Raw genomic sequence first — 68,977 nt, 5'->3', positions numbered from 1 at the left:
TATTGAACTGGGGAGATCGCCTTGAGTTGCTGAACAAATATCCAGAAGGGATCAAAGCGAGTAGTGGAAGTTTTTACGTCGAACTCAAGCTCGTCGGATTCTGGGAATTTTCCGGCCACCGTGACTATTCTGGTAATTTTTCGACCTCTTCCCGTTATTTTCTGATCTTGAGCTAGTTATGAGAATCGATCAGCATGTTAAGATAAAGAAGTGCAGCCCGGCCCCGACACCATTGGCGGTGGTCGGCTGCGGCTCTGCCACTAACTCCGGCGGCACTTTCCGGCCACCTCCGGGGGCCAAAAATATGGTTTCTGTACATTTTTAGATTCTACATTTCAATAAGATCTTGTCAATATATTATACGCAATTTTTGGATATCGTATGATTAAGTTATGAATTTTTACGTTTCAATCGATTTTGATTGTTCGATTCATGATCTGTGAAGATTGGACCGTCCGACGGACTCGTAGTTTTGATATGATGATAGTATGACTGTCCCGATGACTTTGTGTGGTCACGGGCGAAGATCCGACCGTTGGATTTTCATATAATTGTAAAACAGTGATTCGGGAGGCGATTCGTGAGAATCCGTCCGTCGGATTTTCATATAATTTTGTTAGGATGTTTCCAAGGGAGATCCGTGAGGATCTGACCATTGGATCATCGTTTAAATTCGATCCAACAGTTGGATCGTCTTTATTTTAGAATCCGACCGTTGGATCGTCATTTGAGGTTATTTCGTGTTTAGTTTGCTAAATAAAGACGGTACTTGATTAGGTACTTAACGGTTGGATTTGAAGAGCGATTGGATTATTGTGATTTTGCCTTTTTAGGAGACGCAGCTGGATAAGAGGTGAGTAAATCTCACATGGTTCATGTTACGAACCAAATGTTGTCAATACTTGTGACGGAGATATTTGAGCGGTGGGGGTTGTCGGATTTAGGTATTGTGGGGGGAGTGATTCCTTTGGGGCTCAGGGGTTTTGATTTAGGTTTTGCAAAACTGATTTTGGTATTACGGTGTCATTTATTACAACACGATTGAAGGTCTGGCCCGGAAGCCCAAGAGCTCTATCCAATTGCTTTCGGATAAGTGGAATGGCATTTTCGAAAGTTGAGACAGAAAGATATACGATCAATTGAGATCGTAGCTAGCTACAAAAGACAAGAACTCATTTAGCCGATTATTGGGGACACTAATCGGGTAATGGACTGGCTAAAAAATAACTCCAATAATTCATGTTTTCTAGGATATCTCATCAGCCAGAAATCATAGCTAGCTACGAAAGACAAGAACTCATTTAGCTGGTCCATTGCCGATTAGCGCCCCCAATAATCGGCTAAATGAGTTCTTGTCTTTCTTAGCTAGCTACAATCTCTAACTGATGAGATATTTTGGAAAATGTGAATTATTGGAGTTGTTTGTGCTTTCTCATCCAATTTTCTAAAACGAGGACGCGGAGCTTACCTTCTTCAACAACCTAAGCCGCTTAAGAGTAGAAGACAAAAATTCCCCACAGTGTTTGGGTACAAACAAAGCTTGTCCACAAACAAGCTATCAGAATTTGTGCAATGTTTCTCAAACTCTTGATATTTCCATCAAAAAAATTTCTTCCACCTTAAAAACAAAAAAGATTGTAAATATAGGAAAATTGAATACTTTAAAAACGCAAATTCATGCTCACTCACCTGGGAAAGGGACGTCCACAATAACCGCCTGATTATCGTTGGTGATACAGATCGCGTTCTCAAGGTGAGAGAAGCACAGCTGCTGGTTTAAATAGAGTGCACAACTAGCTATGAAAGATAGAACTAATTTAGCCAATTATTGGGGGCGCTAATCGGGTAATGGACCGATTATTTGTAGCCAAGCCCAAGTCAGTTCTCATTCTCAATCTACCAGCCCAGAAGCCCAAACTACATGGTTTTGGAAACACATATCCACTTGTCCGAACATCTTTCTCAATTGATCGAATATCTTTCTGTCTCAACTTTCAAAAATGCTGTTCCACTTATCCGAAAGTGATTGGATAGAGCTCTTGGGCTTCCGGGCCAGACCTTCAATCGTGTTGTAATAAACGACACCGTAATACCAAAACCAGTTTTGCAAAACCTAAATCAAAACCCCTGAGCCCCAAAGGAATCACTCCCCCCGCAAGACCTAATTCCGACAACCCCCGCCGCTCAAATATCTCCGTCACAAGTATTGAATCAGTATTAGATAATTCGTTCTTTTAGAGCTCAGCCTGAGTTACGCGAACAGACGGAAGATTTCCGATATAAAGTCATTCAAAGTTAATAGTGGCAGTTGAGATATCTCATCTATAAAGCCACTGAGGGGTTTCAAATTATAGGGACACTGAGTCAGTTTCAAAACATGGACCAAGAAAGTGAAGATTTCCTATATAGAGTGTGTGAAAATCAACAATGGACGCTGAAATATGTCATCTCTGATGCCGCTGTGGGGTTTCCAGTTATGGGGACACTCAGAGAGTTCCAGAACAGGAACCTAGCTCGCTTGGCGATGGAGGCGTTGTACAAATCAGAGCTTGCTCTGCGACCCATCAAGTGTCTTAGCCGCGAGATTAGAGGGCAGCTTGTATTTCCGAGGGTATACGTTTGGTTGAACGACTGGTGCGATGCATTCGAGACCAAGCCACCCACCAATGGTGCTGGGGTGCTCACTGTCTTCTGTCAAATTGGAAATGCGGTGAACGAGCACGCGACGCTTACCTTCTTCAACAACCTAAGCCGCTTAACAGCAGAAGACAAAAATTCCCTACAGTGTTTGGGTACAAACAAAGCTTGTCCACAAACAAGCTATCAGAATTTGTGCAATATTTCTCAAACTCTTGATATTTCCGTCACAAACATTTACTTGACCTAAAAAAAAAAAACAGATTGTAAATATAGGAAAATTGAAAACTTTTTAAAACACATATTCATTTTTATTCTAAAAAGCTCACCTGAGAATGGGATGTCGACAACAACCACTTGATTATCCTTGGTAATACCGATCGCGTTCTTTAAGTAAGGGAAGCATGACTGCTGGTTTAGGTATTGAGTTTTCATAGCCTTGCCAACTTGACAGAAAAGAGTGAACGCTGCCTCTCCAGCACCATTGGTTGAATGAGTTTTAAATTTATTGTACCACTCGTCAAACTCAACGTATACTCTTGGAAAAACAAGTTGCACACCAGGCTCGTACCTAAGACACTTCACAAGTCGCAAAACAAACTCTGATCTGTAAAAGGCCTCCATAGCCAATCGAACTTGGTCCATGTTCTGAAATTGTCTCAATGTCCCCATAATTTGAAACCCCTCAGCGACTTCAAAGATAAGATATCTCAACCGCCACTATTAAATTTGAACAACTTTATATTGGAAATCTTCCATTTGTTCGCATAACTCAGGTTGAGCTCTAAAAGAACGAATTATCTAATAGTGATTCTGTGAGATCCCGAATTTTAAAGTTGGTCGAATTTTATTTTTGAGCTTGGAAATGGAAAGTAGAGGTCACTTTGAGTTGCAGTATTTTTCGGAGGATTTTTCGGACAATCAAGCTATTTTTAATGATTTTTGGAAGTTAGTATTATCCAAAAATTATCTAAAAATATAATTTGAGGCGGCTTGATCTGGACCATTGATTTCAAAGACCACCTGATCTGGACCGTTTGGACTTGAGTATATATAGGTCGGATCAGCTTGAGATGCAGAAGATCACAGCCCAGACCGACCTTGGTCTAGACCCATTTTGTAGCAACGGAGACTCAACCCCCTTCTCCCTCGTCCGGCTGTCTCCCGACGTCGCACCGGCAGCGCTGGCTGCGTCTTGACGTCGTCGTCCTCCATGTGGTCTCGGTTTCTTCATACAAGCTCCGGTGAGAGAGAATCGAAGCCCAAAAGATTCTAGGGTTCGACGGAGGATTTTCATATTCCGGCAACGGCACGGTGTCGGACCTATATCAGAAGCTTCCTCTCGACCTCGCCGACCTATCCATGGTATTTGTTCATCCAGACGATGAACCAAGAGAAAGAACCGAGGAGAAGAAGTTTCTGACGTTTCCGGCCATTTACTGTGTTTTCCGGCAACCTTCAATTGCAACTCAGGTATAAAAGTTTGTTGACTTTGCAGAATCGGAGTTTGGGATGTTGAAGAACTGCAATTTTGGGGGTTTTGAGGTTCTGTGGGTTTGCAGTCAACAGTGGTAGTTTTGGTCTTCTCTGATCAATTTCCGATCAAGTAATAATCCCAAAATAGAGATATGAGTGTGTGTTATAAAACTATGTTCTTCGTATATTTGCTGCTGATTTGTGTTTGATTGGACATATGGAGGTTGAAGTGAAAACTCAGAATTGGACGGAATTGGACAGTCTTGATGATAATTTGTTTGTAGCTGTGAATTGGTTAATGGAAATCCTTGAAATACATGAATCGGAGAAGTTGGGTGATGGAGGGGTTTGAACTGTGTGTTCTGTTAATATGAGCAGTAGCTCTTTCATTTTGCTCTGAGATTAGTGTAGTTGTTTGGAGTAGGTGAGTTTAGATCAAATGAATTCCTAAAGCATGGCTTATCGGACTTGAACTTAATTGTGTGGAAATGGGTTGAGGATTTGGTAAATGTAGAGATTGATTTTGATTTCCATTTGGGAAGGCATGGAAGATGCAAAGTACTTTGGGTGTCCATCGCAATTATGAGGATTTGGGTGTTCAGAGTAATTCCGGAGATTTGAATTGAATTCCATTTTGGAGTTTGGGTTGGTGTTTGAAGCACAATTGGGATACGATGATAGAATCGAACTAATTTGGGAAATGATGGAAGAATGGGTAATAAGGATCTGGGTGTGCTTAGTAATTTGAGAACTTGATCATTTTATATATATTGGATTAATTGATCGAGCTGATTTGAAGTATTTCGGTGACGGTCATAGGATTCAATTCGAGGATTGAATGCTTATCAACAATCTTAGAAGCAGAAGGATACGGATTTCAGAATGTGAGTCACTGTGTTACTAACTTTGAGTAGCTATGCAGCTAAAGCTTGGATTTCCAGGTAGGGTCTCTCGGGGAACCTTCTATGTTAAATTGATAAATAGAATTATTATTGAAATCGGTGTTTTGTTTGTCATTGTTTGACATTGCTTGATTTAAATCTCGAATGATATCGCTTTCGATAAAAGCATGTGTAGTCGATGTGTTATTGGTTGAAATGTTATTGCTTTCTTTAACAGCATGTGCTGGTTATCATATTACGAGCATTAATATTCAAATTGGCATACATGATGCATAGAGAGGCATTGAGAGTATGCTTTTGAAAATGGTGTATGTGGAATGATGTGAGAGTTCGATGTTGAGATCGAAATGAGATTGAGAGAAATGAATCATTTTGTGTAGTTGAGTCTAATACTCGAAAGGGACCAGCAATGTCAGCCTATTGTGTATACACTTGGGGAGAGAAGCCCCTTCAATTATTATTGATAAAATGATCTTTTGTTTGGCAAGATGACACTGGTGACCGAGATTAGTACAAGATGACTAACAAAAAGGGATGTGTGGATTGAGTTCTCATGTGTTGTGATGGGTTGTCAGATCATATATTCGAAACAACTAAGGCCACCTCCGGTTGGTAAAATACACGGTATGGGACGTGTAGGCTTTGTTGTTTTTGATATATGGCCTAACGGGTACTTAAGTGAAGTTCATTTGACATACATGCATCATTTATTATCATTTATAAAGTATTGGATGATAACTTGTTTGTGTAACATAGTTAAGATTAATCTAAAGAGGTTTGGCCCTACTGAGCGTAAGCTCACCCCTATAGACTTTTGTTCAGGTTTGTTACGCAGTACTGTTTACGAGACTCAGAAAGGATTTCAGAAGATGAGAGCGAGTTAGATTCGAGAGCGAGGTGTAATTTCTCTTTATTTGAGTTTCGTTATTTCAATTGTTTGTTTTTCGATGATTTCAGAAAATGTATTTGGTGTTTTTTTTTTGTTTTACTTTTCTATCGTTGACACCTCGAATTGGGTGTTGGGTATCAAATCTCACCTTCACCTGGTTCGGGGTGTCACAGATTCAATACTTGTGACTGAGATATTTGAGCGGCGGGGGTTGTTGGATTTAGGTTTTGCGGGGGGAGAGATTCCTTTGGGGCTCAGGGTTTTGATTTAGGTTTCACAAAACTGGTTTTGGTATTACGTTGTTGTTTATTACAACACAATTAAAGGTTTGGCCCGGAAGCCCAAGAGCTCTATCTAATCGCTTTCAGATAAGTGGATCAGCATTTTCGAAAGTTGAGACACAAAGATATTCAGTCAATTGAGAAAGATGTTCGGACAAGTGGATATGCGTTTCCAAAACCATGTAGTTTGGGCTACTGGGCTGGTAGATTGAGAATGAGAACTCACTGGGGCTTGGGCTACAAATAAAAGAGTTCAAAGATGATTTACGAACTTATTTTTAGATGGGGCAAGAAAAGCCTGCATGTATTTCCAGAGTAAACGATTTATAAGATTTGAATCCTTGATCTCCACATTATTGTTATAGCTAGCCAACAAATAGCTTGTCGCCTATGAATTGCACTCGTGACCTCTGTTTTGCTAAAAAATGGGGTCAAAAACTTACCTAACACCTAATTTTGTTGAAATTTTTTCAACATCAATATTCTCACAACTGATATAACATGATTTTTACGACAAGTTCCAAGTGACGATTCGCAAAAATGTCAAATGTTATATTTTTTCAGAACGACTTTGAGTCCCATACCCAACCGTAAACATTCATGTTTCCGAGCATTGAATGTGGAAAGTTGCTTCGCCGACACCGACACTTCCCATTAGTTGACGTCTACTCAGTCATGACTCTTTAAGGGGGGTGTATTGTTGCTTCGCCGACACCGACACTTCCCATTAGTTGACGTCTACTCAGTCATGACTCTTTAAGGGGGGTGTATTGTATATGGAATTAGTGGAACTTTAAAAGAAATCTATGGAATTTAAAAGTCTGGGTGTATTCAATATAGACTTTTAACAGTCCATGAAAGTTTTGGGGTATTCAATTAGGATTTTTAAAGACTTCATGAATTCCTCCAAAATCTAGGGGTATTCAATTAGGACTTTTAAAAATGAATAAAAGTACAGAGGTATTCAAAATATCATTCATACTTATGGAATTAGAAAATCATGGATAATCATGGACTTTGTAGTGTTAATTATACATACCAAACTCCAATAATTTTCCAGCCTCCAGACCAAAGATTTGAAAAAGTCTATCAAAGTTTCCTCTTAAAAAAAAAAAAAAAAGTCTATCAAAGTTCTTCTCTCTACGCACGAAGAAGTTGGTCCTTCATCGTCTCTCTTTCTTAATTTTTTGTTTTTTCTCTAATCTTTTATGATATCAACGTTTTTTGATACCCAACATGTTTGTTTGGCTCCAATTTTGCTGCAGCTGGTCAACAGTCTCTTTTCTGCGCGGGCGTGCCAGCACCGTTCGGGTGCGGTCATCGGGGATGTCCCTTGACCTGACTTCTTTTCAAGCGATTGTAGACGAGGAGAGCACCAACCTCGTCATGGGGATTCTTTCTGCCTCGTGGTGAGGACTTTGCTGAAGTTTCTTCTTGTTAACACAATCGATACTCAATATTGTAGATCGAGCAGAGCGACATCACCGGGAAATGTTGAGATCTTGCTAAAGCGTGACTTTAGCTTGGCTGGGTTGCTAGGGCGTTACCCTTGCTTGGCTGGTTTTGTAACCATTGTGGTCGTGGCACTACCGTCGGCTCCCGAGGAGACTAGGACCGAAGCACGTTGACAGAGGGTTTGGTGGCACTGAAAGTCGGCTTCTGAGAAGATTAGGACTAGGAGTGTGATCACCGGTAAGAGAAAGAAAAGGAGAGGAGTTGCTCTTAGAGAGGTTTGCTCTAGAGAGAACTTAGATCATCATAGAGATGTTGTTGTTGAATGTGAATGTGTTTGGGTTTTGTCTTTTAGAATGAGAAGAGAAGGTGTTTATATAGGGAAGAAAAAGAAGAGTGAAATGATGAGTGGAAGAAAAATAATGAAAGTAGATCTAAGTTCACTTGTAAAATATGGAAAAGATAGAGAAAAGATGAAATGAAAGCAAAGCATGAAGGTGCAGCAACATGGAAGTGGTGATGATCTATTAACACTACTACAAAAACCACATATAAGGACACTCAATAAGGACACGTTTTTGTCAACGTGTCCTAATAAGTTTATGAGGACGACCAGAAAAAAAACAGGAGCAAAACTTCTCCAAACTTTCGCTGCCGCGCCAAAATTTTTTTGCCAAAAGTTAAATCTCCCACTTTTTTTTCCCACACCAATTCGCACTTTAGGTTGGCCGATAAAATTGGCCTCTATGATTTTAGTTGACCCCTCCCTCTCTCTCTCTCTCTCTCTCTCTCTCTCTCCATCTTTTCCTCGTCGAACAAATTGCAGATCTGATTCTTTAGCTCACCGGATGGGTAATTCTCTCTCCTTATCGATCTGTCTATAGCTTTTTCTTCTTGTCAGATCTGTATGCTCTATCCAGATCGGAATAAGATTCATAATCCTTAATTATCTGGATGAGATCATATATGTTTAATTTTTGTTTTCGTCTACTCTTCCGCAGATGCCAAGCCCAAACCCTCTCATCCTTTCTCAATGCCGTCCCCGCCGCCCCTAGATACCTCCGCGATTGAGTAGCTCTATCGCCGCCAGTCTTGCAATCACGCGTGCCTCGCAGCACCACCCGCCCAGCGACCACGCGAACGACCAGTTGTGCGTCGCGCACATGATTGGGAACCTCTGCCGCGCCACAGCTTTCCATTAAGCCCTTCATCAATAGCAGAGCCTCCGGTATGCTCGCTACTTGTGTCACCCAACCCATCGATATGATCAAGGTGAGTGTTGAAATTCATCAAGATTGTACTTTTTGTGAGATTTGGATTGGACCCATGATTACAACTCGGGTCTTTGAGCTTAAAGTTGGTTTCTTTTGATGGGTTTCAGATCTATGATTTATGGGTCTATTTCGGATTTTGATTGGTTTAGTGGTGTAATGGGATTGATAGTTTAATGGGTTTTTGACTTTTTGTTGTGTTGGTTTTGGCGTAGGTGAGAATTCAATTGGGTCAAGGATCAGCTGGACAAGTTACCAGGACCATGATCAAGGAGGAGGGTTTCGGTTCATTGTATAAGGTATGCTTATTTGAGTTTTTGATTCATGATTTAGTTGATTTAGTGCTGGATGTGTTTGATGAGGAATTTTTATCTGTTTGAGGTCTCGCATCAAGGAGTGCTTAAAGTAACGATCTTAATTTAGCTTTGAATTTGTAGCAGTGAAGTTACTTGTAGGAATTGGGAATGATTTAGATTCTTCATGCCAAATCAGAAATGTATTCCTTTCCAATAAAATGGGGACTTTTAGATTGGTAAAGGTTACTGTGGGTACGTATCTATTTTCTTGGGTCTTATGCTTTCTAAATGCTTTACTGTTGATTGTGTCTGAAAGATTCAATTTGGCTTGTTTGAGCTTAAGATTCAATTAGCCTTGGGCATGTGGTGTTGTTTGTTGGGCAAAATGTCAGCATAAAGTTTACTGAAATTTCAAATTAATTGGACTTGATTAGACACTAGGTGAAAATTATGTTTAGCTTTATGAACATTATTTGGTCCATTAGCTTAATAAGGCCATTCTCTCAGGTTGGTTTTTGTCCATTTTTTCCCCATTATGTTCAGTTTTGCTGGTCATATTGTTCTTGATGCATGTACAGAATCATTGTATATGAAAACTGAGTCTGTTTGATCTCTGTCTTATTTCTTGTGTGTTGAGTTGTATCTTTATTTGCAATCATGGTGTTTCTGATGAATTGTTAAGTCCTTCAAATACAGGTTCTTTTGTAGAGCATCGTCCCAGACTTATACTCAGGTTAATAATCCAAGGTATGCTTTTGCCTTCTGCAGCTGCATTTTTCAATTCTATTCTTATGTATAATCATATGATATATTCTCAAAAAAATTAAATAAAAAAGTGATAATATATATATATATATATATATATATATATATATATATATGTGTGTGTGTGTGTGTGTGTGTGAATGCTAGTAGGTCAGATTATTCTATGCATCATATGTCAGATTTAACTTTTTTCTTCTTTATTAATCTTAATTCCTTCTATGGAGAATGTGAACTTAACATAAAAGTTGATTATCTACGAGTGATTATTTAGCTTATTTGTCTTGCATTAAATTAAAGTTTCCATCTTTCACGGCTAGTACCCTTTCATTGATTTAAAGTTCTCATCTTTCAGAATTGTTCGTATAAAATAGAGTAGTAGTGCTTGCCATGAGCTTTATAGTGGAGCTCCCAAGCTAGATGTCACTCCGAAGTTTTTAATGATGGATTCCTCTTCTGGTAACCACAAAACTGAAAAGGGAGGAACCTCGACTTCAAGTGTTCCTGCTAATGGGGATATGTTTGGACGAGTTGTAAGTGGTACTGGTGAGACTGAAGGTAAGGAATACATATCATGCCAATCAGATATGTGTTCCTTTCCAGTAATCCAATTGATTGTTTGGAGTGGGTAGGTTGTCTCTAACTTGTTTGATTTGATTGTTTTCTCAAAACCAAAAACCCTAAAATTGTTTTCTTGCTTATTTCTTTTGTTTCTGTTTTCGCAAGTTTCAAGGAACACTTCAGTAGAATCTCTTAATAATTTCTTGTTGTCTTCGGGTGTAAATCATATTCAAAGAACATAACCCTGCATCAGTTGTGTCGTAAGTTCATATTATTTCTAAGCATGTATTATTGATGCTTGTAATAAATGTGGATACGAGTCCAGAATGAGGAATGCCTTAACTATTTAGTTTTAACCTCAGAATTATAACAAAGAGAAGAGGCAAGGTCTTGTGGAGTTTCTTACACCTGAAGAGGCTTTGGTTGTCATTTGATGGCAGTTCATTCTTTGGTTCTATGAGTGAGACCCCAAATTTCAGAGTTTTGGGTGAAAAAGAAGGGCCTTGTTACAGTTGGCATTGGTGGTCCAAACGGTTCTGGTAAAACATGGTAGGTGCACAGTTTTCTCCAGACGAAAAGCATTTGCTGCTTCTGTTTGTTCAATTGTTAATCTTATTATAATTTTTGATGTCCTGTTTTTGACTATCAAGAAAAGAAACTCGTTGGTTCAAAATTACACTCTTTGCTGGATATTCGAGTTGCAGTGGTATCTTATTCATTACATGCCACATTTTGTTCCTTTTAATTTCTTAACATTTCACTTTTGAGTTATGGAGGTGAGACACATTCTGCTTATTTTGTTGTGTCTTTCTTCTTTGATATGCAGGTTGGGGCTTCTTTGCTTCGCTTTATCAAAGGTAAAAGGGTACAGAGTTCAGCATGTAAATATTTTTTGATAGTATATTGCACCATTACTTTCTCATATTTTTTGAAACATACCAAATGCTTATACCATGACCTTCTGAACAGTCCTTCCTATTATTTATCAATTAGTGACTTGCAAAGGGAAGGGTTATATCAGTGGTTGCTTCGAATATAGCTATTTGTTCAGATATATATAGCTCATGGTTAGTAGCACTTGTTCTCAATGAGTTTATGTTTTTGGGATTATATAAATGAACTAAGAATCAATGCTGAATGCAATTACATCCTTTGTTTACATATGTGCTTGCAGGAAATGAAAAACCAAGGCTTTTGAATAGAAGATGAGTAGATACTTAAAGCCTTGAAGGTCTGGTTCATTCTCCTTTTTTTTTTTTTTCTTTCTCCCCTTGAATAATTAAGTAGCTACTTCTCCGTAGTGTACCAATGTCTAAGAGGTTAGTTTTCGATGATTCTTGTTTGATGTTTGTGTAGAAGTAAGTGGTTGCCAATATGAAAACCATAATTGCAAGGGAGGCTAAAATTTTTCCTTTTACTGCAAGTTCTATACCTATAGGCTTTGTGTAATATGCTTCCTTGTGCCAGCTCTACGTGTTTCCAAGTTTGCTGTATGTTGCAGCTAGATCTAGTTTCTTAAATTTTTATTTATTTGAACCTTCCATGCTCTCTGAATGATATTGCAGCTGTTTTAGGTAGCATTTACAGGTAATATAAGATGTTCTTACTTTCTCCTTCCTCTTCAGGTTGTGATTGGAGATATTGGGAATCAGATTAAGCAACTATAAACCTACAAGGTGCAGTAGATTGAATTACTTGACTAGAATTGTTGAATTGTAATTTGTTACACTTTAGAAATTTTTTTGTATATGTATGGATATGATATTCTAATTCAGTTAAGATTGCATTTGGTGGTGTATTTTGAGCTATGTATAATTGGAGGAAGATTACTATTATTATTATTATTATTATTTTTTTTTTTTTGGATTCTTTACAAGTTTTTAAGGACACTTTTTTAACGTCCTCTATTACATTCAATGACATTGTGTTTGAGTATACATGACTCTTTTTAAGTGTCTTGTTTTAGTTTTAAGGACACGTATGAGTGTATTTTTTTGTGTCCTCTCATGGATTTAAGGACACCATTTCTAGAGTTTTTAGGACACAGTTTGTGTGTCCTAGTATAGAAAAGAGGACACATATTAGATAATATGAGGATGCAGTTTAGGTGTCCTCTTATGGATTCAAGGACACCATGTCAAGAGCTATTAGGACACACAAACTGTGTCCTCGTACAGATAAGAGGACACATTTTCAGTGTCCTTGTTTCGGACTTACTATGACTCCCGGATAGAGGACTCTTTTTTAAAGAGTCCTTGTATGTCTTTAAGGACTCTGTTTCAATGTCCTTAAATGGTGTTTTTCTAGTAGTGTAAAGAGATTGTAGAAGAAAAATATATCCAAGGAAAAAGAGAAAAGCATCTAGCTTTCTTCATGTGGGTAGGAAACATGAACATGTGAATATTGAGCTGGTTTTAGGTCAGTTTCTGCCCCTTTATTCCTTCAATTATTTCTCCAACAAGACTTCATTATATGTCTTCGACTTCTTCATATGAAATGTTCCACTATGAGTGTAGATCATCCTGACAAATTTTCAGATTTTTATTCCATGTGGTTGGGCCGAAAATGCTGCTGGACCTCTTACAGGTCCAGTTTTCCAGTTTTGCTTCTGTAGAAAATTGGGCTGATTGTTTAAAGGCCTTCCACTCAAAAAAAGCTCTGGCACTCTTCATAAGAAATGATCCTTGGGCTGTCTAGAATGGATCTGCAGAGTTTCAGCTCATTTCAAGTTCATTTGGTCAGTCTGCCGCCCCTCCTTCCTTGTTTAGCTCGGTTTCTCCTAGCCGAAGTAGGATAATGTACTAAAGTTGACTTTTCATGCTTCCATAGTAGGCTTTATTTAGCCTCTAAATATATATTTCGAGCTTGTCGACAATATATAGCTTGAGCCACTGACATTGGCTCAATTTCTCCAACACATGCCTTGTCAGGCCAAAATGTTCATTTTGGGTCCAAACATTGCCCCCCAGACCTCGAAGTCAAAGGTCTTCGTCTTGACTGAAGAGGTCTTGAATCAGCACTGCTCTTATAATGTCAACCTCCAAAGCCACTTGTATTGGCTTGACTAAAATTACTTGAACAGTAGCCTCTCTCCCTCTTAATTATACATAGTGAGCATCCATATATTAATCGCCAGTCTTCCTTCGCGAACCATCCTTTGCGAGGCCATGTAATTAAAACCACTTCGCTGCCAACAATTCGCAACCCAGCTTTCGCCACAATTATTGGCAAAAATATTGATTTGACCTCCTCCACTGCTAATACCATACTAGGCATATTAAATGCCTCTTGTATATGTGCCCAGACCAATACCAATGGCCTCTTAAGTATATTAGCAAGTTCCAGCCACTATTAGGCAAGAACACAATTTTTTGCATCCTCCGCGACGCACAAATTTGAAACTTTTTTTGTATTTTTGTATTTTTTTTTTTTTTTTAATAAGACATTGTGAATCAAGGTTTAGACATGCGGCCCAAGTATAGTCGTCTAGACACAAATTTTCTTTCAAATCCTTTGGGCAACCTTACTGAAATGGCCAGGTGGGGGAGGGCGAACAAGAGAGGCAGAATCCATTTTGGCATGAGCTACTCCCACATAGTGGTTTAGGCCCATTTGCACGCACTTCTGGATTCAAGAACCTGTCATGAACGTTGTCCCCTTTCTAGACACCATTTCACATAGGCTATACTTACTAAGATGAGAAAGGTCATAAGTGTGAAGACAGTTCAACAAGTGTTAATAAAAGCCGCCCTTAACCTTAAAGGACCTGAACTAGGCACCAATAAGGAGTTTAGGCCAATATTAACAAAAGAGACTTCACCTATTCCGTTATGATTCACAAATGACGAAAATAAAAATGAAAACTGAAAATTGACAGGAAATTTAAAAACAAAGAAAGAAGTTAGCAGCACTATATTTGGCTAACCTCCAGAAGGCCACGGGGGAGGCCATCTATGCTTCACTCCAAGCTCCGATGTATCAAAATTTGTAGGGTAAAAATCCCTCCTATGAGAGCTTGTAGAAAAAGAACAAAGATACTTCTCGTTGAAGAATTTGGAGGAATTTGGCTCGTGAGAGGGGTATTCTTGCCCCCCAAGTATCTTTGTTGATTGACGAGACATGATCTCCAATTGTAATTTGGAAGATGACGGTGTCCCAAGATCGGCTTTGTCGCCAACTGTCGCCAACTTCTCTTGATCAAAGGGATGATCATGGGTCATATCTTGCCCCCCATGCATCTGATCAGTAGCCACATATTTGGCTTGATCAGTGGAGACATCAGATTTTTGTTCAGAGACAATTTTCTTGTCTGAAGAACAATCTTGTTGATGACGTTCTCCATAAGTAGCCTCTATGTAAGGCTGTGATTCACCAGTGAGGCCATTAGGTTGATTGCCACCTATAGGCAAATCAACCTCATAAATGACCTCTTCTCGAGCGTTCTGCTCAATTTCTAGGTCCCAATCGCGAAACCTCTGCTTTGTTTTTGCGATCAAAATGGCCATGTCCCTGGCTTGCTTTTCTTTATTCCTCTCGATGTTGGTCATGATGATCGCGAGCTGTTCATCAATGCTTGCCCCCTCTGGGATAGGAATAGGCATAAACTCATCATTAATGGCGGTATCGCCAATGGTGGCAACATTGTCCATCAATTCACTTTAGGAATTTCTTTTGGTAAAGATTTTCCCCTGGCATCTCAATGATGACGAAAAAAGACTCTAGTATAGTCCCACTGGGCGTGCCAAAATGTTTGTTATGAAGGCCGGTGGTTGAATGTCTTCAAGAGAAAAAAGAAATTCTAACCTTGTCCCACTGGGTGTGCCAAAATGTTTGGTTTTGAAGCCCGGTGGTTGAATGTGGTGTGATTTACAGCTCACAGTTTGTCCCACTGGGCGTGCCAAAATGTTTGGCTCCAATTTTGCTGCAGCTGGTCAACAGTCTCTTTTCTGCGCGGGCGTGCCAGCACCGTTCGGGTGCGGTCGTCGGGGATGTCCCTTGACCTGACTTCTTTTCAAGCGATTGTAGACGAGGAGAGCACCAACCTCGTCATGGGGATTCTTTCTGCCTCGTGGTGAGAACTTTGCTGAAGTTTCTTCTTGTTAACACAATCGATACTCAATATTGTAGATCGAGCAGAGCGACATCACTGGGAAATGTTGAGATCTTGCTAAAGCGTGACTTTAGCTTGGCTGGGTTGTTAGGGCGTTACCCTTGCTTGGCTGGTTTTGTAACCGTTGTGGTCGTGGCACTACCGTCGGCTCCCGAGGAGACTAGGACCGAAGCACGTTGACAGAGGGTTTGGTGGCACTGAAAGTCGGCTTCTGAGAAGACTAGGACTAGGAGTGTGATCACCGGTAAGAGAAAGAAAATGAGAGGAGTTGCTCTTAGAGAGGTTTGCTCTAGAGAGAACTTAGATCATCTTAGAGATGTTGTTGTTGAATGTGAATGTGTTTGGGTTTTGTCTTTTAGAATGAGAAGAGAAGGTGTTTATATAGGGAAGAAAAAGAAGAGTGAAATGATGAGTGGAAGAAAAATAATGAAAGCAGATCTAAGTTCACTTGTAAAATATGGAAAAGATAGAGAAAAGATGAAATGAAAGCAAAGCATGAAGGTGCAGCAACATGGAAGTGGTGATGATCTATTAAAGAGATTGTAGAAGAAAAATATATCCAAGGAAAAAGAGAAAAGCATCTAGCTTTCTTCATGTGGGTAGGAAACATGAACATGTGAATATTGAGCTGGTTTTAGGTCAGTTTCTGCCCCTTTATTCCTTCAATTATTTCTCCAACAAGACTTCATTATATGTCTTCGACTTCTTCATATTAAATGTTCCACTATGAGTGTAGATCATCCTGACAAATTTTCAGATTTTTATTCCATGTGGTTGGGCCGAAAATGCTGCTGGACCTCTTACAGGTCCAGTTTTCCAGTTTTGCTTCTGTAGAAAATTGGGCTGATTGTTTGAAGGCCTTCCACTCAAAAAAAGCTCTTGCACTCTTCATAAGAAATGATCCTTGGGCTGTCTAGAATGGATCTGGAAAGTTTCAGCACATTTCGATTTCATTTGGTTAGTCTTCCGCCCCTCCTTCCTTGTTTAGCTCGGTTTCTCCTAGCCGAAGTAGGATAATGTACTAAAGTTGACTTTTCATGCTTCCATAGTAGGCTTTATTTAGCCTCTAAATATATATTTCGAGCTTGTCGACAATATATAGCTTGAGCCACTGACATTGGCTCAATTTCTCCAACACATGTCTTGTCAGGCCAAAATGTTCATTTTGGGTCCAAACAATGTTCATTGTAGTTCTTGAATGTGATTTTTGTTTTGTTTTTGTTTTTTTTTTAATTGTGATACTTCAAACCCTAATAGCAATAAAAATGATTTATGAAATCCTAAAACCCAAATATCGTGGTCTACCCCTAAGACCTTGAATAGTGTTGCTATGACATACTAAACTTTATCTTATTAATTAATTATTCTCATTAATTTGAATTTATACTATGGTTCAAAAAAAGGTTGAACAATTGAATTTCAATTGATTGATTATAGATCAAGACATTGACCAATATTTGCTACAATATATGTTAATCAGCGAAAACAAAATTGATGAGAATAATTAACCATAAACATCAAATGATCTATATTGCATATTTATGTTGTTGGAAGATTAGGAATGAGAACAAACTTGCTAGACAGAGTAACGATCATTCATTTGAGTCAATTTCTATTAGAAGATACTTGAGCATTGAAGAGACAACGAGTTATTATCTTGTTTTGTGTTTGGGCTGCATTTGTTTTGTTTTTTTGTTTTTATATTTTGTACATGCTAGGAAATCTGTAGAAGTCATTCATAATAAAGTATATAGATTTTCATGAATCAATAAAAGTCTGTTGCTAAAATCAATAGTTTTAAGAAATCCATAGCAGTATATATATCAACTTTTTAAAGAGTCTGTGAACTTTTCAAAAAGTCTGTCATTTAAAAAAAATCTGCACAAATCCAAATACAATACACCCCCCTAAATCATTCCGACACTTACCATGACTCAACGACAATTTTTTTTTTTTTTTTTTTACTTGGAACTCAACAAACTTGAAAATTTCCTCCAACGAACAGCCTAAGTGAGAGCGACACTCCTCTCGGTGTCCCGAGAGCGATACCCCCCCCCCCTTGGTGACCCGACATCGGCACCATCCTCTCGATGCAGACTGGTCTTGATACCTCCCTCTTGGTTAGTGACCTCTAGGTCTCGTCAGTCGTCATCACTCTACGAGAACTGCCGACACAATTTTGTCATCTCTCAGTATAGGTTACGCATCTTGGTCTCGGTATCGATATCGATGACTCATCCATCCCGATATTGGTGATATGCAAACACACACTCTCGTCAGAGCTTATGCCGCTCTCGTTGACACATTTTTTGTTGCTCTCGCTAAAGAAGCTTTTATGGCTCACGCTGAGGCTTTTGTCGCTTTCGCTAACTCAACTCCAATCAGATCCATGACAGAGAGTTTCCAAGTATCCTAAAAAAATAAAATAAAAGGGAGAACTTGGAGCCCTGGCTCTTATCTATTGTGGACACCCATGCCCATTTTGGTCCTCCTGATGACTCTCAGCGACAACTCCTTATGTGAGCAAGCTATATGTAACACCAACAACACCAAGCTATATGCCATATTCGAGATGATAAGGTAAGGCGATTCAAATCCACAATCCCTAATTTGTAACCGGCACTCTCTTTTCCTTATTTGGTTAAAATTCTAATAAATAGACAAAATTTAAGTTACTAAAAACAAAATTTAAGTTACCAAAGAAGGAAAGAGGGAGTGTGAATTTCACTCCCCTGAGGTAACTGGGGAAGATGCAATTGTCGCACCCTATTTTTTTCACTTTTACGGACCTAGCCCCCCAACCCTCCATCTGCTTCTTCTTCTTCTTCACAAGTCTCTTCTCGATCACATACCACCGATTATGAACCCCCTCATCCTCATGGATGGCAAACTATAGGTAGATCGGCATATCCATTTTGGACTTTTTTCGATCGCCGTCGGAGCAAAACACACCCTTATACTTACCCAGTAAATTGACTAGAAACCAGAAAATTTAGGTGGATTTGTTGTAGAATAAGAGAATTTGGGAGAATACTAAGATACTTTCATTGATAATAGGAGTCTCTTTATATAGAGGATTGCATGTATAATATCTTAAAGTATAGTACAATGTATCCTAACCAATTACATATTAGGAGATCTATAATATTCTACCATATTACAACTAGAAGAAGTACTCTTGTTTGGGCCAGTCACACACAAATTGAGTTTCCTTCAACATGATTTTGTAATCCACTGCATAGAATATGTGAAACCCAAACTATGTATCAGCAATTCCCACGCGGCCTTATTTTATAGCCCAAATCAGCCTCTTTGAGCACATCCGCGGAATATAATCTTTTGAATAAAATTAAGAGTTTTATCACAAACATATAAAATAAGAGCATTGTAAATTGTTCTAGGTCAAAATGATAAAAATGACAAGAACTATACGTGTGTGTGTGTGTGATCTATTGGCAAGAGTTTGATCTTAATTAGTATTAGGGTAGCTAATTCTTAAGCACTGTGCTTTAGAATAGTCTAATTCATGGTTCATTGGGTTAAACTACAGGGTAATTAACCTCCAGAAGTTGAGTGTCCCTAGCTAGCTAGGCTAGGCTACTTCCCCTCTTGTGATTTTCATGCTTTAAGTTACAAATATAGCTAAACAATTAACTGCACCCTATTTTGGCCATTAAAAATAAACAATTTGAGAAAACTAGGCCACTTTGCTTTCAAAGAATCGATGTATTCCATCTGGTTGACAATGCACTCGAGATAGTTTGAAACTAACCATCCCAATTCCCAAATCCCAACCCTTTTGTTGTTTCAATTCCTAGTGAATCATCTTGGGTGAAATAAAAGGGTTCCTTCACCAAGAGGATGGTTATAAAGAAGCTTTGCGGAAAACAGTAACATGGCTCTATCTTTCTTACTCGTAAAAAGATGAAGTGAGCCACAAGCAACTATTGAATAACAAGCTACGTACTGTAATGAGAAGAGAAATCATTGTGACAATGGAATCCCAATTTTGACTCTGTGTTCAAGTTATTTGTTTATCATCTTAGTCAATTTTTACTTCATTCAAATTCTGATGTCCAGAATTTTTGCAATGACCAAATGGACCAAATGGTCAGCAGTCGTGATCAACATATAAAATATTGGTCATGACAGATTTATATAAGGATATATTGACTATATATACATATATCGATAATAAAGAGCATTTCTTGAGACGGATATCTACCCCAGGAAAAAAGAATGATTGGCCGATGTATCTGAAATTCTGAATATCGGCAAATGTTGAACCTTGGTCAGCACTATCGTCATCCACTATGCTTCTGGAAGCTCTCAGGGTCCAAAATATCATAATGATCCTTCAATCTCCCATTAAGTGCTTGTCGAGAGAGTTGGGGTTTGGTTGGAGTAGGACTTGGGAGCCGACCAAAGTGGGCGAGGAATATTCATATTCAGATATCTAAAGAGAGGGATGGTTTCTTTTCTCTTCTTTTCAGCCTTTGCAAAGCTGCAGCCTGCACAAGGAGCAATCAGTGCCCTATGGTGTACGTTGTGTATTAAATTAAACAAAGGCAATTCTTCTTGGGATTTTGCTTATGTATTTATATTCGACTCCTTTGGAAATGAATAGCCCTCTTTGACATACTATCCATTAAAAACAAAGAGGTGGTCAATCACACCTAAATAAAACAAATGAGTTTTGATTTTCATTTTCTATGTTTGGGTAGTGTCCATACTCCTTTGATTCGATGAACGAGTTTTTTTGACATACTAGAGTCGGAAATGAGATATTACATTAGAATTAATTTCGTGAAAGAGAAAAAATAAAATGCTTTAACTCTCTTATGTATGCTTTTCAATTCTATTTTTTGTCTTCTCTCCTACGCTCCAATCCTGCACATTAAATGAGATTAAAGTGTGTAAAGTAATGAAATATTCTAAGAGGTTTTCTTTAAATTTAGGGCTAAATACAAATTACTACCCTGTGGTTTATGTCCAAAATCAATTCAGTCCATGAACTTCTAATTTCATCAAAAACACCCCTGCACTTTCAATTTTGATCTAATAGGTCCAATTTGTTAGTTTTCCGACATTTGAGTTATTTAACTTGTTAATGTGGCTCATATATAACCTATGTTTGATGATGTGGTGTCGAGGTGGTCTGCATAGTCAATTTAGGAGTGAGTCCTACTAATAAAAATAAATAGTTTTTCAACAAATAATCCAACTATAACTTGAACCCATAACAGAATATTAACGAATTGGACCTATTAGATCAAAATTGAAAGTGCAGGGGTGTTTTTGATGAAATTAGAAGTCCAGGGACTGAATTGATTTTGGACCTAAACCACAGGGTACTAATTAGTATTTAGCCCTTAAATTTATTATTAGGGGAAATGATCATTTACCCAATTTTAGCTTAAAAATTGCCCACTTACCCAAACACTCTAAGAGATTGCCCATTTACCCAAACAAGAGATTATTTCCCTAATACCCAATTAAGTATTTTTTTTTTATTCCTTTTTATTTATTTTGGGGACAATTTTGCCCTCTCCTTCTTTGTCACTTAGTGAGAGAAGTCATCGGAGACATTGCCGGACTCCGGTGACCAGTGGCCGGCCGGGGACTCCGGTGACGGACTCCGGCGACCGATGACCGGAATCCGGCGACCGGTCACCGGAATCCCGAATCCGGCTATTGGACTAGTGATCGGATTTCTGGCGTCTAAATTTATTGCCCCCTAATAATACCTAGTAACCATATTATATATTGCCCCCCAATAATCATATTATTGCCCCTCAATAATCACTGGAATCCCGAATCCGGCTACCGGACTGGTGACCGGATTCCAGGGTATGATTTTATTTCCCCTTAACAATACCCAGTACTCATATTATTGTCTCCCAATAAACATATTATTGCCCCCCAGTAATATGATTATCGCCCCCATTATTGCCCCTCAATAATGTTATTATTGCCAAGTCAATTTTGAAAAAGTTTGCTGGGCAAGTCAAAAAATTACCAAACCAAGCATATAACAAGTATTCATATATTAGAGGAACATAACACTAATGACTCAATGGCCCACTGGGTTTTCTTCTCTGTGAATTTCCAAGAAGCCTTTCTCATGATGATGACTCAATGGCCCACTGTGTTTTCTTCTCAGAAATGGATCCGACAGGCACTCCTTGCCGGACCTGAAGTATCCCGCCGAAACCCGACCCCTACTCTACTGTAGTCGTCCACAGTGATGATGATTCTAACTCTGAGTTCCACCAAGACCAGAAACAGCAGCGACAAGGCAATTTCAAAAGCTCCACGGACCAAGAACCCGACCCGTACTCCACATTCGTCTACGACGACAACTCCTCCCTCCCTCCGCTCCTCAAACGCCTCCCAAGGACTTCGGCGGCGGCGCCTCCCTCAACTACTTCAAAGACGAAGACGACAACGACGGCGATTTCGGGTCCGTGATCATCAAGAGCCACCGCAATCGAACCACGAGGAGATCACGTGACTAGGGAATCCGAGCCGTGGACTGTAGCGGAGGAGGAGAGTCGTCGCTGACTAGGACGGTGAGGAGGACCAGCGCCGGTGGCGAGTTTGCAGGCCTCCGGCGACGGGCTCGGGAAGCAGAGGAGAGAGAGAGAGAGGCCATCGTCAGCGTGAATTCGTGAAAGAGAAGAGAAAGAATGACATGATTTTAATTTTATAATGAAAGTTTGTCTAAAATAGTCTTTTTACTTTTAAATGGAGTAAGTGAGCACAATAATCTCTTAGTGGAGTAAGTGGGCAAGTTTTAGACCAAAATTGTGTAAATGGTCATTATCCCTTTATTATAATTTGGGGTTCAAGCTTTATTTCCCCTACTTAAAAATTATTAATTAAAGTATGAGAATAGCCACACCGGCCCTCATTTAAAAAAATAAAAAATAAAAAATAAATAAAAATAGTAATGAGGTATTCCATTTGGTTGACAATTCACTAGAGATAGTTTGAAACTAACCATCCCAAATCCCAACCTTTTTTTTTTTGAGGGAAATGGAATATATTCCAATGATCAAAAAGATCATAACAACCGTACATGGTCAATCTAGGAGATCAAAAGATCACCCATTACAATCACTGCTCAACTGACTACACAAATAGTCAGACTAATACCCAGAAAGGAATGCGAAAATTAAAATCCAAAAAGGAAAATGCAAAACTACTAACCAAAAGGAAACTACAAAGAAAAAACAACTAACATCTACGTTTATTCCAAAATACAACCCTGATTCTCCGCATCTACCATGAATGGCTTGGGGCCTAAGACCATCGTGGTGTACCCCTCCACCCTTCAAAGCAGTGAATAGCCTTAAATTAGAGTCATATTGAAGTCCAGCTCACAACAAGCCCAACAAGAGCCCCGGCCCAACCTTCGGCCCGATCAAGAGAGAGGAGGGAGAATGGACTGAAGCCAGAAGCCCAGCCCACACCCACTGCCCTCAATCTGCAACCTAGACCATCGATCATCGGAACTCCAGGAAGCTTGCCGGAGACACTGCTACCACAACAAGCAAGCAAGCCGCCACTGCCCTTCCGGCGGACGACCTCGATCTTCAACCATCCCCGCCGCCTCAAAGGACCTAGGTCCGACTTAGAAGATAGCCTCGCAGCCGGAAGAAGCCCGACCTGCTGCGAAAATCAAAACTGTCTTTGAAGAGATGCCGATATGGGTGCACCGCCGACAAACAGAAACCAGATCCGCCGCCGCCTCACACCCACTTCTCTACCAGAGATGTCGTTCGTCCCCGCTCCCAAATCCGAGAATACTCCCCTCTGCTGCACACGCCGGCGTCGCACACCAGATACAGACGGCGCCGGAAGACACCCCCTGCCAGGCAAGGAGCGAACCAGATACCGCCGCCCTACTACCAAGAACCCTAGGATTTTGGTATACTCAGCTCCGAAAAAGTTGGAGCGAATAGTTTAAGTTTTGATCACTCTACTTATCAAATCCCAACCCTTTTTGTTGCTTCAATTCCTAGTGAATCTTGGGTGAAAAAAAAGGATGCCTTCACCAAGAAGATGGCTATAAAGAAGCTTTGTGGAAAACAGTAACATGGCCCTTTCTTTCATACTCGTAAAAAGATGGAGTGAGTAACAAGACACTATTGGATCACAAGCTACTCTAATGAGAAGAGAAATCATTGTGACAATGAAATCCCAATTTTGACCGACTATGATTCATAGCCTCGGATGTGAAGTCCGTGAAGTCACTCAAGTGAAAAGGGAAAAAAAGAAACAAGAAACAAGAAACAAAGAAAAGAAAAGCAGAACGTACGTGTTTGGGGACAACGTGAAGCACTCTAGAGATTTTTGATGGTCCACTGTAATCTATCATGTGGGGTGTGAGTTTTAGTGGCTTGTCAAAATCCCATAATGTTCTATTGTCTGATTAAATTTGATAGCTGCAGTGGCCAAGTTAGTAAAGGAATTGATTCTTCTGGGGAAAGAACAATTACCTAATCTTTGTTTCTTCTCATTGTGCAAACAGCAAATTTAAGTTTTCTAATCCAGTGACTTGCCATTTCTTAAGATAATTAGTCGAATACCTTATCTCACCTCACCTTATCTAAATGTGTTTGTAATAGTATCATTTATAATATTCAAAAACCTAGTCTAAACACGCTTTGTCGGCATTTTCAGTTGCATGTTCTCCAAAAATAGTGCATCATCAACACATTTATCACGAACATGATCAATATCTGTCATCTTCAAATTCGTCATTTTGGCACTACACAACCCCGAACAACCACCACAGTCCACAGAGTCTGATCGGTAGGGAAACCCTTTAGTCGTAATTTGCCCAAATCTGCACAAAACAAGAACAGTGGGCTCCATTATAGCAACCCTTCAAAGCTTTAAGTTTGTGGCTCATCCTCTTCCCTAATTTCATTACAATTTTTCCCTAAATTGATTAGCATTATTCCATATCAAGGTGTTTCTGAATTCTGCTCCACAAGGCAATGAAGGCAGTCTACAAGGGTAGTTTGGAGTCTGGACAGCCTGAAATTAAAGAATATGGACCCCAGAAATTAATACTTACATCAACCCCATTCAAGAAGGAACTCATAGTTCTGGTTTTATGTTCAGACCTCACTGGGGTCAATTCTTTGATTTGTGCCACACATACTATTCAGGTTTATTTGAAATTCAAAAGCTGAAATCTGCAGCTGTCAAAAATTTGTACTGTATTCTGGGTCTAGATAAATCATTGACATATGAGTCTATAATGATATCTTAACTAACAAAAACTGTTTCTGTTGCAAAGCCGCCTTCTTCTTCAATTCACATCTTTGAGTAAGAAAGAAAAACAAGTAATCACATACTTTTTTAGTTTTAAATTTCCCAACCAAAAAGAAAATTACTTTTTATCTGATCAGGATGCTGATTGCTAAACCACATATTTATTTAATAAAGGTTGAGTAATCCAGATCACAGAAGAAAAGGAGGGTGATGTGTCAAACTGGGATTTTGACACTAGCCTAAATCCTCAGTAAAAGTCCACTAGCTCCATGGCCTGGCCAACCAAGTAAGGCAAGTAACCACCAAGAACAAGAAAATAAATAAAAACCCATTAAGAAAATTCCAAGAATTTCAACCCCTAATGAAAAGTTTTGTACTTTGGTTCATTCCCCATTAACATAAAAATCTGCCTCCCCCCTAATAAAATATTAACCAAGCATCTCTCTCTCTCCTGGCTTTTCTCTCTCTACCCCACCCAACTCTCTCTCTCTCTCTCTCTCGGTCGCAAAGTCTGTTCCTTTAGCAGGACTGTAAGGTTGTAGTGAGTGTATATTAATATTAATTATTTTTTTTTGTTCTGGTTTTGCTTCAAGTTTCCAGTTGTGTTTTTACAACTCATGTCTGTAGAAAAGATTGTATCTTTCATGGAAATCTCAAAGCTCTGCAAATTTCAGAGCTTTATTGAAGCTAGAGGATCATTAGTTCTGCTAGCTCTTTTCACCAAACCCAGTTCTGGGTTTCTCAATAAACTTCCTTCTTCTCATTGCTTCCATCTCACTACTTGTGGGTCTTTTCTAATCTAACTCACCTTTTGTTCTTGCTTCAAGTCATCATATCATAGAATAATTATTAACCTATTCATTTTGTTACTATTATTTTATTGTTCTCTGATTACTTCTTCATCATTGAGAGAAGTGGGGGTAGAGAGATTTTGAGATTTGTGTTGTGTGGTATGGGAATGGTGATGCCAGCCTTTCTCCAGCTGGTTAATCTCTGTGTCATTGGCTTTGCTTTAGCTCTCCAAGGATCTACAGGTAAGTTTTAATCTTCAGTAAGTCTTTTATCAATATTTCATGTAAGCATTGGAACTAGTGAATGGAATAGTGAAAGTTGAATATGGATTTGCAAGCTTTTGTGCTTCACCAACATTGTTGTGATCTGGGTCTCTGAATTTCATGTTGCTATTGTTTGTTTACAAAACCAAAAAAATGTAGTTTACTGGGACAAGCATGATCAAATGCTGCAATCACATCAAGTGAATTATTTTCGACACTTTGATCTGAACATATGCTCATTTTATCGAATTGTTATTGAAATTGTTTTCTAAAATTTGCCTGAACATAGTATTGCCACCAGAACTCACAGATAGTGGGTCATCTGGTGTGTACTAATGGCTGGAAATTGTAGTATTCTGTTTTCGAAATAATGTACCCAGAAGTACAGTAGTGCAGGTACTTGTATTCTGTTTTGTGTTTCATATTGATCTGGTTAATGCCTCACTATTGAATAGTATAAAGGCTTAATGTAACTACAAAGTTGTTTCAGAATAAGAATGAATAGTATACAGGCTTAAGTGTCTGATTTTCACAGCTTGTTTAACCCTTCACTTTCTCTCAGGATTAAATCCATCACCATCACCAGAATCTCTCTCTGTGAATCCTCCTATTGAGACAGCACCTGGTCCTCTTCCTCAAAGCAAGTCATTCGGAAGCAATGTGCCAAGCCCAGCATTACAGCCAAACGGTAAGTCCTGATCATAAGTTCCCATGACAGTGCTTTTTTAGATTAGAACATCGGATTTGAGCTCTCAATTTGACAATCCAGGGTCGGATTTGCACCCTGTGCCTGCAATGCCACCTCTTATGCCTCCCCCAGTTCCCCCTAAAATCGAAGGACAGGTACCATCCCTTTCACCAAGTACTCCAGCAGTGCTGCCACCACAGAATACAGCTCCTCCACCATTAGATGTACAAACTCATGCACCGTCTGTGCTGCCAACTGTTCCCCCAAAAAAGACACCAGTTAATAATGGCCCTATCTCAGTGCCAGTTGCTCCAGGTACATGACACGCAATGACTATTTCTATGATGATTTTTATGTTGATTGGTATTAAAGTAGCTGTGTCTTTTTATCTCACTTCTAATATGCCATACCAGTTGCTACACCTCCAAGGAATGTGCCACCAATTTCACCAGTCCTCAATTCGAGTACACCAGAAGCTTCACCATCAAGTTCTCATCAAGGAAATGTGCCAGTAACTAAGGTTCCCATACCAGAGCCAAATGCTCCACAGAACACAGCTCCTCCACCATTAGATGTACAAACTCATGCACCATCTGTGCCGCCAACTGTTCCCCCAAAAAAGACACCAGTTAATAATGGTCCTATCTCAGTGCCAGTTGCTCCAGGTATATGACACGCAATGGCTATTCCTATGATGATTTTTATGTTGAGTTGGTGTTAAAGTAGTTGTGTTTTTTTATCTCACTTCTAATATGCCGTACCAGTTGCAACACCTCGGAGGAATGTGCCACCAATTTCACCAGTTCTCAATTCGAGTACACCAGAAACTTCACCAGTCCTCAATTCCAGTACACCAGAAACTTCACCATCAATTTCTCATCAAGGAAATGTGCCAGTAAATAAGGTTCCCATACCAGAGACAAATGCTCCAGGTACAGATAGCCTGTGGTTATGACTTTACTAGGTCTCAGATATTTTTTCTTACTTCTAAAGGTATGCTTTGTTTCAAATCACAGCACCTGTTTCATCACTGCCAAGGGCAGCGGGACCAAATCCATCTGTAGTCCATTCTACCACACCGAGTACAGCACCAACTACATTACCTAGTAGACCCTTGTTGCTTTTGCTTTCCTTGATTATTTAAAACTAAACCTTCCTAGTTTAATTGACACTTTGTTGTGTCTCTAACATGCAGTACCAGTTGCATCACCAAGTACACTGCCTCAAAACCCACCTTCCAGCCATCCAGTTACACCGGGAGAATCTCCATCCACAATTCCTGGTACTACTTTAGAAGAATTTTGTATTAAGCTATGAAAAACTAAAAAGGTTGCTACTAGACTATTTTTAAGAGGGAGTTGTGTCTATACCAACTCTTGAGATAGGTTATAGAGGATCCAATTAAGAAAACACATAAATTTTCTAATGTGCTCTCTCGTAATAGTTTCAATTCTAAATGTAATTTCAATATATTGAGGTTTCAGATCCTGAAGTCTCTCCTGTATCATCTCCTCCCCCAAACATCAACCAGAAAAAGGATGGAAATTCAGTTGTTGCACCACCATATGAAGCTCCAAAGCCATCACTACCCATGGGCCATGCTCCAGCTATAGGTATAGGAAACACACATGTTTAATATGGACTGCTGCTTAAAATTTTGTGTAGTCAAGTTTATAATTCTAGGTTCTATTCTCTGCTGTAGCTCCATCTGTCAACAAACCTGTGGTATCATCTCCTACCCCAAAATCCAATTGGAAAAGGGGTAAAATGCCAGTTGTTGCACCCCCAATTGAAGCTCCCAAGCCATCACTCCCCACAAGTCGTACCCCAGCTGAAGGTATATAAACCTACGCATTTATACTGGTTGCCACTTGAAGTTTGTGTTGGCAAGTTTATAATTTTAGTTTGAAATTCAATCCTGTCATTTTCTGAATTTAAAAACTTTAAAAACCTACGCATTTATACTGGTTGCCACTTGAAGTTTGTGTTGGCAAGTTTATAATTTTAGTTTGAAATTCAACCACCATCATCCTGAATTTCAATCCTGTCATTTTCTGTAGCTCCATCTGTCCCCAAACCAGTGGTATCATCACCTACCCCCAGCATCAACAGGAAAAGGGGTCAAATACCAGTTGTTGCACCACCTTATGAAGCTCCCAAGTCATCAACACCCACGGCGCATACCCCAGCTAAAGGTTTTCTATACCTGCATATTGCCATATAGGTTGCTACTTGGAAAGTTTCTCTTGTCGAGTTTAAAATACTAGGTTCTGTTTTCTGTTGTAGCTCCATCTGTCCACAAAACTGTGGTATCATCTCCTTCCCCCAGCATTCACTGGAAAAGGGGTGGAATACCGGTTGTTGCACCACCATATGAAGCTCCTAAGCCATCACTACCCATGAATCGTGCCCCAGCTCAAGGTTTGGAAAACTAAATATTTCATATTGGTTGGTATTTGAAAGTCTATGTGTCAAGTTTATAACAGTGGGTTCTGTTCTTTGCTGCAGCTCCTTCTGTCCACAAACCTCTGAGACATAATAAACTTGCTCCTGGACCATCTGATTCATTCCCTGAACCTCCTTCTGATAAAGGATATCGTTCTCCTGCATCATCGCCTCCAAGCTCATTGTATAAACATCATCATACCAGGAACAACATCACCAATCCTACTGCTGCACCATCATATTCGGTTTCTCCTTCCACTTCAAAACAGCAAGGTTTCATTTTTTACCTGAATTACATGTGATGAATACAATTCTACAGTTTATTCTGTTCTTTTACATGATGGCCTAAATTATCATTTTAATGTTTTTATGCAGGTCCAGTGATTGCACCGGCATCAGTTCAAACAAGGAGGCGAAGACACTATGCTTCTCCACCCCTATATCCAGGTACCAAAGCTTTGAGTTTTAAGTGTTTTGATTCCACTTAACATCTGAGCAATAGTAACTTTGTTTTTCAACTCTAACACAATACGTGTCAGGGTCTTCAGCTCCCCCATCTCATTTACCTGTCACTCCATTAGCAAGCCATGTTTCACCTGCTCCTTCTCCATCTCTAAAAGATCCATCTGACTATACCAAAAGTAAGAAATGCTCATTCTCTCATTGCTTTTTAGTTTCTGTTACTGTACTATAGACTTACCTACTAATTTATGTATACTATTGTCAGTACCCCCAATACGTTCTGCACCAGGGTCTTTATCAACAAGTCCAAAAGTACCACCTCTGCCACAAGTTCACGCATTACCACCTCCACCTCCCAATGCAGGTATACATCTATAATATTTTCATTACCTACTGGTTACTGGTGTCTCTTTCCGCTTTGTTGATCCTACAATATTCTTTCTTAAAACTAAAGTGTAATGCATAGGTTCTCCCTTTTTGTAGATTGTTTAGTAGGGACTTGTTCAGATCCCTATACAAATACCCCTCCTGGGTCACCTTGTATCTGTGTCTTGCCAATGCAAGTGGGACTGCGCCTTAGCGTTCCTCTCTATACTTTTTTCCCCTTAGTTTCGGAGCTAGCCCAGGAAATTGCAGTTGGGGTTTTCTTGCAACAAAGTCAGGTTCGCATCATTGGAGCCAATGCTGCCAGTCAGAACCCAGAGAAGACAGTAGTCCTTATTGACTTGGTTCCCCTGGGAGAAAAGTTTGACAGCACCACAGCTTTTTTGACTGACCAGAGATTTTGGCATAGACAAGTTGTTATAAAAGCATCCTACTTTGGGGACTATGAAGTACTGTATGTGCGCTATCCAGGTATATAACACTACCAGGTTCTCTCTGTATATGTTTTTGACATGTAATAGCTGTAAGTTTTATCTGTATGTATAGGTTTGCCTCCATCTCCTCCTTCTTCAGACGCTGATGTAATAAATGCCGGACCATATCCTGGTAGTGACAATAATGCAAGGGCGGTAAAGCCCTTTGGGGTTAATGTGTCCAAGAGGAGGCATAAAAGTGGGCTTAGTGGTGGCATAATTGCTATTATTGCTCTGTCATCCTTTGTAGTCATTGCTTTATGCTCTGCTGCTGCTTGGGTTTTCCTATTCAAACCTAGAGACCGTGCTTCTCAACTATCATCAACTCCACGGACTTTGCTACCTTCTATTGGAAAACGATCAGGTAATAAGAATTGTTCAAAGTCCAGGTTCTGTGAGGCATTGCTACCTCAAGTATTTTAAATATTGAAATTTGGTCATCAAGTACAGCTGTGGTGGATCCAGACTATTAAATTAGCATTTCTAATATAGAAAAGAATCTATATTTTTGCAGTTACTATTGGCTCTATGAGGGATAGTAGGCACAGTTCTGCATCATTATCATTTGGATCGAGCATTGCAACATATACTGGATCTGCTAATACTTTCAGTGCAAGTGACATAGCAAAAGCCACTAACAACTTTGATCCTTCAAGAATACTCGGGGAAGGTGGCTTTGGGCTTGTTTACAGTGGTGATCTTGAAGACGGAACCAAGGTTGCCGTCAAAGTTCTAAAAAGAGATGATCAGCAGGGTGGTCGGGAGTTTTTGGCTGAAGTTGAGATGCTCAGTCGCCTTCATCATCGAAACTTGGTCAAGTTGATTGGCATATGTGTAGAAGAGCACCGCTGCTTGGTTTATGAGCTCATTCCTAATGGCAGTGTGGAATCTCATTTGCATGGTCTGTTATTTTGTTCTTTGTTTGGCTGTACTTCAGAGTTTATAATTATTCCATTTTTAAGAATGTGCTGAAGCATTCTTTTTGACATAAGCTATGTTTCTGTCCATTTTACTTTGTTTCAGGAATTGACAAGGAAACTGCTCCACTCAGTTGGGGTCCCCGGATGAAGATAGCACTAGGTGCTGCTCGGGGTCTGGCATATTTACACGAGGATTCCAGCCCCCGTGTCATTCACAGAGATTTCAAATCCAGCAATATTTTGCTGGAAAATGATTTTACACCAAAAGTGTCTGATTTTGGTTTGGCACGGACTGCATTGGATGAGGAAAACAGACACATATCAACACGTGTAATGGGAACTTTTGGGTGTGTAATTTCCTTTCGACTGCATCCTTTGTTGAACCTACTAACCACCCTTAGCATGCTACTCGAAAGACTCTTTCTGATATCTCTATTTGTCATTCCTATGATTGTATTATTCAGGTACGTGGCTCCAGAATATGCAATGACGGGGCATCTTCTTGTCAAGAGTGATGTTTACAGCTATGGGGTTGTCCTTCTTGAACTCTTAAGCGGAAGAAAACCAGTAGACATGTCACAGCCACCTGGTGAAGAAAACCTGGTTGCATGGGCCCGTCCGCTGCTCACAAGTAGAGAAGGGTTGGAGGCACTCGTAGATAAAAATCTAGGATCTGATGTTCCATTTGACAGTATTGCGAAAGTGGCTGCTATTGCTTCAATGTGTGTACAACCAGAGGTATCACACCGACCTTTTATGGGGGAGGTTGTTCAGGCCTTAAAGCTGGTATGTAATGAGTTTGATGAGTCAAAAGAAATAGGTTCACGGAGTTCTAGCCGAGAGGATTTGTCCATCGACATGGCTGCTGGTGCAAGTACTACCTCGGAACAGATGCCATATCCTTTCCAGCGCCAATATTCTGCTCCTACCTATGATTCAGACCTTGAGACAGAGAGGGAAGCAACATTGTTGAAGTTGTACAGTACGTCAATGAGAACTGGGAGGGAAGATTCTGAGTCATTTCGGAGGCACTCGAGTTCAGGTCCCTTGGGAACAGGAAGGAGTAAGCAGTTCTGGCAAAAACTGAGATCATCTGGAGGCAGTGTGAGTGAACATGGGTTTATGTTAAAGTTATGGCAAGGATCACATTGAATGCTTGATCACATCGAGTGTTGAGTTGATGCTGAGATGGGTTTCTTCATGAAACAAACGGCAGGCATTTAGAAGCAGGCAAAAGTTAGAGAAAGGCCAGTGAAGTCTGGAAACGAGACATCGGCAAAATCTGTAATTGAGATGAATGCCAATACCTTAATAAGTGAAAATCATATGGTCACAGGAGCTATATATATATGAGGCAGGTTTGAATGAACCTGCTGAATTATCAGAGTTTGTACATCCAAAAATTTTGAGGAGGCAGCTAGAAGCTTTTCTATCTGTAAATTAACATGTATTCAAGACATCGGATGCTTGCTCTAGTTACATATTGAGATGTACAGAAGATTTTGTACAATAATATGCAGACTGGTTCCCATAGAGAAAGGGATGTTGATACCCAAATAACAGAAGTCCTTCAAAATTATAAGCACTTTCAAGTCACACTTCATAATTGTGGCAAAGAAAACCACTACTCAATATCGACGCTATCTTTTGATTTGGGCTGCAATTTGTGCAACTCCAAAACCTTTTTAACAAAAGAACAAGAACACAAAATATGATTCAAGTTTTCAGTAAATTGAAAAAAAGAACAAGAGTATCCAATGATGGTAGCCTCTCTTATTGTTGTCAGTCTTGTCACTTTTTTTTTTTTTTTTGAGGGCAACAGAAGACTAATCCATTGATCGAAATCATGACGACCTCACTCGGTCAAGCATGAAGGGTACAAGCACCCCTCATATTACAATACAAGTTCACGAAGAGTACTTAATCCAAAAGAAATCCATACTTCAAAACTAAAATCTTAAAGGAACTGCTGAAAGAAAAAATGCAGAATTTAAAAACTCCCTAATCCTACACTGCCCTAAAATGGAACCAATGTCCTGAACATCTTGACGCCTAAGACCCTTTTGGTGTACATCGCAACATTCAACACACCCATAACAACATTCTAGGAAAAGATGCAGGACAAAGAGCAGGGCAGACCACCCCCAAAAAGCCCAAACCCGACCCAAGTGTGAGAAAAATAGGGGAATTGGCCTAACCTAGGCCCAATTCTCTAGATTGCATCTCTACAGCCCAGGAAGGCAGAGGCCCACGACTCGCGATGCCCACACCCTACACTCCTCACACCCAGCTTCCGAATCTGGCCATTCCGAGAACCGCCTGCCACTGCCTAATCAGTCTGGTGGCCTCCCTAGGCAAGAGACCATGGTAACCATCGCGCCGCCCACTAAAGTTGCTAGCAACTGCACTTGTTGCACTAGACTGGTTCTGCAAGCACGAACCCGAGGCCTCAACCGGCGATCTGACCGCCAATCTCTAGCAGGAATTCTCTGACCTCGCTCCTCCTCTAGTCCTGAAACCGTGATGCCAATCTCCTCCTCGTCAAACGTGATTCCACCAAAGCAAACACCGATCTCTGTTGCAAAACCACCACAAGGTCTGTACTTCGCCTCTTTTCTCTGACCAGACAAGCCTCCGAACGCACGAAGGAGATTAAGCCCTTATCCTCTTACCGCTTGCAACGCCGGAGCGCCCTGTTGCAGATCGGAGCCAAGAAGCGCCGCCGCACTGCTCGCGAAACCTAGGTTTAGGTTTCGGTATTGCTCCGACTTTTCGGGAGCAAGAGTGGTTAATTAATTCAATTTGATTTTATGTTTATTTAAAGAGGGAGTTTAAAATTTGTCAGTCTTGTCACTTAGTTCAAGGTCACCATAAAATATTGAGTTTGCTACCCAATTACTTTCCATTTAGGTTTAGGCATAGGCGTAACTGGATTTGTCTTCTGTGTATCTGTTGTTATTTGAGATGAGACCTTATTCACCTCGTCTATTTTGGCTTTATATTGAATTGAGAAATCAATTTGATTGTCCATTTTAACATGACAGATCAATAGAAATATGGAGCATGGATTTACTTTCAAGATGCCTCGGTAGTGGAATGATCAAGGACATGCGAGACTCAAAATATCAGGCTAAAAACAGCGTAGAGTAAATCTCTCTTTCAAAAAAAGAAAATGAAAATTACAAAAAAAAAAAAAAAAAAAAAACCAAAACGACACGTCGTTGACAAGAACTTAAAACGAACGGTGGTGATTGATCGAACCGAAGGATCCTCAACTTGTTCTCTCAAATACACACTGAGCTTCGTCTTCCTCACTTTCCCGAGTCCTCCATCCAAAACCAGAGCGCGTCAACGACTTTCCAACACCTCTCTTCTTCTTCTTCTTCTTCTTCTTCAATGGTAAGCGCACACCTCTCCAAATTCCAATTTCGCTTATTCTGAAATTCTAATGTTTTCGATTTCCTTTTGGTTTCCGATTCCAGTCTCCGAAGCCCATCGCCAGTCCCGTGCCGGACGCGTGGTACCCAACCCTAGCCGTCGTCATGCTCTCCCTCGGCCTCCTCTTCACCGCTTCCTTCTTCATGTGAGTCCGATCCGCCATTGCTAGATCTAGATCTTAGTTCCTATTTCACTCAATTTGGCCATGAAATTCTCAGTTTTTATGTGTACAGTAATTTTCTTTGATCGGAAAATTGAGAATTATGAATGTGAATAATTTAACCAATTGCAGAAGTTACTGGACCAATTTAACCTAAGAGCTTAATACCAATGCAGAAAGTTTGTTTCTTTTAATCATATGGTTAGTCTAGGCTGTAGAAAAAGATGTTATCAGGCTGTTTAATGTGAGACTTAGAGGTTTCTTTTTGGTCTATATTATCATTTTCTCAAATGCTTTTACCAGTTTGATGAAGAATCAAAGTAAAAAACGGTGTTTCATTATTGATCAGCGTAGAATTGAGAGCAGATAATGCCTTGATAGGAATTGGAGACATCACGTTATAACCAATAGTAGATTATATGTTACTTCAGTTTGTTGGTCCATGAAGGAGCTGCGCCACGTAAATGCTTTAGGTTAAAATTGGTTTGCGGAATGTTTTCAAAGTAGTTCTGGGATGAATAGCTGCCCGTAACAATTCCTTGACTGACTGAGGTTTTGCAAACCGTTCATGTAACATCAGCTTTCCTTCTTTATGTGAATACATTTGTCAGATTTTGTATTAATCCACTCTTTATGGTATAGTTAATGGTGTACATATCTGTTGCAGCTATGAAGCGACCTCTTCCAGGAAAAGCCGCAGTCTTGCTAAGGAGCTCATTACTGGAACTGTGGCCTCTGTCTTCTTGGTGCGTTCTTAGTTGGAATCCTCTATTCTGTACCGGATGGCTTATTGTATTCATGTTTCTAACAGTCCAACTCTTATCTTTTTGTGCAGGGTTTTGGATCCTTGTTCTTGCTGCTTGCTTCGGGTGTTTATGTTTAAGACTTTGAGTTGATGAAATTTTGTTAAGAAAGACTAGATTTACATGATGGATAATATTGTTGACATTGTCAGTTAAATCATGGTATCTTAAATGAGACAAGTTTCAATATAGTGATCTGTTGCCTTATTTATCATACCGTAGATATTGCATTGCCTGGGTGTGTTTGAAAGATCTTTTATTTTGTTTCTTTGGGCCGGCATGAGCATGGGATATGGAGTTCAGTGTTCAGTGTTAAGGCACTGGGGTGGCCAAACGTTGGGGAGATATTTGAGGGCAGCCTAAATCTTACAATCGAAACAGGTTGTCATGGTGTGCACTGCAAAGTGATTAATTGGTGAACTTACAGCTCCAGCCTCCCCTAGGGCTTAAGATCTCTAATACTTATTGATGGTGCATGTCAGTTCTTTTCATTGAAAAAAAAGAAGTGCTTTCTTCAATGAAACAGGCATAACCCAACAGATTTAGAAATTGCAGAATGAGAGGAAAAATGGCAAAGCCCTAGGATAGGCTGGAACCATAAGGGGTAGTTATAAGGCTTTCATGTAGTAAGATGGCCGGCTTCAGATTACTTCATTTCAGCTCTTCAACTCAAAACATTTTCTAGATTCAATCATGCTTTTTTGCAAACAAACTTGTTCAATGGCCGGCACAACTCTATTTCCTGATCAGGATTCAGGCAATCTTCCGGATTTGATCAAGGATGGTGAGGATACTCTATCGTAAGTGATCTAAGTCAGCGGCTGATAAAATAAATATATATTTAAAATATATATATATATATATATATATATATATATATATATATATATAAAACTTGAATAAAAATGGTTTTATAAAGTAAGCGCTAAAGTACGGTGACGCGTGTACATCGTCGCATTAAAAGTGCGTGGACTGAACACACAAACATACAGACAGACACGCTCTGAGAGTGAGTGAGAGAGAGAGAGAGAACCAGAGAAAGCGAGAAAAATCGGAGGCACACTACTACTAGGGTCCGAACCACCGCCGAGGGTTTCAAACTCCGTCGCAGCAACCACCACCATGGAAACTCCGTCGCAGCAGCAGCAGCAGCAACCTCCGGCGAAGAAGAAGGAGACCCGGGGCCGGAAGCCCAAGCCCAAGGAGGACAAGGAGACCCACTCTTCTTCGAAAATGAAGAAGGCTCAGCAGCAACAACAGCAGCAGCAGCAGCACAGCGTCGACGAGAAGTACAGTCAGTGGAAGTCGCTCGTCCCTGTCCTCTACGACTGGCTTGCCAACCACAACCTCGTCTGGCCCTCCCTCTCTTGCCGGTACTACTCCACCTCTAAACCCTAACCCTAGAGCTCTAGGGTCTTAAGCGGCGACTCAATTTTAGGGCTTCTGGTTCGATTTTTAGGGTTTTTGTGTGGCTGTTTTTTTCAGGTGGGGCCCGCAGCTCGAGCAGGCTACCTACAAGAATCGCCAGCGGCTCTACCTCTCTGAGCAGGTAAGCTTTCATTTTCAGATTTACAATTTTGTGTGTTTGGATTTTGCGACTTAGAAATGATGCTCCATCAGTAGGTTTTGGTTGACTGTGTAATTGACGTTAGTGTGTTTTTGGTGGATTGGTTGGCCGATTAGTACCGAAGATCTGTAGTTAGAGAGTGTTCGTCTTGAATTAAGGAGACAATTTACGAGTTTTTTTTTTGGTCGGCAGACTGATGGGAGTGTTCCGAATACTCTGGTTATTGCAAATTGCGAGGTTGTCAAACGTAGAGTTGCCGCTGCGGAGCACATATCTCAGGTTTGTGAGATTGTTTTGGTTTTTGCATGTAGAGTAGAGTATTCATCTGGTAATTTTATTAATAGCTGGCTTTAACTGTTCAGTTCAATGAAGAAGCGCGCTCACCATTTGTGAAGAAGTACAAGACCATCATACATCCTGGGGAGGTATGATTTGACATGAAGATGAGAGCTGTTGCAATTTTTTTCTTTTCTTTTGGGGAGAATCAATTGGTGTGACAAATGCTTGCCATTGACACTTCAATTGGTGGTTGTGGATTCTTTCTTGCTCCCATTTTGGTTCTAAGGGAAGATTTTCAGTCTCTTGTAGTGATCTTTTCATATGATTTGGCAGGTAAACAGAATCAGAGAGCTTCCACAGAACACTAAGATAGTGGCAACGCATACTGACAGTCCTGATGTAAGTGTTTTTCATTCTATTATCTGCGTTTGAAAAGTTATGTGTTTGTTGTCTAGGTTTCGTAATGTATGAATATGAAGTTTAACTCGTTTTGGAATTTTGCCACACAATTCAGGTCCTTATTTGGGATGTTGAAGCTCAACCTAACCGTCATGCTGTCTTTGGGGCTACAAACTCTCGTCCGGATTTGGTATATTTTTGCTACCACGACTTTTCCTGAACCTCAGTTAGTAATTTCTTAGGTAAAAGTTTTAAGAAAATTTGGAAGTGTGTATGTACTAATGAGGTGAAGCAATTGAGTTTGCATTACATCCAGCATTGATAATTACATGATTCGTCAAAACTCTGTAGGTTTACATGATTTGCTATGGAGTTCTGCGCATCATTGAGTAACTAATTATCATGCTCTTTCTTGATTTGGAGTTTGTGCATTAGATAAATAAGTTTTGCGCATCTGTTTAAGAGAGGGAACCGAAGAGTTACTATTTAATGTCATAAAGATTTCAGTTTTCTAGAAAGTAATAAATCTACTCTCAGAATTCATAAGACAAAGCTTATCATGCTATATAGCAGTTTGAAAGAAAAAAGATGCATGGTTTGGAATGGCTCCCCTAGTTTCTTTTTCCATGACTTCCTCTTTTGTCAAATCTTTAATGTAATTTGCCTGCTAAATTCTATAACTTCTGGGGATATGAGAAATGCCACTTTTCTTTCACCTTTACTTACTACCAATTATCCCTTTCCAAATCTTGACTGTTTTATCCTTTCAGATTTTGACTGGACATCAAGATAATGCAGAATTTGCTCTTGCAATGTGTCCAACTGAACCCTATGTGCTCTCTGGAGGTGGGTTACCTTTTATTTTATTACTGTTATTCTGCTTAGCCTTATAGGTCATGATAGTCCTTTTGTTTTAACTGTGAAACATTTTGCTCACAGGTAAGGACAAAACAGTGGTTCTGTGGAGTATTCAGGATCATATAGCAGCATCTACCACAGATCCAGCAGCAACCAAGTCTCCAGGATCTGGTGGATCAATTATTAAGCCTGGGGATGGTAATGAAAAGACTGCTGATGGTCCTTCTGTTGCACCAAGGGGTGTCTACCAGGGGCATGAGGATACAGTGGAAGATGTGGCATTTTGCCCAACTAGGTAACTTGTTGGCTGTAGTTGATTTTCTGTTGAGTTCAAACAGAATGAGTTGCACGACTTTTTTGCTAAAGATAAACTTCATGCTTCCTCATTTACCAAGCCACATTTCCTTCATATAGCAGTAACCATAGACTTAATCAAACTAGTAAAATAATGGAACACCCATGTTATTGTACACCATATCAGCTGCGATTTCTGTAGTTATTATGGGCTTCTTTTTTTCCTAACGATGCTACATCTCTACTAAAGCTCACAGGAGTTCTGTAGTGTTGGTGACGATGCTTGCCTTATACTATGGGATGCACGTGTGGGTTCTAGCCCTGCTGTAAAGGTAATGTATCTCATGCTTACTTTTTTCTATCTTCTGTTTGTTCTATGGCTTGGTATTGTATTGTACCAAGGGTGTGAATAGACTGGTATACGTGTTGTAGAAACTTCCTGCTAATGCCTGTTCTATCTTTGATGTGCCCGTTTTGTACTTTGAAGAATACTTCTTGATCTTCATTATAATAAGTAGAGTTTGTACGAGAATTTTTATAGGGTCTGAAATCTGTTACTCAAGAAATGGTCTTTGCTGTAACTATACCTGATATGTCATCTAGAGTCTAAGTTTATTTTGCCTCTTGATTCCATCAATTGGCAAGGGGTATCTCAAGACTGAGATGCTGATGCATCGAAGTCCAGCCTGAGTCATGTTATAACTTTCTCGGTAATTCATGTTAAGCCAGTTGGTTATGTGAATTTAGGTGGGAATCCTCATTCTGCATGTTTAGGGGTTTGCTTCTGGCCTGATTATATATTTTTGTGGCTGCAATGGGGGTGACTTGGGTAGAAATTTTCAAAGAGATCTAGTTTTATGTCACTTGGTTGTTTTATGTGGTGTTGACCAGACAAAAGTATGCAGCTGCTGATGATGTTTGTCTTTGTTATTGAAGTTAATTTGTTGGAATTTATTTGGGGATGTTTTCTGGTTTTGTATGTATTTAGAGATAACTAGAGTTTGGTGACTCTTGTAAAATCCTTTTCATTGCATCATTTCATTCGTATTTTATGTGCCTTTTTCTTTTTTCTTGCTACTTCTAACTCTGATCCTTAAACTTGGATACTGACTTACAGGTTGAAAAAGCGCACGATGCTGATCTTCACTGTGTTGATTGGAATCCCCATGATGATAACCTTATCCTAACAGGGTATGATCTCATGTCATACTTCTCTTGGTTTTCCTGCATTCCAATTCTTGGATTTTGATTGTGATTTATTATTTGCGCGGATAAGAAGATATGATAGTTATTTACTGCATCTGTATTGGCTTGATTCTTAACAGGTCAGCAGATCATTCTGTTCGCATGTTTGATCGGCGGAATCTTACTTCTGGTGGAGTGGGCGCACCTATTTATAAATTTGAGGGTCATAAAGCTGCTGTTCTCTGTGTCCAGGTAATAATGTGATTCCTGGTTTTTATTGTTCAGTTTTAAAACTTTCAACTCTTTTTAAGGAAGTACATCTGCTACAAGAACTGCGGACGTGTCTGTTTTTATTAAATCGCATCTCTATTTCAGTGGTCTCCAGACAAATCATCCATCTTTGGAAGTTCTGCAGAGGATGGCCTTTTAAACATTTGGGATTATGAGAAGGTATGGAGGTTTCTTTTTGACAGAAAAAAGTTGGCTTCAGAAAATAGTTTGAATTAAAGTTCATATGGTGATTTTATGTCATTTTCTTCAATGTAATTTTTGACATGATGAAGTGTTCAAATAATTTATCAGTATTATTATGGAGTGGATTCACCTTTCCCCCTCTCCCATCACTTCACCAAACATCTGATGTAATAAATTCATATATAATACATTGCAGGTCAGTAAGAAGGAGCGAACTTCCAAGAACCCAAGTTCTCCTCCTGGTTTGTTTTTCCAGCATGCAGGGCACAGGTTTGAGACTTGCTCTTCGAATTAAATAGTTTAAACTGTATTATACTAATCGTTTCCAAATTCCAACTTTTGATGTGTATTGTACAAGACTATTGAATCTTTGTTCTTGTTGGTCAACTTCATATGTTTTAAATTCTGGATTTATACCTCTGTTATATGATCAGGCTCAAAAAATTATAATTTGTTCATGCGACCCATATCTGTTGGATTTTTAAGCTTCATCTTTGCATCAATTGTTGATTGGAAGTTTTACATTAGTGAAACTCATCCAACTGACAGGCCAAACTAGGAAATTATTATTTTTATCTGTTTCTGAGTGATCTGACACTGTCGAAGTTTTCTTGTGTGAAAATTGATCCTTGCCTCGGTCATTTCATAAATAGTAAGGTATTTGTTCTCATAGTCTTATAGTTTTCCTCACATGCTTTTCTTTATTTCACATTTTATGCAGGGACAAAGTTGTTGATTTTCATTGGAATGCATCTGACCCATGGACTGTTGTTAGTGTGTCTGATGACTGTGATACTACTGGTGGAGGGGGGACATTGCAGGTATCAGATCTTACTCTTATTGAATTTTTTTTACCCTGTCTATATCATAGATGTAAAATGATTTGCAAAGCATTTAAGGATGGAAAAGACAAGTTGGGAAAATATATCCTTTTAAAGCTTGAGCGTTGACCGTGTAGCCATGATGTGTTCATTTGAAAATGGGAATTGATTTCTGAAACTGGCAATTTCTGTGCAGATATGGCGCATGAGTGATTTGATCTACAGGCCTGAAGAGGAGGTTTTGGAAGAGCTTGAGAAGTTCAAGTCACATGTTATTTCTTGTGCGAAGCCTTGAGTATCAACACTAGTTGTTAGATTGCCGAGGAAAATTTCCATTTGTAGGTTACTTATGAGTATCCCAAGTATTATGTGTTAGAGAGAGGTAGGAGGATTTTCGTGTGCTGTTGGATAATTGCCAATTGGATATGGTAGATACGAAATGAGATCAAAGTCATGCTATTAAGTACTTGTTATGTTCTTAATCAAAAAAAAAAACAGTACTTGTTATGTTTGGGGCACATGCTTCAGCGATGAGATTCTTTTAACCTAGATTGCTAGCGGCGCCTAATTTGTTTTGCCATATTTGTCAGGATTGGTTTTAATTTATTTTTCGGACATATCAATATCGAAGTCCTATGCGTAGGTATATCATAAAAATTTCGTTTTGATTTTAACATTCTTCAGTTATGACCATGACGGTGTATTTTAATCAAACTTATTTTTCCCAAGAACTAAAGGTGATTATCTAAATGTGGGAATCATTTTCGTGCTCTGGTTTGAGTTTTTCTGAAATCCATATTCAGAATATACTGTCAGAATCGAAAATCTAGTCCCTTTTATTGGATTTTGATTCTCTGCTATATAATGAGTTGCTAGGATTTGCAGGGCTTTCTATGAGAAGCTGCCATGTCATTGTAGTGTAATCCACGGTTGTAAGCTCAACTTGCAAATGAATCCAAGTCCAAATAGATAATGCGGAGTCTGAAATTTCGAAGTCGTCGTCCACACTGACGAAGATACGGAGTCCTTAAATGGCAGTGACTTGTGCCTTGGTCTTCTGAGTCTGATTTACTGCAATCTCAAGCTGAACAAGGATGATGAGTAGCTGCTTCTTCTTCGTCTTCGTCTTCGTCTTCGTCCTTCTCCTCTCTCTCTTGCCTTGGTCTCACTCATTCTATGGCACTTTACCCCGGAACAAGGTAACTTTGAAAAACCGGGTCTCAATGGTAATGTAGAAAAGCTTAGTCCGTCTGTGTAATTAAACTACTGAGTTTGGGTGTAAATTGAACTTCCAACTGGTGGTATTTAACTATTTATGCATGTAATTTGTAGGGAGATACACTTGAAGTAAAGGTTAATCAGCTTTCATCAATCAGAACACAGCTTCCATATGACTACTATTTCCTCAGCTACTGCAAACCTCCAGTAATTATCAACAGTTCATTCAGCCTTGGACAAGTTCTTGGAGGTGACCGCATCAAGAATTCGGTCTATTCTGTGAGTCTGCCTTTCCTATTTATAACAGGAAGTTGGAAGCTTGATGCTCCTTTTGCTTATTTTACTGAATCTGTTTACCACTGTGTCACAAACTCTTTTTAGTTCAAGATGAGAGAGGCAGAGTATTGCAAAGTTGCATGCCGTGTAAAACTGGATGCTAATTCTGCGAAAAGTTTTAAGGACAAGATCGATGGTGAATATCACGTTAACATGTGAGTTTTTAGTGATTGGTGACTAATGGCCACTATAGTATACTCTGAGCTTCTAGTTGAATGTATACTAGTCCGTTGCATTGCAAAGGTTTAGTGGCGATTTTCAGGAGTATTGAACAGAATACAGTTTGCTCATTTTGACTTTTCATTTTTGTAATTGATTTATAGGATTCTTGATGATCTCCCTGTTGCAGTTGCACACAAAATGAGAAACTCTCGATATGAGGGTCGATCAAAGATATATGAGCTTGGGTTCATGGTTGGGATGAAGGGACGTTATGCTGGAGTGAGTTTTCTTCATTTTATCCCTGTTATTTGTTCCTGCAGAACATTCTTGGTGCTTCTTGATAACATTCTAATTCACTGACACAGGAAAAAGAAGAAAGACATTTCATTAACAACCACCTGAGTTTTAAAGTCATGTATCATGAGGATCCAGAGACTGATTATGCTCACATTGTCGGTTTTGAGGTCACGCCGTTCAGGTTCAGTATCTAGCTATGGCCTCGTTTTATCTTCAATCTAAAATTCTTCATCTTCTGTTATCTAGCATTGTGTCATTAGTATATCCTCCCTGTTTCAATATTCTGTACGTGCTCTCCCTTGGTAATTGTAACAGTTTTAATCACGGGTACAAGGAGTGGAATGGTGAGAAGACTAAGCTTGTCACATGCCAGCCGAGCACCAATACTTACATTGAAGGTAGCAATAGCCCACAAGAGATTCATACTGATGAAGAAATTGTTTTCACATATGATGTATCTTTTGAGGTAGCAGTAGCCTCCTTTCTCAGCTAGTCTTTTTTTCCCCTTTTTTTTCTCTTTTCCTTCCGTTCATTTCTTTTATGCATATTTCCACCTGTTCAGTCCAGTGATATCAAGTGGGAATCGCGTTGGGACGCATACCTCTACCTAGGTGATGATCCAATTCATTGGTTTGCTATGGTCAATTCATTGATAACTGTGCTCTTCCTTTCCGGAGTGGTGGCCATGGTTGTGATGAGAACTCTTTACAAGGATATTACCAACTACAATCAGTTGGAGACCCAAGTTGAAGAAACAGGATGGAAACTGGTCCATGGAGATGTCTTCAGGCCACCCATCAATGCTAATATATTGTGTGTTTTTGTTGCGAATGGTGTCCAAGTATTTGGTACAGTGCTCTTCACAGTAACTCTTGCATTGCTGGGTTTCCTTTCACCTTCGAACCAAGGTGGGGTGATTAAAGCAATGGTTCTTTTGTGGATGTTCATGGGCTTATTTGGGGGATACTACTCAGCGCGCTTGTACAAGATGTTTAAAGGCATTCAGTGGAAGAAGATTGCAATAAAGACAGCCTTTATGTTCCCTGCTACATTTTTCGGAATATTTTTCATGTTGAATGTCTTCATTTGGGGGGAGGAGTCTTTTGCTGCAGTGCCGTTTGGTACAATGTTTTCTCTGCTGCTCTTGTGGTTTGGGATATCAGTGCCATTAGTATTTGTAGGCAGTTACTTGGGGTTCAAACAGCAAGCAATTGAGGATCCGGTCAATACCAATGAAATCGCAAGACAGATACCAGTGCGAGCATGGTACAACATAAAGATGGTCTTGTCTGTGCTCATCGGAGGCATTCTACAGTTCGGAGTAGTGTTCGTTGAGTTCTTCTTTATGTGGACATCCATATGGATGAACAAGTTCTACTACTCTTTCGGGTTCCTCTTAATAGTCTTTGTCATCCTTCTAGTCACTTGTTGTGAGATAGCAATTCTACTCTGCTACTTCCAACTTCGCAGTGAAGATTACCATTGGGGGTGGAGAGCATACTTGACTGCCGGCTCCTCTGCTCTGTACATGTTTGCATACTCCATATTCCTTTTCTTCACCAGGCTGTGGATTGAAAGTTTGTTTCTGTCATCCTTTATTTTGGGTACATGTTAATTGCATCCTTTGCATTCTTTGTCTTGACTGGGACAATCGGCTTCTATGCATGCTTCTGGTTTGTTAGGAAGATCTACTCCTCTGTCAAGTTTGACTAATCCATGGCCATCATCCATGAAGACTTCAGCAACATGCTATTGACAAGTTGTATCAAAGTTGGGACTATCAAACTGTGCCTTCTCTAACTATCGAGAATTGCTTTTTGTTTAAGTATATTGGTATTGAGAGAGAATTGTAGAGAGAGATGTGTGTTATTATTGAGAATAAGAGCCCTATATATAGGGATTACAAAGTACTAGTTCTAATGTTACAAGGAATACCAATCCGTGTAGGATTGGGAAATCTAGGACCTTCTCTCCTATTGCTACTCCTAGTTTGATAAGGCACACTAAATCGATATTCCTTCAACACTCCCCCTTGTGCCGCTTCAAACTTGGTGGTGACGCTTCATCCGTTGCCTCGTTAAAAACCTTGCCAGGTAACAAAAACCTTGTGGGATAAAAATAACCTTGGTCGAAGGACAAAAAGAGCACAACACGTCATTCACTCTTCGAGATCGAACACGTAGACATCATAACTCCCCCTGATGTCGATATCTCCCCCTGATTGCTACAATCGTGGGAGTTCGGATAACTTTCTCAATCCGATGCTCTTCACATGTTTCTCGAAGGTAGATTTAGGTAACGACTTAGTGAATAAGTCCGCTACATTATCCTCTGATCGGATTTGATTCACTTCAATCTTTAGAAGTGATTGTTGTTGCTGATTATAAAAGAACTTAGGCGATATATGCTTGGTGTTGTCGCCTTTGATGAAACCTAACTTCATTTGTTCAATACAAGCTGCATTATCCTCATAAATGCATGTAGGTTCATCTGTGGTAGACTTCAAACCACAACTTCCTTGAATATGTCGAATCACAGACCTTAGCCATATACATTCACGAACGGCTTCATGTAGAGCAATAATCTCTGCATGATTCGAGGAAGTAGCAACAAGGGTCTGTTTCGTAGACCTCCAAGATATCGCAGTGCTTCCCATGGTAAAGACATAACCAGTTTGGGAGCGACCTTTGTGAGGGTCAAAGAGGTACCCTGCATCAGCAAAACCCATCAAAATATCATTGTCGTTTTGATGGAGGGGGATAGGGTGAGGCCGGCCACCCTTGATGGTGGTGGCGGCGTTGGTGGCAACATGGCCGGCCACTATGTTATGGTGGACGGTGGCTCCATGCCTAATGGGGTCCGATCCCATTCTTCCGTCATTCCTTTTCTCTCTGTAGGGATAAAATAGGCCCATATCAATCGTACCTCCTAGGTATCGAAAGATTGTCTTTACACCAATCCAATGGCGGCGTGTTGGCGCGGAGCTATGTCGAGCTAACAAGTTCACTGCGAATGAGATATCCGGTCTTGTGCATTGAGCTAAGTACAATAATGCGCCTATTGCACTTAAATAGGGCACTTCGGCCTCTAATGGTTCTTCGTCCTCATCCTTTGGACGAAGCGGATCTTTTCCGGGCTCAAGACTACGACCAATCATGGGAGTACTCACAGGCTTTGCTTTATCTTCATTAAAGCGCCTTAGGATCTTTTGAGTATATGCAGACTGATGGATCAAAATCCCATCACTACGGTGCTCGAGTTCTAAACCGAGACAAAACCGTGTTTTCCCAAGATCTTTCATCTCAAATTCGGATTTCAAATATTTAGCAGTTTCCTTCAACTCATCTAGAGTTCCAATTAGGTTCATGTCATCGACATAAACTGCTACGATTGCAAATCCGGAACTTGTTCTTTTAATGAACACGCATGGGCATATTTCATTGTTAATATATCCCTTCCCAATCAAGTAGTCACTTAGACGGTTATACCACATCCGTCCGGATTGTTTTAATCCATATAGTGAGCGTTTTAATCTTATTGAAAACGCGCTCCGTGGTTTAGAGCCACTTGGTTTGGGTAATTGAAGTCCATCTGGAACCTTCATATATATCTCTGAATCTAGATCCCCATAGAGATATGCTGTAACCACATCCATAAGCTGCATGTCAAGTTTTTCGGAAACTACCAAACTGACAAGGTAGCGGAACGTTATAACGTCCATTACGGGAGAATATGTCTCCTCGTAGTCGATTCCAGGGCGTTGTGAGAAACCTTGCGCCACGAGGCGGGCTTTATATCTTACCACCTCATTTTTCTCATTACGCTTTCTAACAATGACCCATTTATGGCCAACAGGCTTTACACTTGGGGGTGTCTGCGTTACAGGCAAATACCTGTCTCTCTGTTAGTGAATCCAATTCAACCTGGATCGCATCTTTCCATTTAGGCCAATCTGCTCTTCGTTGACATTCTTCAACAGAGCGAGGTTCGATATCATCATATTCTATAATTCCTTTTGCAATATGATATGCAAATGCATCATCAATCGCCATAGAATTTCTATTCATCATCTCATGTACACTAGTGTAATTTATGGAGATCTCTCTATTCTCTGGAGTTGGTTCTGACATTGGAGCTTCCCCCAATGATGTCTCTTGGACATAACCATAATCCGGAATATTCTCATGAGATGGATTATTCACATCGATGATTAATGGATTATTTTGTGCCAAACTCGCTTTCTTTCTTGGGCGAGAATCCATCGAACCTATGGGCCTCCCGCGCTTCCTGGCAGGAGCCATGGGCCTAGCCAAAACGTCACCATCACTGTGAGAGGGGACGTTGGCGCCATGCTCATATCCTCTTGAGTTGGCGTCATGTCCTCTAGTTTTAGGGACATCAATCCTTGCAGGCACGTTTGCAGCAGATATGTGTGATCTCGTCACTTTAGCGATATCAGAAAACGCATTAGGCATCGATTCTGCTACGTTCTGAAGATCGAGAATTCTCCGCACTTCAATTTCGGACTGTGCGGTTCGGGGATCAAGATGAGACAGAGTGGGGACAGACCACGACAATTCCTGTCGTTCCTGTTGAACATTGATGTTCTTATCTCCCCCTAATGACGGGAAGACTGTCTCATCGAAGTGACAATCCGCAAATCTAGCGGTAAAGAGATCGCCTGTCAAGGGTTCTATGTAGCGGATAATCGTTGGAGAATCATATCCAACATAAATGCCTAATCGTCTTTGAGGACCCATTTTGGTGCGCTGTGGTGGCGCAATTGGCACATAGACTGCACACCCAAATATGCGTAAGTGTGAGACATTAGGCTCAACCCAGTCACAATCTGGGACGCAGAAAAGGGTTGAGTGGCAGTGAGCCTCAGACGAATAAGCACAGCTGTATGTAATATTGCATAGCCCCAAGCAGAAATAGGGAGATTGGTGCGCATTACCAATGCCCTAGTGACCATTTGTAGTCGTTTAATGGCGGCTTCTGCGAGACCATTTTGGGTGTGAACATGAGGAACAGGATGTTCAACATCAATCCCAATGGACATGCAATAATCATCAAAAGTCTTTGATGTAAACTCTCCAGCATTGTCTAATCTTATAGACTTAATAGGATGATCAGGGTGGTGAGCCCTTAACTTAATTATTTGTGCTAGGAGTTTAGCAAATGCAGCGTTCCTTGTGGACAATAGCATGACATGTGACCAGCGTGTCGATGCATCAACCAATACCATAAAATATCGAAATGGTCCGCATGGTGGTTGAATAGGTCCACAAATATCACCTTGGATTCTTTGTAAGAATGGTATATTTTCTTTGGTGTCCTTTGCATAGGATGGTCTCGATCCTAACTTTGCTAAAGAGCAGGCTTTGCAGAACGAATGATGGGCTTTAGAAACAACCAATGAGGATTTTGGTTGAGCCACAAAATCACAAGTGACTTGAGAAGTAAAAGTTGGAGACAAAGGAGCCTTGGTGGCGTCAATGCCACCCTGAGGCCGCAAGGGGAAGGCGGCGCCGGCCAAGTATGGCCGGATTTGGGGGTGAACGGCGCCGTGAGGCGCAGGGGCTCCTTCGGTGTCCAAAAACCGAGTTTTACTTCTTTTCGTTCTGAAAAAAAAAAAGGATGTCCGTGTGAAGTCTTTAATATACTGATCATCATGTCACGACCTGGGTGTCCCAAATGGTCGTGCCAAAGCCTATATGTGTCGGAATCCCATAAATCATCTCTCATGACATGGTTGGATTCAATGACTCGAATAGTGGTTGCATACAACTCACTAGATCGACACATAAGTTTCTCTAATACTCAGTTATTTCCGTAGTCATTAGAGGTGATGCAAATGAACTCTTGTCCATTCTCACAATGTGTTTCCACATGAAAACCATTGGCTCTTATATCATTGAAGTAATAAAGTTCGAAAAATATGTCTACGACTTGAGATAAAATAATCGATACTTTATTAATAATAGCCAATGATTACATCAAAGTTTCTTGACCAAAATCTAATCCAACATAAAAATCAAACCGTAGACAAATCGTAGTTACTCAATCCGTTCGGTAATTTCAATTTAGTTGTGACCAGGTAAGGTAAGGCGAGATTTTGGTGGAGCGTTGCTCACTTTTAAAACCGTTCTCTCAGATCAAACCTTGCCTAGACATCACAATTACTCTTGAGTACGCCTAGAGGGAAAGAGTTAATACAATAAGTCATTTTATTGATTTAAGGCATAATTGCCATTACATAATTCTTGGAAATATAAAAATCTGCGGCATTTTGTCTTCATCGCCAGATTTAAAGTCTTTGTGAACTCGATGTCTTGATCACCATGATGCGACTACCTATGTAAGTACATTGCAAATTCAGGTCCATTGATCAGACGTTCCATATCAGAAATAGACACCATAAAGAGGATTCTCCCTTGATTGAGGCGCATTGGCGCAATATGCATAGTCCCTAGGACTGGTGGCGTTGGAAAGTGGTGCCCATGGCCAACGTTGGCTCCATGGTTTCCAACCCTATGTCCCTCAAAATCACGCCTCCTATGGTCGTGTGATTGTCGCCTTGAGCGATTACCTTCTTGAGCATTTCGATCGTATGGATCATGACGTCGATGGCGACTTTATCTAGCCATAGGACGATGCTCTTGATAGCTATCTTGAAGCCTATCAAATTCTCTTTTCACAAGTTCATTGCCATGTCTTTCAGCAGTGGCCATAGCTTCAATAAGCTGTTGAAAACTTGTGATCCGTCTTGCATTTACATGAGTCCGGAATAAGTCAGAGGACCTCATAGCATAGACGGGGAAGGTATTGAGGGTTTTCTCAATCAATTGGTCTTCTGTAATTGTTTTTCCACAGAGACGCATCATTGCTCTGATGCTGAGAGCTTCCGAATAAAATTGCATGACAGTGTCAAATTCAGAGAAGCGAAGATCTTTCCATTCTGCTTCTGTATTCGGAAGTATGGAGTCACAAACATTGCCATATCGTTCGCGAAGCGCATGCCAAAGCTTTATGACGCTATCCTCATTTATGAACTCAAACCGGAGGTCACTATCCATGTGACGTTTCATGAAGGCAAGTGCCTTGGAATTATCTTTCTCAGTTTGAGGGTCTGGAGCTGTTTCTATAGGACAAAGCTCTTGGATAGTATGCAATAAATCACGGGCAATAAGGTGGATCTCGACATCAGTGACCCAAATTAAGTACCTTTTTCCTGCATAATCCAATGGAACAAAATCGAGTTTGTTCATGTTTGACATCCTAAAAGATGAAACAAGAACAAGTTAGTTTCGGAGTCAATGCTTCCACGAAAACTAATATAAATAAGATTTCCGAGCTATGCTACCAAGAAATCGATTTCCAAGAATAATTGGATTAGACCGAAACAATGATGTTTGAATGGTCAAAATAGATGCTCACGAACGCTCTTAGTCCGTAGCATACGAACGCTCTTAGTTCGTTAAATCGATGCTTACGGACGCTCTTAGTCCGAAGTCTTATGAACGCTCTTAGTTCGTTAATTGCGTGAATCCCCACGATTCTGCTTTTCAAGAATCGAACCCACGTTATAAGAAAGGTGGGATGTAGAAGAAGGGAGGTTTTCAAGTCCTCGAGAAAAGAAGAAATATTTGAATTATAGGAACTTCAAAACTTACTCTTGAATACTTTGGATCACGCGCGTGTCAATGCAGGCGTGATGGAGCGAAGCAATCCGAGTAGAGGTTTGCAGCGGTGCGGGGCAGCAGGGGCTGCAGTGGCAGCAGTAGTGGTGCAGGGCTGCAGGCGCGCGGGCACGTAGGCTAGCAGCGATGGGCAGCAGCGGGCGCAGGTGTGCGCGGGGCAGCAGTGGGTCTTAGGCCAAGATGTGGCAGGTTGGTTGGCTGCTATGGCTGGCCGAGGTGGCTGCAGGGGCAGCTGAGCCTTGCGGCAGAGCTGCAGGAACGCTGCAGGGGCAGCGTGGAGTGGACGCACTGGCGCGGGGCTGCAGGGCAGCGAGCAGAGCGCAGGGGCGCGCAGGTGGGCAGCAGGGGCTGCGGTGAAAAGCTCGGCCTAGAGGGCTGCAAGAGCAGGCGGGCTAGCAAGGGGCTAGGTGCTGCAGCAGTTTTGAGGAGAAGAATTTCTTTTCAGGTTTTTGAGTTTTTAGCTTTTGTGGTTTAGGGCTCGTGCTGATAACGTGTTTAAGTATATTGGTATTGAGAGAGAATTGTAGAGAGAGATGTGTGTTATTATTGAGAATAGGAGCCCTATATATAGGGATTACAAAGTACTAGTTCTAATGTTATAAGGAATACCAATCCGTGTAGGATTGGGAAATCTAGGACCTTCTCTCCTATTGCTACTCCTAGTTTGATAAGGCACACTAAATCGATATTCCTTCAACACTTTTCTAATTATTGAGAATGAGGCATTATTGTCATGAATTGTTTTGCATGAAGCAAACAAAATTGAAGGAAAATTTCTAGTTACAGCACACAGTTACTTTTTGACATTGTAATCCCAAAGAAACAAACGTTGCGAAGATTGAATGACAAACAACATGACACCCTAAACCCTAAACCCTGCCCAAAGGAAAAAACAAAAAACAAATAGAGAAAGTACTTCTCGTGACTTGTGACGACATGTCGTTGGGAAGATTGAATGATAGAAACTCGCTCGCTCCAAGATCTTTCCTGATCTGAAAATACATTTATTAGTTTGATTTGTTCATGTGGGATCATAACATTTTAAATTGGATATAGACAAGTCAACAAGATGCAGATACCGAGTTGGCGGATTGCACACACTGAGATTCTCAAAATCATTATTTTTGTTTTCCCATGTTTCTGTCACTCACTCACTCTTAGCATACATGTGCTGTCTGCAACGAAGTCAAAAACGATGCCGATATAAAGTTTCTATCCGAGTCTGATTCACTTGTTCTTCTCAAGTTGAAGAAGGATGGGCAGCCTCCTCTTCTTCTTCATCCTTCTACTTTCACTTGTTCCTCGGTCTCACTCTTTCTATGGCGATGTAGCTCGGGATTTTAAGAACAAGGTAACTCCCTTCTTTCCTCTTAATTTCAAAAGCTTAACCCTTCTGCGTTTTTGAGAATTAGAGGAAATTATCATAGCGCATTCTAGGATAGCAACGATTTTTTTTGTAACTTTTAATCCCATTTGCGTGTATTTGTGTGAACTACTGAATTTTGTACACAATTACAGTTCTGGAATTGGTGTATGTTATTGTAGGAAGATACACTGGAAGTAAAGGTTAATAAGCTATCATCCATCAAGACACTGCTTCCCTATGACTACTATTTCCTTGGTTACTGCAAGCCTCCAGTAATCACCAATAGTGCTTTAAGCCTTGGAGAAGTTCTTCGAGGTGACCGCATCAAGAATTCAATCTATACTGTGAGTGTGCACTTCCTAACCGGATGCTTGGTTTCCAAGCTTGTGACTTGTTGTTAATTGTTAACTGCGTCAATAACTGTTCTGTTCTGTGCATCAGCTTAAGATGAGAGAGGCAGAATACTGCAAAGTCGCATGCCGTGTGAAACTGGATGCTAATTCTGCCAAAAAGTTTAAGGAGAAAATCGATGATCAATATGTAGTTAATATGTGAGTATTTAGTGAATGTTTATAATGGCATGTGACTCTGTGAGTGTCTGTGTATTGTTCTCTGAGCTTCCAATTTCTGCATATACATATACATTGCACTGATAAATATTAGTGGCGTTTTTCAAAAGTACTAACTGATTATAGTTTGCCCATTTTGATCTTCTTCTTTTTCTTGTCATGGTTTTGCAGGATTCTTGATAATCTTCCTGCTGTAGTTACATTCGAAGCTAGTGACTGGAATGGGAATAAATCAAAGATACTTGTAACAGCACTCCCAGTTGGGCGGATGGGATATGCCACCGAAGTGAGTTTTGTTCATCTTCTCATGTTATTTGATTTTGCAGAATTGTTGTTGCTTCTTATTAACATCTAAATCACTGGCACAGGGTAATGAGGAAAGACATTTCATTTACAACCACCTGAGATTCAACGTCATGTACCATATGGATCCAGAGACCAAGTTTTCTCGTATTGTTGGTTTTGAGATTACACCATACAGGTTCAGAATCTAGCTTTGGCCCCGTTTCAAACTTCAATCTAAAAATCTTCATTTTCTGTTATTAGTGTTCTAGTAGTAGCTATAAATTTTTTGTTGTTCTGATGAACTTCCCTGTTTCAATATCTCCTCCCTTTCCTATTGTAAACATTGTTAATCATAAGTACAAAAAGTGGGAAGATGAGAAAACTGAGTTGATCACCTGCACAACCAATTCTGACCTTTTAATTAGCAATTTACCGCAAGAGGTTGATACTGATAAAGAAGTTGTCTTCACATACGACGTAGTGTTCGAGGTAGCCTAATTACTCAGCCTGTCTTGTTCATCTTCCCTTTAATGCTGTTGAGTTTCTTATTTGCATACATCCATCTGTTCAGTCCAGTGATGTCAAGTGGGAATCGCGTTGGGACTCATACCTCTCCAGGGGTACTGGTAATCAAATCCATTGGTTATCTATGTTCAACTCATTGTGGACTCTGCTCCTTCTTTCTGGAGTAGTAGCCATGGTTGTTGTGCGAACTCTTTACAAGGATATCAACAGCTACTCTCAGTTGGAGACCGAAGATGAGGCTCAGGAACTAACAGGATGGAAACTAGTCCATGGAGATGTTTTCAGGCCACCCCCCAATGCTAATTTATTGTGTGTTTGTGTTGGCAATGGTGTCCAAGTCCTTGGGATGATGCTCATCACGATCATTTTTGGTTTGCTTGGTTTCCTTTCACCTTCGAACAGAGGTGGGTTGATCACAGCAATGGTTCTTTTGTGGATGTTCATGGGCTTATTTGCAGGATACTCCTCAGCACGGCTGTACAAGATGTTTAAACGCACGCAGTGGAAGAAGATTGCATTAAAAACAGCCTTTATGTTCCCTGCTACATTTTTCGTAATATTCTTCGTGTTGAATGCCTTCATTTGGGAGGAAAAATCCTCCGGTGCACTGCCATTTGGGACAATGTTTTCTCTGCTGCTCTTGTGGTTTGGGATATCGGCGCCATTGGTTTTCTTAGGCAGTTACTTCGGATTCAAAAGGTCACCAATTGATGATCCTGTCAAAACTAATGAAATTCCAAGACAGATTCCTGAGCGACCATGGCACAACATAAAGCTGCTCTTGTCTATGCTCTTCGGAGGCATTCTACCACTTAATGCAGTGCTCACTGAGTTCCTCTCCATCTGGACATCTATATGGCCGGACCAATACTCTTTCGGGTTCCTCTTTGTTTGAGTCCAAAAGTAATTTTGGCAATATCCTTTAGTGGATCTAGCACAGCGGGCCGATACCAGCGGCCCAAAAATAAGCCTATTAGGGTTTGGGTTACAGCTTCACCCATTCCGGAATCCATGAGGAAAACGAAACCTTATTGGAGTCAGGTAGCAGAGATTGACTAGGAAACTTCAATCAATAATCCTTCTACAACAAGGAGTTGTCGAAACCCTAGGTATATATACCAGGTTTCAAGGACGAATTAAGGACGTCTCTCATATCAATCAATCCTAGCGATTACAAAGCCTCCCCGGAGCAAACCTTCAACCTTGTTGAAACCCGGTGACCGTGCGCCAGTCCTAGTCTCTCCAAGAGCCGACTGTCAGCATCACCAAACCAACCGGCGACCGTACTTCCAGTCCTAGTCTCCCCAGGAGCCGACTGCGAGCGCAACCGCCACTGTTACTACCAGCGAAGCAAGGGTAACGCCCTCGCAACCCAGCGAAGCTAAAGTCACGCTTTAGCGCAACCCGTGCTTTCTCCAAACTTCCCAGTGATTGCTCTGCTTAGTCTGCAATACTAAGTATCGATTCGGTGACGCGAAGAGATCACATCCACAGCGCTTTTTCGTAAGGCAAAAGTCCTTTTCCGAAAGGCTAGAGAAGAACCCTGTGACGAGGTTGGTGCTCTCCTCGTCCACATCGCTTGAAGAAGAAGTCAGGTCAAGGGACTACCCCAACGACTGCACCCCGCGGTGCTGGCACGCCTGCGCAATCACTCGCTCAAAAGAGACAGTTTGCAAGCCAACTGGTTTTGGAGCCAAACATTTTGGCACGCCCAGTGGGACCACTTTAGTGTCTCTTCGTGAACATTAGCCATTGGGAAGTTAAGCGAAAACCCTTACCAAAAGGTTTACGCCAACTGCCCAAAGCATAAGACCTCCAGTTACAAACCACATCCTCGCGCGGATTGTCGTGGTCTTTCAGAACAACAAGTGACTCAAAGATTCACTCTTCATTCCCATTTAGCCGACATGTCGACTGAACAAGGAGGGAATCGCCCGACCACTGCTGAGGGTCAAACTGTCACCAACAACCAGGCCAACGAGCCGGCTGACACTGTCGCTGCCTCCAACACAGCGACAAGTAGAGAAAGAGAGGCTTTCGTTCCAAAGCCTATCCCAGAGGGAGCCTCCTCCGAGGTCGTATTCGCGATTATCCTGGAAAACATTGAAAACCATAGCAAGAAAATAGCTGCTGATCTTGCAAAGGATAACGCAAGGGCCGACCAGGTCACACGCGAAATAAACCAGCGTATTTCCCGACAAGCGGAGGAGACTAAGAAGCAAATCTCACAGACTGAGAATGCTTTGATGGCTCATGCTTCAGGTATCGCAGAAGAGCAAAACCAGCGCCAAAAAGGGATAATGGAGGCTATTGCGAACCATACGAAGCAGACAATGGCTGATATGGCTGGTCTCCGTAAAGATGGAGAGACCCTCGCAACCGAGGTTGCCATGCAAAGGGCCGAGTTGAACCAGGCTAAGGAGGTATTGAACCAGACTTTGGGCGATCCCAATGCTATCCTTGGTTCTCTTGGCCAACCATCCGGTTCGGGCAAATACGTCCCACCGAATCAGCGGGAGAGGGTTAGCAGCAATACAGCTATACCTTCCGCAACTGTTGCTGCCACGCCGTCGAAAAACAAAGAACAAGCGCTTGTTATCGGCGGTAGCAAAGAGAAGGGTACTGCCTCAGGTGGGCAGACTACCAGGCAGAAGCACCAGGCCTCAAAGGGCGCTGGAACCTCGTCCGATTCTACGTTCGTTCAATACGACAGCGACGGGGCAGAGAACGTATATCAAGAGTTGCCAGGAAGCTACTACGGGATTGACCAGGCTGGCAACCCGCTTACGATAACAGCTCTGGCAAAGGAGATGCCCATGCCGGCCGTGACTCTACAGCAGCCGGTTACAACTCGCGTTGTACAAGTAGGAGAAAGAGCAACAACAAATACCATCCAAGCCATACCATTGCAGGCTGCTGCTGCTCGCCAGAATGTGGCGATACCTCCTCCTCCTGGTCCTGAATACGTGAGATGTGATGAGGTGGAGGAGATGATCCGGCTGGCCAATCCTAGGGCCCAGATGGATGGGGTCTATGAGGGACCTTTCCCACCGCACATAATGCTCGCGCCTTTCCCCAGGGGTTATAAAAACATCATATTTGCTACTTTTTCAGGGGAGGATACCGAGAATGCGGCAACTCATCTGGCCAGGTTCAGGGTACAATGCGGCCAGTACCAGAATGATGACATCCTCAAGTGCAGGATCTTTGGCACTTCTCTATCAGGGGCTGCCTTTAGGTGGTTCTCCAAACTACGACCAGGAACTGTGGCAGATTGGCCTGCAATGGCAAAGCTCTTCCGAGAGACTTTTGGGGCCACAGAACCTGAGGTAGACTTGGCTTCTCTCACCCAGATGGCCCAACAGCCCACGGAGTCCGCTGTGGCCTACCTTCAGCACTTCCAGATTCAAAAGGCCAAACTGAATGTGATCCTGCCGGAGAAAGAGTTGATCAAGTTGGCAATCAAAGGCTTAGAGCCACGCCAGCGAAAGAAGCAGCATGGAAGCATGATTCAGTCAATGGGAGAGCTCATCACAGAGGTGGGAAGCTTTGAACATCTCCTCAGAGAAACTGATGCCAGGAAAAATGCGTCCAGAGGGACATATGTACCAGGGAAAAATCGCACCATAGCGGCCCTGAGCTACCAGCCGGCTACGTATGATCCTTACTATCACTATCACAGTGAGGATTTGGTTCAGGAGGACGATGAAGAAGATGAGAGCGACATCACCGCTTATGAACTGACAGGGAGAAAGAACCCAGCCTTGAAGCAACTGAAAATCTCCAAGGAACCTGTTAAGCTCAAATCGATGGCCTTCACTAAACCTGAGTTCGCGGCGTATACATATGATGCCAACAAGGCACATGAGATTCTAGATGAGACGATCGCCGCGAAGATGGTGAAGACCGACTTTGGACCTTTCCCTCGACCAGATCAGCTGAAAGGAAAGAAGTATTGTAAATTCCATAACTTGTGGAACCATAATACAGCTGACTGTGTGAAGCTCAAGGACCAGATTCAGGTATGGCTCAATAACGGTAGTCTTCAAGTGGAAGCTCCAGTAACTGCAGCAGCGCTTGTTGACCTAAACCCTTTTCCTGATACTGGGATCAACATGGTCGATGTGAACTGGACCAAGCAGAACCAGAGGAAACCAACCCTGGATTTGAACACACAGGGGCGAGAAGGAGAGCCTAACGAGGCCCCTGCCCAGAAGAAGGCTAAACCATTTGGTCAAGCCTCACCCGTAGTGTTATGCTCGCGATGCAAAGAAGAGTGTGGCATCCAAGTGTCGCACGAAGAGGTCGAGCAAACATTTCGTTTTGGCTCTCTCCCGCCCATCAAGTGGGCCTCGCCATCGCGAAACTATCAACCTTCCAGCCCGAGAGAAAGGGAGGAAATGGGGTCACCTACATCACCAAAGGACTCCAATCTGTTCAAGAATCTGAGGGCAGCTACGGTTGATCAGCAGACAGAGGAGAAGGCTGCAAACAAGCACAAAGACATCCTGACCAAACCCTACATACCACCTGCTTCAAACGCTACCATCAAGGAAGGGAAGTGGTACACCAGGGAGAAGGGGAAGGCAGTGGAGATAAGTCATTCCAAGAAGCAAAAACTGCAGCGCAGGTTTGGGGAAGCCAAGCGCGCGCTCGAGGCTTTAGACCAGGGTCTGATCAAACCTTCACAATTGGTCAAATCGCCTGAGCAGTATCAGAGGGAGTTGGAAGCACTTGCTGCCAAGCCATTAGTGGCCCCTCGCAGTTTGCAAAAGCAAGCGAGCTCAGCAAAAGAGGCATCTGAGCCCAGTGTTTTTTGCAGAATTACCAAGGAGAGAACACTTCCGCCAGCCAGAAAGGAGAGCTCGCCGTCCAGGCGCCGGTCGTTTCGCGAGGAACCAGAAGCCAAATCCTCAGTTTTCGAGAGACTGGGGGGCAAGGATAGGACTACCGACACTTTACAGTAGAGACCTAAGAAAGTCCAGAATGTAGTAGTTGCTCCCCTAGAGGCGGACGCTACTAGGGAACCAAAGTCAGTTTCCCCTGAACAAGCTCCCGTGGTTCAGAAGCATGAGCAGTGTGAGGTAAAAGGCCTCACTGAGGAATCCTTAGTAGACAGGTTGGCTAAACAGTTCAACACGGCTATCCCTGTCAACGAACCCAAGCTTAACCTGAAGGACGACATAGGTGAATTAGATACGTCCTGCAATATGGTTTATGTGCTCCCAGCGCGGTATGCAATACCGGTCGCTGCTCAGGAATGCGTAGAAGCTGAGGAATGTAATACACAGCCCTTGCAGATCACGTCAGCGGTCAAAACACCGGTAGAAGAGACTGTCTTTCTGGAAACAGAGGATGCCAACAGTAAAGAATTCTTCATGAGCTTCACTAGGCCAACGCCTGCTATGGTCCAGCACATGAGACCTTTATACATCACGGCAGAAGTTGGCGGTACCAAAGTTAGCAAGATCATGGTTGATACTGGAGCTGCTGTTAATGTCATTACTACTAGGACCATGCACTTGCTTGGAATCAAGAAGGAGAAGATCCAGTCAACGTCTCTCACTCTAAAAAACTTCGCGGGGACTATAACAAAGACCTTGGGATTACTTTTCTTGCGTATCAAGGTAGGTCCAGCAGAGGGAGTTTATGCTTTCTTTGTGACAGATTGCTATGCGGCCTACAACGCTATCCTGGGAAGGGACTGGATTCACCGGAGCTATTGTGTTCCGTCAACCCTCCATCAGGAACTTATTATGTGGAACAGGGAGACAGATAAAGCTGAGGTGATCAAAGCGGATCCTCGTCCATTCCCAGTTTCCGCAAACTATGTAGATGCCAGGTACTATTTGGAGCCTATCGCTCCATTGCAAGTCAGTGGCCTCGATAACAAAGGCCGCCCTACAGGGGTGACGGCCTCTGAACTGGCACAGTGGGGGCTTACGCTCGCAAAAGAAGGCTTGGAAAGGCCTGGCCACGCTGTGCCTAAACCCTTAAACGATTAATGGATTACGAGCTTCCAGAGGAAGGGATAGAGGCCCTCCACTCGCTGTACGAAATATTATCATCATATCTAGTGGAAAAAGAGGCCTATGAGCGAATCGCGATTTTGGAAATCGTTGAAGAAGAACTCTCTGATCAGGAACAAGAGGATGAGGTGGAAATTCAGCTCGCTCCGGCAGCGTTGGACGACACGCCTCCCAAAGTCAGAGACCCTACCGAGAAAGTCAATCTCGGGACAGCAGATGAGCCTATGGAAGTGGCTATCAGCGCTTACCTAGAGCCTAGCGAGAAACAGAGGCTTATCGACTTATTGCTAGAATTCAAAGACTGCTTTGCGGAAAAGTACGAGGATATGCCCGGCCTGTCACCGGACTTGGTTTGCCACCAGCTACCAACACTCCCTGACAAGAGGCCTGTGAAACAAGAACCGCGAAGAATGAATTCAGAAACTCAAATCCTCGTCAAAGAGGAGGTTGAAAAAATGCATAAATCAGGCATTATCAGGGTGGCCAAATACAATCAATGGCTATCTAACATAGTGCCTGTCCGCAAGAAGAATGGCAAGATGAGGGTCTGCGTAGACTATAGAGACCTTAATACTGCTACACCTAAGGATGTCTACCCCATGCCGGTCGCGGATATGTTGGTAGACGCCGTTGCGCGACATGAATTATTGTCCTTCATGGACGGCACTGCAGGATATCACCAGATTCCGGTCGCAGAAGAGGACAGACACAAAACCGCGTTCCGTTGCCCTGGGTTCGCGGGCGTTTTTGAATATGTGGTTATGCCTTTTGGACTAAAGAACGCTGGAGCGACTTATCAAAGAGCCATGAACCTAATCTTCCATGACATCCTTGGAAAGATTTTGGAGGTTTACATTGATGACGTGGTTGTCAAATCTCAGAAAAGAGGGGATCACATCACAGATCTCAGGAAAGTATTCCCATTAACGGGCGTTTCCTGAAGAAATACTACCCTAGTGTTTGGGAGTTTGAAGATCCACCGGATCACCCTTCTTCTCAGACAGGGGGGCAACCTTAGTCTCCCCAGGTTCGCTTCATCCATAATCAGGCCTTTTCTGTGGCCTTAGTATCTTGTACTTGCTTCACCTACGAATACTAGGGGGGCAACACTCTATACATTCAAGCCTTATTTGAGGCTTTATTTTTGTTCGGGCCTTATTTGAGGCTTTATTTTTGGTCAATAATTTCAAATTTCTTGTTATTGTTGTCAATTTTTCTTTTCGTTGACATTATGGTGTTAAGAATGCATGTAATGGCCTATACCTGAGGCCTTATTTTATACATTGATTTGCAAAAGTGTTAAAAACTTTCATTCATAAAGTGGCTTTGCGGCCAAGAGCAGTACAAAGTGCAAATCAAAATAATTACATTTGCGGTTTACAAGGCCAGAAGTGGCTTAGAATAGAAACCATAAAGTTACAGATCTACTAAGAGTTTCTGGATCTTGTGGCAGCGAGAGGGCTGTGCTCGGGCGTTCATACTCTCCCTCTCTTCACCCACATGCCTCCTTTGATCTGAGTCGCAGCCGCTACCGTCTGTACCGGATGAAAAAGGAAGGAAATAACCCTTCGCAACCCTTCTGGTTGGATTATCCTCCGGGATGGAGATGGTCTTCACGGAGAGTGCGACTCACAACCATATCTACCTCCAGGGGAAAAACATAAGTCATGCAGTCAGACCCTGGAGGTAGGCTACGGAGCAAGAACAGGCGACCCATATTGGTCTTCCGCCCTTCTTCCTCCTGCTCCACGCGGGCAATCTGAGAGAGGGGACCCCTCAGAATCGGGTTCCGCCGCAGCGGAAGCACCACATGTTCTTCAGTCTAAATGAAACCGGTGGATTTCACCGCGACTTCCAGAGACCAAAGACATGTGGTTGGACCTGAGGTTAGGCCATAAGACCTACCCAGGTATTGAGGTTAAGCCATAAGGCCTAGGAATTTGAGGCTAAGGCTGATATCGTGAGGAGAAGATTGTAGAAACTGGAGGAAGAGAAGTAGAGATTGGGATACTATTTCTGGGAAACCCATATTCATTTGTGTATATCATCTCTCTAGAGTGCAGGTATTTATAGTGCCAGTCTCAGTGGCCTTGACCGTACGATGGGCGGTTGTGATATTCTCACTGCCATCAATGAGCGTATCAATTGGTGTTAAATGCTAAGATCTCGGAAATGAAGATAATTGAAAGCGCGTGGGAAGCGGGGCAGTCTCCAAGGAGGTAACCGCTCCATTTCGAGATTATCTTTTCAATCTTTTCAAACAGTTTTAAAAGCATTAAAACAAATTAAAGCGCTGAACAGTTTAAGAAGTTAAGTTGATATGTATTTGGGCCAAGCAATGTGGGCTAAATATTAGGTTAATAATAATATTATTGTTCGTACGAAACATGGGCTTAATTCTAGAGGCCCAAAAGTCTGCGGCCTGCATGGGTCAGGCGAAGGAAAAGTTCATCTAAACGAAAACTAGCATCCGCAGCAGCTTGTGCGGCTTGTTGGGCTGCCACACGAGCCTGAGCCAGTTCCTGGGATAGCGTCTCGAAGGAAGCGAGGGGTTGTTCTAACTGAGGCTCCGCATGAGTAAGCCTGGTAGTAACATCAGTTAACCGGGCTTGAAAAGCCTGAATCTGGGACCTCAAGTGGTTCCTTTCGAGCGTCAGTTCCCTGATGAGGTTAGCTTGGTCACCCAAGAAGTCGCGCGCGGTCTCTGTGTGCTGAGTGAGGTTCTGATAGTGCGTCTCGGTCTGCCTAGCCTGCGCGTTCGCGACTGCCCGCTCATTGAGCCCTTGAGGAAGATTTTGCAGCATTTGATCGACCTCTTGGAATTGATCTTCAGTGATGGCTCCCTCGCGGAGAAGTACCCTCAAATATTCTAAGACTCTCACGGGCGCACCAGGAATCAAGATATCAGGGCCCAGGAAGCGACGAATGCCTTCTCTAGCTTCATCTACGACCCCAGGAGGGGTCACTTCGAGTACGCGAGCTAACCTTTCCAGAGTGGAGGGAGTTGGTGGCTCAGCGACAGGGGCCTCAGGAGGCTCAGCGACAGGTGCTGCCTCTGGCGCTGGTTCAAGAAGGTCTCCCAATTCTCCGGCTTCAGCGACTTGGGGGGCAGGGGGAGGAAGTTCCTGACCAACCATATTAAGAGCGGGCTCAGCAGCTTCTGCCTCTACAGCTTCAGCTACAGCGTCCTCAGTGTTGAAGGCATTTGGATTCTGAAAGAAGGTATTGTCAGAATATTTAAGCCAGGAAGTAATAATGAATTAGTTGGTTAAGGGAAATACCTCCTCGGCTGGGGGCTCACTCACAACGACCGCTGGCATTGCCTCTGGGTTAACTTCGCTGGGAATAGGAATTGAGTCAGGCACTATTTGTTCCAGGACAGGTATATCGCTTGGTTCCTTGCGAGGTGCATCCGGTAACGGTACTCTATCTTCGGCCTCAGGCGAGCTATCATCTATGATCTGCACTGGGATCAAGGCCAACTGTGCATTACTGGCAGCGCCCGCAGGAGGTGGAGAGTTGTTCACAATAGTTGGCGCTTGGGCTTGGGAAGCAGATGTGCCTTCACCAGCGGCTGAAGATCCTTCTTCAGTGTGTCTCGAGGACCTGTGGCGAACCTGCGAATGAGGATTGTTACATGGTCGCATAGAATGAAAAGAAATTGCTAACAAGTATTGAGTGTGCTTGTGTCTTACCAGTCGGTCAGCGATTGGTTCATCTTCTGCCCATAGGTCAGTTCGAGGATCAGAGCGACTGCGTTTCAGAGTCGAGAGGGCGGCGATCTGTTGGGATCAGAAGATTAGGTTTGATTCGTGGGGGAAGTATGATTTACTCAAACAGAAAGTTCTTACCGTCTGCGAGTCATCATCATCAGAGGAGGATTCTTTGTCTTCAGGCTCTGTCATTACTGCCTTTTGTTTCCCAGACTGGCCAGTGGCTTGGGAAGTGTTGGCTGCGCGACTGCCAGAAAATGGCGTGTTTCCCTGGAATAGCAAAATTTGAATTAAAAGGGAAGAGTAAATGAACAAAGGACAAAACATGAGTCAGGATATTTACCTCTTGAGGGGGTTCGCGGATTACGATACCAGCCTGGGCCTGACGTGGGGCTCGCGCGGGTCGCGGAGCCGGCTCAGCAGCAGGAGGAGGAGCTTGTGCAACGTCTTCAGGGACGCGAGCAAGTAGATCGACGTCGGCAGTATAGGGGTATCGCAGTTCCCCGAAAATGGCAGCGAATAGCTCATCATGCTGTTGCCTCCAGCAGTTAACAGAAACTTCTGCCCACCATGCCTCGTATCCTTCCTCAGCCCCATCCACAGAGTCAATCTCTTTAGCCCAGTCAGGGAGATCAACCAGTGCGAGTGTGCTTTGTGCTGGCGGAGGCCCAGAGAGAGGTCCAAGTCTACGCCAAGAAGTGTTGTAGTTCCAAGCATCATACAGAGGGAATGGCACTAATTGAACAAGGCCGAATTGGCGAGCGAAGTGGTTGGGAGCGTAGAGCTCGTAACTGAGTTCGTCAGCGGCAATCCTGATGTCTGAACAGGAGATTGCGCGGCAAAAAGCCAAGCGCGCGCGATCACTGTAGCGAGAGGCGCCAGGGAGAAATCCGTGTTCAAGCGGAGCCGGGAATCTTCTACTCAGCACTAAGTCGCAGTATGGCATCTCGTGCAGAAGGTACAAGTATGTGAAGCACTCAGAATAAGGAGGGGATGTGTACCTTTCATCGCGACTGAGCCATCGTCCCAGGAGTTGATCAGTAGGTGGAAGCAACGGGATGTCGTCGCGACGAAAATATGGGAAGTAAATTTGAATCCAGAAGTCAAGAATCCAAAAAGGGCCAGAAATGCTAGTTTCGAAGGGATGCATGGTGGCTTGGTACAAAGTGCGATAGAGGGCACCCAGCACTGGTTGTCCTAACCCCACGCGGCGACCGTTGTAGAGGGCCGTTGCCAGAAAGGTCCAGGCACCAGTGGGCTTACAGGAGGAAGTACAGAAGATAAACTTACAGAGCCAGTACTCCAAGAAAGCAATCCCGCCAGTCGCATTGTGCTCCTGGCGGTAATAAGCCAACCACCGCGGATAGGAGCCGCTATGAGCGCTGCGACCATGTTGGGCCATGGTGGAGGTAAAAGTATCAGAGTCGAATTGGCCATGCAAATAAGGCTCGCCGTCGATGGGTAGGCCAGTGACGGTGAGAATGTCCAATAAAGTGATACTCATTTGGCCAAATCGAAAATCGAAGGTGTTGGTGGCGGTGTTCCAAAAACAGAGCAAGGCAGCGAGTGGCGAACGATTGCCACCGCGCGGAAGACGAAAACAAAGATAGATAGTATGGGTGATACCTGCTGCGTTCCAGCGAGCCAGATCTCGAGCTCGCGCCTCACGATACCAGGAAAGCTCCGCCGCACTGATAAAAGATGGCCAATGCCCTATTTTTGATCGATGATTAGGGGTACTCCAACTGGTAAAATCCCCAGGAGTCCTTCGGAGGACTGGGATGGGGCGGCGAACAGGTAAGCCATAGAAGGCGATGGCGTCGGCCGGGAAAGAGTCTCGCGGCGTTGGACCCAGTCCGGCATGGTTGTTCGAGAGTCTGAGGAGCAGGGGTCTCTGGATAATGGTCTGGAGGATCAGGCTGGCACCAATGTTGGTTCCCCAAGAATGGGCGGCCTGTTCATTCAGTTCTTCTTCTTGATCGATAACTATCTTTTTCGGGGGAGCCATTTCTGGGTTTCAAAGAGGAAGATGTGTGCAAAGAGGGTTTCTGGGTTTAGGAGACTAAAAGAGTTTCTGATGTGACAAGTCTGAAGTGGCTGCGGATTTAAATAAGAGATTTTGTGAGGGAAACGATACGACAGAAAGGACGTTTTTCGTGAGCGAAAGGACGCAACCCTCATTAATGACATCGTTTCAAGCATTGAACGCGTCGTTTTAGTCCCCTTCAATCAGTTACATTTTCATGGGCCTGATTTCGAGGCCTGGGGGCCAATGTTTGAGCCCAAAAGTAATTTTGGCAATATCCTTTAGTGGATCTAGCACAGCGGGCCGATACCAGCGGCCCAAAAATAAGCCTACTAGGGTTTGGGTTACAGCTTCACCCATTCCGGAATCCATGAGGAAAACGAAACCTTATTGGAGTCAGGTAGCAAAGATTGACTAGGAAACTTCAATCAATAATCCTTCTACAACAAGGAGCTGTCGAAACCCTAGGTATATATACCAGGTTTCAAGGACGAATTAAGGACGTCTCTCATATCAATCAATCCTAGCGATTACAAAGCCTCCCCGGAGCAAACCTTCAACCTTGTTGAAACCCGGTGACCGTGCGCCAGTCCTAGTCTCTCCAAGAGCCGACTGTCAGCATCACCAAACCAACCGGCGACCGTACTTCCAGTCCCAGTCTCCCCAGGAGCCGACTGCGAGCGCAACCGCCACTGTTACTACCAGCGAAGCAAGGGTAACGCCCTCGCAACCTAGCGAAGCTAAAGTCACGCTTTAGCGCAACCCGTGCTTTCTCCAAACTTCCCAGTGATTGCTCTGCTTAGTCTGCAATACTAAGTATCGATTCGGTGACGCGAAGAGATCACATCCAAAGTCCTTATCCGTAAGGCAAAAGTCCTTTTCCGAAAGGCTAGAGAAGAACCCTGTGATGAGGTTGGTACTCTCCTCGTCCACAGCGCTTGAAGAAGAAGTCAGGTCAAGGGACTACCCCAACGACTGCACCCCGCGGTGCTGGCACGCCTGCGCAATCACTCGCTCAAAAGAGACAGTTTGCAAGCCAACTGGTTTTGGAGCCAAACACTCTTCATGGCCTTTGTTATACTTCTAGTCACTTGTTCCGAGATGGCTATTGTACTGTGCTACTTCCAACTTCGCAGCGAAGATTACAATTGGTGGTGGAGAGCATACCTGACTATTGCCTATTGGCTCCTCTGGTCTGTACATGTTTTCATACTCCATATTCTATTTCTTCACCGACATGGAGATTGAAAAGTTTGTTTCTGTCATCCTTTATTTCGGGTACATGTTAATGGGATCCTTTGCATTCTTTGTCCTAACGGGGACAATAGGCTTCGGCGCGTGCTTCTGGTTTGTTAGGAAGATCTATTCTTCTGTGAAGTTTGACTAATTTATGGTCATTACCATCGATGTGGATGTAGTTCAGCAACACGTACGGCTGCGCCGACAAGTTCTAGTAAAGTTGGGACTATCAGAAACTAATATAGGACTCCAGAAAGAAGGAAACTGTGTTTGTTGCAGCTATTACATGGCGGCAAAGCTATTACCATTCTCATTAGGAGACTAGATTAGTACAGAAGCTACTGTAGGTCTAGTTTGTATTGTCATTGTAATAATATCTCCGCATTGAATCTTCAGCATCTTGTGGTTTTCTACAAGTTTTCATTGTTACTTCAGAGTCTATATTGTGGCCTTAAAAATGGGAGAGCATTTACAGTAGATGAGACTTCGGTTTTCGCCCATTCACAGTAGGTAAGAGTTGCAATTTCAACCTTTTCCTAAAATCTTAGCAGATCCATTTTAGACAGTGCAAGACATTGCTTGGACTACCCATTTATCTTTCTCAGGGATGAATAGGCTGGTACAAAAGTAACGCATTAGCGTAGCAGCCAAGAAAAGCCTCAATGATTTTCCCTCCAATTTTCTAAAGAGAAAAATTCAGCTACCGTCCCCAAACTATGCTGCCAAGGCCAATTTGATACCCGAACTCTCAAAAGTATCAATGTGATACCCAAACACATATTTTGACATCAACGTGATACTTCCGTAAAAAATCCCTAACGTCTCCGTCTGTTTGCTGACGTGGCAAGCACGTGGAGACAAAAACATTTTTTTATCAAGGGCAGAATAGTCTTTCACTGCTAACTAATTTAAAAAAAAAAAAAAAAAAAAAAACCGAGCCGTGAACTGCTCTCTCTCCCCAACTCCCATTCTTCTTCTTCTTCTTCTTCCCAACACTACCTCGTCCCACTCCAACTCACAATAGATCTAGCCAGATGCATCATTTTGTTGCTAAAGATTAGTTTTTTAGAATCGACCTACAAAATCCAAGGCTGCAGCAGATTCTCTTAGCGTGATAAAGCAAAATCCATCGCCGGCCGTCCGCCGTCTCAAATTCCGATGGTCCAATGGACCCTTTTCTAGGTACCATGATCAAATCGGTGAACAAATTGGCCTGAAACTTGGGCCCTTGTCAGTTGGTAAAAGTAATATGCATTATTGGGTTTCTTTGAATAAAAATGAAGTAAAGTTTGTATCTTTCACTCAGAACAACAAAAAGTCTGCATCTTTGAATGTTTCCAGACTACGGTGTCTACCTAGTTTTATCTCAATGAGCTATGTAGAGAGAGAAAAGATGCAACATCTCCTCCCTCTGCGTCCACCCAAAACTGTACTAACCCTCCCTTCAAAACCCCCACCACTCATCTCCTTCTTCTTCCACACCTCCCAACCCCACCACCACCACCCACAAACCCACCATGAAATTATTGGGTCTCCCTCCAGAGTCCAAAAGCTCATTGCTTCCCAATCCGACCCTCTCCTTGCCAAAGAGATCTTCGACTTCGCCACCCGCCACCCCCATTTCCGTCACTCCTACTCCTCCTTCTTCACCCTCATCCTCAAGCTCGCCCGCTCCCACTACTTCTCTCTCGTCGACCACCTCCTCCTCCACCTCAACGCCCAAAACTACTCCCCCTCCCTAGCTCTCTTCACCGACCTCATCAAAATCTACGGTGAGGCCCATTTGCCCCAGAAGGCCCTCAAAACCTTCTACACAATGTTCCAATTCGACTGCAAACCCTCTGTCAAGCATCTCAACTGGATTCTCAAGATTCTGGTC

The 68,977-nt window shown here is 42.0% G+C and overlaps 6 protein-coding genes and 1 pseudogene across 12 annotated transcripts; 6 read left to right on the top strand and 1 right to left on the bottom strand.

Annotated features, from left to right (window-relative positions):
* Window positions 1-8,376: 8,376 nt before the first annotated feature.
* Window positions 8,377-12,326, top strand: LOC133727071 (mitochondrial dicarboxylate/tricarboxylate transporter DTC-like). Of its 4 annotated transcripts, none has more exons than XR_009855001.1 (8): window positions 8,377-8,489; window positions 8,639-8,909; window positions 9,124-9,207; window positions 9,901-9,937; window positions 11,354-11,384; window positions 11,521-11,594; window positions 11,702-11,758; window positions 12,153-12,326. XR_009855001.1 is itself a non-coding variant. In XM_062154698.1 (7 exons), the coding sequence occupies exons 2-6, from the start codon at window positions 8,868-8,870 to the stop codon at window positions 11,734-11,736; spliced, it is 243 nt and encodes an 80-aa protein (XP_062010682.1). In that variant the 5' UTR covers window positions 8,377-8,489; window positions 8,639-8,867; the 3' UTR covers window positions 11,737-11,758; window positions 12,153-12,326. The 4 variants fall into 4 exon arrangements, 1 of the variants encoding a protein (XP_062010682.1); XR_009855000.1 differs by having other exon boundaries at window positions 11,497-11,594; XR_009855002.1 differs by lacking the exon at window positions 11,521-11,594.
* Window positions 12,327-25,354: 13,028 nt separating this feature from the next.
* On the top strand, window positions 25,355-32,891 carry LOC133713157 (receptor-like serine/threonine-protein kinase ALE2). Of its 4 annotated transcripts, none has more exons than XM_062139285.1 (20): window positions 25,355-25,959; window positions 26,543-26,668; window positions 26,750-26,983; window positions 27,082-27,333; window positions 27,433-27,600; window positions 27,685-27,750; window positions 27,864-27,950; window positions 28,153-28,281; window positions 28,371-28,505; window positions 28,729-28,863; window positions 28,955-29,089; window positions 29,177-29,386; window positions 29,489-29,560; window positions 29,653-29,754; window positions 29,841-29,939; window positions 30,059-30,430; window positions 30,506-30,796; window positions 30,947-31,333; window positions 31,456-31,699; window positions 31,817-32,891. In XM_062139285.1, the coding sequence occupies exons 1-20, from the start codon at window positions 25,878-25,880 to the stop codon at window positions 32,502-32,504; spliced, it is 4,014 nt and encodes a 1,337-aa protein (XP_061995269.1). In that variant the 5' UTR covers window positions 25,355-25,877; the 3' UTR covers window positions 32,505-32,891. The 4 variants fall into 4 exon arrangements, with proteins under 4 accessions (XP_061995269.1, XP_061995266.1, XP_061995260.1 ...); XM_062139282.1 differs by having other exon boundaries at window positions 27,685-27,774; window positions 29,662-29,754; XM_062139276.1 differs by having other exon boundaries at window positions 27,685-27,774.
* Window positions 32,892-34,604: 1,713 nt separating this feature from the next.
* LOC133727070 (uncharacterized) lies at window positions 34,605-35,942 on the top strand. The gene is made up of 4 exons (XM_062154697.1): window positions 34,605-34,751; window positions 34,835-34,935; window positions 35,618-35,696; window positions 35,786-35,942. The coding sequence occupies exons 1-4, from the start codon at window positions 34,749-34,751 to the stop codon at window positions 35,831-35,833; spliced, it is 231 nt and encodes a 76-aa protein (XP_062010681.1). The 5' UTR covers window positions 34,605-34,748; the 3' UTR covers window positions 35,834-35,942.
* Window positions 35,943-36,722: 780 nt separating this feature from the next.
* Window positions 36,723-42,141, top strand: LOC133713147 (WD-40 repeat-containing protein MSI4-like). Its single transcript, XM_062139267.1, has 15 exons — window positions 36,723-37,126; window positions 37,239-37,302; window positions 37,513-37,599; window positions 37,683-37,745; window positions 37,933-37,998; window positions 38,114-38,188; window positions 38,769-38,844; window positions 38,938-39,151; window positions 39,401-39,482; window positions 40,268-40,341; window positions 40,476-40,587; window positions 40,711-40,785; window positions 41,006-41,079; window positions 41,531-41,630; window positions 41,827-42,141. Exons 1-15 carry the CDS (start codon window positions 36,876-36,878, stop codon window positions 41,923-41,925), a joined length of 1,512 nt encoding a protein of 503 aa, XP_061995251.1. The 5' UTR covers window positions 36,723-36,875; the 3' UTR covers window positions 41,926-42,141.
* Window positions 42,142-42,283: 142 nt separating this feature from the next.
* LOC133713142 (transmembrane 9 superfamily member 7-like) lies at window positions 42,284-45,554 on the top strand (annotated as a pseudogene).
* Window positions 45,555-52,428: 6,874 nt separating this feature from the next.
* On the top strand, window positions 52,429-54,986 carry LOC133733517 (transmembrane 9 superfamily member 7-like). The gene is made up of 7 exons (XM_062161169.1): window positions 52,429-52,697; window positions 52,892-53,056; window positions 53,154-53,263; window positions 53,453-53,567; window positions 53,650-53,762; window positions 53,911-54,055; window positions 54,138-54,986. The coding sequence occupies exons 1-7, from the start codon at window positions 52,602-52,604 to the stop codon at window positions 54,984-54,986; spliced, it is 1,593 nt and encodes a 530-aa protein (XP_062017153.1). The 5' UTR covers window positions 52,429-52,601.
* Window positions 54,987-63,911: 8,925 nt separating this feature from the next.
* Window positions 63,912-64,855, bottom strand: LOC133733424 (uncharacterized). Its single transcript, XM_062161077.1, has 2 exons — window positions 64,177-64,855; window positions 63,912-64,103 (listed from the first exon to the last, which is right to left on the bottom strand). The coding sequence occupies exons 1-2, from the start codon at window positions 64,777-64,779 to the stop codon at window positions 63,912-63,914; spliced, it is 795 nt and encodes a 264-aa protein (XP_062017061.1). The 5' UTR covers window positions 64,780-64,855.
* Window positions 64,856-68,977: the final 4,122 nt, after the last annotated feature.

The sequence above is a fragment of the Rosa rugosa genome, chromosome 1, assembly GCF_958449725.1.
Source record: "Rosa rugosa chromosome 1, drRosRugo1.1, whole genome shotgun sequence".
Lineage (NCBI taxonomy): Eukaryota > Viridiplantae > Streptophyta > Magnoliopsida > Rosales > Rosaceae > Rosa > Rosa rugosa.
Note: the sequence above shows the minus strand (reverse complement) of the source record. Positions and strands in the feature narration are given on the sequence as shown.

What these genes read in the sequence shown, in the direction of transcription:
- LOC133727070 (XM_062154697.1), top strand. An exon ending in TTCACCGCTTCCTTCTTCAT is followed by an intron (nt 34,936 to 35,617) that starts GTGAGTCCGATC and finishes TATCTGTTGCAG; the next exon opens with CTATGAAGCGACCTCTTCCA. An exon ending in CTGTGGCCTCTGTCTTCTTG is followed by an intron (nt 35,697 to 35,785) that starts GTGCGTTCTTAG and finishes CTTTTTGTGCAG; the next exon opens with GGTTTTGGATCCTTGTTCTT.
- LOC133713147 (XM_062139267.1), top strand. Translation starts at nt 36,876, where the DNA reads ATGGAAACTCCGTCGCAGCAGCAGCAGCAGCAACCTCCGGCGAAGAAG. An exon ending in GGCTCTACCTCTCTGAGCAG is followed by an intron (nt 37,303 to 37,512) that starts GTAAGCTTTCAT and finishes TTTGGTCGGCAG; the next exon opens with ACTGATGGGAGTGTTCCGAA. An exon ending in GTGGCATTTTGCCCAACTAG is followed by an intron (nt 39,152 to 39,400) that starts GTAACTTGTTGG and finishes TCTCTACTAAAG; the next exon opens with CTCACAGGAGTTCTGTAGTG.
- LOC133727071 (XM_062154698.1), top strand. Translation starts at nt 8,868, where the DNA reads ATGCTCGCTACTTGTGTCACCCAACCCATCGATATGATCAAG. An exon ending in CGTCCCAGACTTATACTCAG is followed by an intron (nt 9,938 to 11,353) that starts GTTAATAATCCA and finishes TTTGATATGCAG; the next exon opens with GTTGGGGCTTCTTTGCTTCG. An exon ending in TTTGCTTCGCTTTATCAAAG is followed by an intron (nt 11,385 to 11,701) that starts GTAAAAGGGTAC and finishes ATGTGCTTGCAG; the next exon opens with GAAATGAAAAACCAAGGCTT.
- LOC133733517 (XM_062161169.1), top strand. Translation starts at nt 52,602, where the DNA reads ATGGGCAGCCTCCTCTTCTTCTTCATCCTTCTACTTTCACTTGTTCCT. An exon ending in GGATGGGATATGCCACCGAA is followed by an intron (nt 53,568 to 53,649) that starts GTGAGTTTTGTT and finishes TCACTGGCACAG; the next exon opens with GGTAATGAGGAAAGACATTT. An exon ending in TTTGAGATTACACCATACAG is followed by an intron (nt 53,763 to 53,910) that starts GTTCAGAATCTA and finishes TATTGTAAACAT; the next exon opens with TGTTAATCATAAGTACAAAA.
- LOC133733424 (XM_062161077.1), bottom strand. Translation starts at nt 64,779, where the DNA reads ATGCCATACTGCGACTTAGTGCTGAGTAGAAGATTCCCGGCTCCGCTT. An exon ending in TCCGCGAACCCCCTCAAGAG is followed by an intron (nt 64,104 to 64,176) that starts GTAAATATCCTG and finishes TTGCTATTCCAG; the next exon opens with GGAAACACGCCATTTTCTGG.
- LOC133713157 (XM_062139276.1), top strand. Translation starts at nt 25,878, where the DNA reads ATGGGAATGGTGATGCCAGCCTTTCTCCAGCTGGTTAATCTCTGTGTC. An exon ending in AAGTCGTACCCCAGCTGAAG is followed by an intron (nt 28,506 to 28,728) that starts GTATATAAACCT and finishes CATTTTCTGTAG; the next exon opens with CTCCATCTGTCCCCAAACCA. An exon ending in CGTGTAATGGGAACTTTTGG is followed by an intron (nt 31,700 to 31,816) that starts GTGTGTAATTTC and finishes TGTATTATTCAG; the next exon opens with GTACGTGGCTCCAGAATATG.